The sequence below is a fragment of the Mus caroli genome, unplaced genomic scaffold (assembly GCF_978045245.1).
Source record: "Mus caroli unplaced genomic scaffold, Mus_caroli_1 scaffold_4, whole genome shotgun sequence".
Taxonomy (NCBI): domain Eukaryota; kingdom Metazoa; phylum Chordata; class Mammalia; order Rodentia; family Muridae; genus Mus; species Mus caroli.
In genome coordinates, this window is record NW_028227259.1 from 104,198,479 (window position 1) to 104,259,426 (window position 60,948).

The 60,948-nt window shown below is 45.9% G+C and overlaps 2 protein-coding genes across 9 annotated transcripts; one reads left to right on the forward strand and one right to left on the reverse strand.

Moving 5' to 3' along the window:
* Positions 1-27,510: 27,510 nt before the first annotated feature.
* Positions 27,511-32,617, reverse strand: Hnrnpdl (heterogeneous nuclear ribonucleoprotein D like). 8 transcript variants are annotated; one of them, XR_015046957.1, is made up of 9 exons: positions 31,481-32,614; positions 30,578-30,746; positions 30,333-30,494; positions 29,864-29,995; positions 29,641-29,755; positions 29,259-29,429; positions 28,883-28,974; positions 28,414-28,518; positions 27,511-27,768 (listed from the first exon to the last, which is right to left on the reverse strand). XR_015046957.1 is itself a non-coding variant. In XM_085836896.1 (8 exons), exons 1-7 carry the CDS (start codon positions 31,921-31,923, stop codon positions 28,904-28,906), a joined length of 1,263 nt encoding a protein of 420 aa, XP_085693022.1. In that variant the 5' UTR covers positions 31,924-32,614; the 3' UTR covers positions 27,511-27,768; positions 28,883-28,903. The 8 variants fall into 8 exon arrangements, 6 of the variants coding, with proteins under 6 accessions (XP_085693022.1, XP_085693021.1, XP_085693025.1 ...); XR_015046956.1 differs by having other exon boundaries at positions 28,414-28,974; XM_085836896.1 differs by lacking the exon at positions 28,414-28,518.
* Positions 32,618-32,738: 121 nt separating this feature from the next.
* On the forward strand, positions 32,739-60,625 carry Enoph1 (enolase-phosphatase 1). The gene is made up of 6 exons (XM_021161974.2): positions 32,739-33,049; positions 50,825-50,926; positions 52,770-52,963; positions 53,935-54,067; positions 55,607-55,730; positions 59,651-60,625. The coding sequence occupies exons 1-6, from the start codon at positions 32,966-32,968 to the stop codon at positions 59,785-59,787; spliced, it is 774 nt and encodes a 257-aa protein (XP_021017633.1). The 5' UTR covers positions 32,739-32,965; the 3' UTR covers positions 59,788-60,625.
* Positions 60,626-60,948: the final 323 nt, after the last annotated feature.

Below are 60,948 nucleotides of genomic sequence, written 5' to 3' on the forward strand. Positions count from 1 at the left end.
CATGGGTTGTGTACTGTCCTCCGCTCCCAAAGATCCACATCCTCCTTCCCCAGCTAATGGCCCTACCTGTGACAAGAAGGAGGCTGTCCCCAGATATGATTAAGGCTCCTGAGATGGGAAGATCAGCCTGTCCTCATTAGAGGCAGGAAGATGAGGGACTGCACAGAGAAAGATCTGAAGAAGGTGCTACACTACCAACCTTAAATACAAAGGGGGAAGACTGGGTGTCAAGGAATGTAGGCGGCCTCAGAAACTGGAGAGATCAAGGAAGGCCACTAAACTCTCTCTTAGAGTTCCCTCTTAAAGGAGCTTCTAACCTCACTTTAAGCCACCAAATGTCACCTGTTTCAACAGCAGTAGGACTTTGGTACATCTGTCGTCCTTTGTCCTGAGGAATTCTCCTCTGGTCTGAAGAGCTTAAAAATAGCCTCTCTCAAAAGGGTTGCTTTGCAGGGGACTGCTGGTTCTCCTCCGGACCCATAACCACTACCTCACATTATGTTGTATCGGGAATGATTAAGCTCAAATCATGAAAGAACTCAGCAAAAACAAATATACCACATCATACTCCATGGGTTCTGACAAGACTTAAATTCAGAAGACGATTTTTAAGAGATTGCTAAAACATACTTTTCAAAGTAGACACTTCAGTGTTAGTTCCTAAGGAGGGATTTGTTTGCTTTTGTCTGCTAGTATTTTAAATCCAACAGCTAACTGGTAATGGAGGTGCTGTACAGCCATGCTTACGAGAGCTGGGGCTTTTCTTCTCCACACTGTGCCGGTGGTAAGGATGGAGCGAGAACAACTGGGGATAGGGGTGGAGGTGGCGAGTGATGGTCGCAGATGCCACATTCCTATGTGGGTCTCAAGAACTGCGTACAAGGAGGAGTGAATGGGTCTGGTTTGTGGGGCCAGAGGCAGATCCTGTGAGTGAAGTATGGCAGTCACGGGGTTGGCGATGCCTGTGATGTTTCCCCGTCATTTAAGAAGCCCGTGTTTCACTGGAGACAGGGAAGGCGACTGAGGGATATTAAGGGATGTGGAAGGGCACATTCACCAGTCCCACGGAATCAGAGTTAATGCTGACTAGGAAAAAAAAAAAAAAACAAACCTTGCCTAAAAATCTAACGAACATCAGCATTTAAAGTCTGAAAACCAAATCTGGAGCAATCCTAAGCAACCTCTGGTTAGGATCTGCTTCTTGATATATAGTTATTGAAAAGGTATCATCTGGTTCCAAGAGATAGCAAGTGCTTGTCACCGAGTCTAAGAAGATCCAAGGAGGGTTTGTCCTGTTATGACAGTAACGGGAAATGAAACGATTTCATGCTCGCACGGCAGACATGCTATCTCCGGCCCCTGTCTCCCACTCCTAACTTTGCTATCTTTGATAGTTAAAAATAATCTTTTTAGGGGGCTGGAGTGATGGCTCAGTGGTTAAGAGCAATGACTGCTCTTCCAGAGACTCTGAGTTCAATTCCCAGCAACCACATGGTGGCTCAAAACCATCTGTAATGGGACCTGATGCCCTCTTCTGGTGTGTCTGAAAGCTACAATATCCTCATACACATAAAATAAATAAATCTTTTTAAAAATAATCTTTTTAATTCATTTCACCCCCTGCTGGAGCCTCAGTATGTGGCCCTAGCTGGCCTGGAACTTGCTGTGTGACCCTGGCTGCACTAGAACTCAAGGAGACCTGCCTGCTTCTGCCCTGTGCCATATCTATACCCAGTACTCATTTTTAGAAAAAGCTTAATTTCAAAAACAAGAAAGACAAATCACCCACAAATACAACTGCTCTGGACATTTTATATATTCGACAGCACCCTTAGATATTATTAATGAAATTAGAATAAAGACATACAATCGCATATACTGGGGTTATCTCATCAGATACGACACCAGCTACATTCCCTGTGTTCCCTGCTGCAGAGTCTTCACGGGTAAAATCTTATGTCAACCAGCATTCTGTTGAATATACTATAAAAACACCACTTCAGAGAATAGCCCTTTTCAGTTTAAAATTCCAAGTAGTGGATTTAGCTATTTCTGCCCCTGGAGAAGTTCTCTTTTAGGTTAGAAATAGTTGATCAGACTTTGGAATGTCCTTCAACATGCGCTCTCTTTCTCTCAATCTCTCTCCTGTTTCTGTTGCTACTTAATAATTCAACATCCTTTTGTCCTCGTTTGAGAATGATAACTTCCATACTATTCAGGAAAAGAAGCCTTCCCTTGTCCCCAAAACTGCACAAAGGGGCTGGAGAGGTGGCTCAGTGGTCAAGAGCACTGGCTGCTTGTTTAGAGGACCCAGGTTCAGTCTCCAGCACACCACAGCTGTCTGTAGCGCTAGTTCTGGGGGGTTTCAGCACCCTCTGCTCTCAGCTCTAGAGGCGTAAGATATATACGCAGTGCACAGATGTACTTGTAGACAAGACACACATATTCTCCCTCCCGCCTCCCGTGTATGTGTGTGTGTTGTCTTAGTTTGGGTTTGATTGCTGTGAAGAGACACCATGACCAAGGGAACTCTTTTTTTTTTTTTTTTGCACAATTTTTTATTAGACATTTTGTTTATATACATTTCAAATTTCTTTCTTTTTTTTTTTTTTTTGGTTTTTTCGAGACAGGGTTTCTCTGTGTAGCCCTGGCTGTCCTGGAACTCACTTTGTAGACCAGGCTGGCCTCGAACTCAGAAATCCGCCTGCCTCTGCCTCCCGAGTGCTGGGACTAAAGGCGTGCGCCACCACGCCCGGCACATTTCAAATTTCAAATGCTATCCTGAAAGTTCCCTCTACCCTTCCCCCACCCTGCTCCCCTACCCACCCACTCCCGCTTCTTGGTCCTGGCATTCCCCTGTACAGGGGCATATAAAGTTTGCAATACCAAGGGGCCTCTCTTCCCAGTGATGGCCGACAAGGCAACTCTTATAAAGGCAAACATTTAATTGGGGCTGGCTTACTTTTTCAGAGGTTCAGTTCATTATCATCATGGCAGGAAGCATGGCAGCGTCCAGGCAGGCTCAGGTCCTGTGTTGCAACAGGTTACCAGGTACATCTTCTGGAAAGAGGCGGGTGTGTGTGAGCACACCCGTGCAGGAGGAGCCGAGAGTTCTTTTATCTTGATCCAAAGGCAGCTAGGGGAAAACTCCGTCTTCTGCAGGCAGCCAGTGTGGGAAGCCACATGTGCTGTTGCAGGGTGGCACTGGCTACCACTGGCCACCACGCATACATAGGCAGTAAAGTTTTTTTGCCAAGATGAGGATTTGAGAATTAACCAATCAGATGAGAGACAAGTTAACCAATCAGATGAGAGACAAGTTAACCAATCAGATGTAGGCATGCAAATGAGGTGGTAAGCATAACCCATGCCTAATCAATCCGGGTGTGAGACACGCCTCTCCTAGGCCTATATAAGCAGCACCAGTTCTGGGCTTGGGGTCACTTCACCTCTGCAATCAAGCTCTCCCAATAAACGTGTGCAGAAGGATCCTGTTGCAGCATCGTTCTTGCTGCACGCAAGAAGCCAGGAAGAGGGTCTCATTTCACTCTGGGCGAAGCTTGAGCAGAGGACCTCAAAACCCATCCCCACAATGATACACTTCTTCCAACAAGGCCACACCTCCTTGGCCACTCTCTGGGACAAGCATATTTAAGCCACCACAGTGTGTGTGTGTGTATCTATAGACATACACATACATATTTTCTATAATATAATATACAATGTAATATATACACACACATATATGTATATATCTATATATCTTTATCTATCTATCTATCTATCTATACACACACACACACACACACACACACACACACACTTTTAAAAGAAAAACGTTTGATCACCAAATCCTGGCCTGTAGTCATGAGGCAGCAAGCACAGGGAACAGTTTAGCACCCCAATTCTACTTGGTTTGCCAATACACACACCCTCTTCTAACAGTTTGCTTGGCAGCCTGAAGCCCTTACCTGCACGCGCTGGGCACACACCGCCTGTTTCCAGACAATGTACCTGGTGACCTGTTGCCACACAGGACTTGTACTCGTGTCGATTCATGAACAACAGAGTAGTGAATGCCCCTCTCTTTAATGACATCAACCTTGAAACAGTTTCAATTCAAATTTATTTCCAATACATTAGATATCATGGTAGGAAAGCCAACTTAGCCTACATTAGTTTTCTATGTGTCTCCAGGGTAAGCTTTTGGGGCGAACCATTTAATGCTATGAATAATCAGGCATGCGTACAATTAAAATCAGATACATTATGAGGAAGGACATGCACAGTGGAGAAATGGTTACAACTTATACTAGAACAATATAAGTCGCTCTGTCAATCAAAAAGCCACCGAAATGATGCCCCTTGGTAACTGTCTCCTTCCATCAGACTCCATACAAAGAAGCCCAAGCATCAGTTTGGCATAACGTGAGAACATTGCTCATGTGGACTGCTGTTGCTCCTAACAACAGCTTCCTCCTTAAGATGCACCGCTGGTTTTCTCTGAGTAAAGTATCCTTGTGTGCTTTTATTTTACTGATTAATACACAAAGAACCTGCAAGCACTGAGGCCCACCTTCACCATAGCAGGAATGCTAAGGTACTGACTGTGACCAGCCTCAGTGGAAACCAACAAGGGATAGCCAAACAACTGCAGAGTCACCGAGAAGAGGAGAGTGACCACTTACATTCATGTCTTTTAATGGTGCCTTCTACCAACAGCTTCAGCTATGTATAGATTTCATCGTCATCTGGGTTATTCTACTCCAACAATGAACTGAGAGCTTTCTTTGCCAGTCTGCCGTATTTCTGAAGGGAAAGAAAAACTGCTTTTACCCAATCCTTCGGGTCCTACTTCAAATTTTCTTATTCCATACCCTGGGTCTCTTCAACAAGGGGTGAATGGTCTTCTCTACCAAAGCCCAGGGTTACTGTCAAGTGTGATGAGACGACAGACTCTTTATCACTTTTCAGCGACCAGGGAAGAGGATACTTGGAGCCTCAGACTGCAGAAGAGATGGAGATCTGCTTCTGCTCTTCTGCATCAGGGTGCCAAACATTCTGTTTACAGGCAGCTCATTGTGTTCTCTGGTGTGGAATATGATAGGCCTGGAAGGCTTAGCACTAACAGCTGCCTCTTCTGCCCGGGTTTACTAGCCACTATCCTTGTGTTTTACCTCTGCTACTTCATTTCATGCTAGCCTCTTATTCTTAATTTGATTCTAAAGTACTCCAGTGCTATGCGAATACAGTTCCATTCTAAAATTCCAGACCTACCTATCCAGGTACAGTGGCTCACACACACCTGTAATTTTCCTACTCACAGGGCTGGAGGCAGGAAGATTTTGAGTTTTAGGCTAGCCAGAGGCATATGGCTGGACTCTGCCTCAAAATTAAAAAACAAAAACAAAAACAAAAACAAAAACAAAAAAACCCAGAAAGTTCAAACAGAAGTCTCTGAGGTCTCTGTGCTCCACCTCACCTGCAGGCAGCCTCAGAAGAAGGAAGTGTTCATGGCTCTAGCAACATTCTTGGATTAGGCTCTGAAGGCCTTCCAGTCTGCCTCCCTTCATCTATCTTTAAATTCTATTTTTTCACCAGGATTTTGTCCTTTGTTCTCTTTTTGTTTTATTACAAATTCCCTTTCAGCTGGGCGTGGTGGCGTACACCTTTAATCTCAGCACTCGGGAGGCAGAGGCAGGTGGATTTCTGAGTTCGAGGCCAGCCTGGTCTACAAAGTGAGTTCCAGGACAGCCAGGGCTTTACAGAGAAACCCTGTCTCGAAAAACCAAAAACCAAAAACCAAAAACCAAAAACCAAAAACCAAAAACCAAAAACCAAAAACCAAAAAAAAAAAAAAAATTCCCTTTCTGGGCGACATAGTCAGAGCTTCAAGTGTTCAAGTGCTGCCTTTCATTGATGACCTTTTAAACCATGTCCAGGTGCTCCATAAACAATTGGTATAGTGTGTGATCAGAATGTCACAATGGCTGCCACACTATTAGTCTCTAGAGGCAAACAACCTAAATTGACCCATAAAGTAACTATTAGGATTGGAGATTCAGCTCAAAGACTGAGCACATGCCTAGCATTTGTAAGACTCTGGGCTTGATCCCAAACATCTTGCGCATGCATGCACACACGCGTGTGCGCGCGCACACACACACACAAACCACACAGGCAGGCACACATCACCCACACAGAAACACATACATGCATGTACACATAAACACACACAAAACACATATCACATACATATCATACATAAACACACATACAAGCACACACACAAACACACAAATACACACACAGGCATATACAAACACACATAAACATACACATAGGCACACACAAACACAAACACACACATCACACACACAGAAATATATACATGCATCTACACATAAACACACACAAATACACACACAGGCATATATAAACACACACAAACACACACATGTAGGCACACATAAACACAAACACACATCACACACACAGAAACATACATGCATGCACATGTAAACACACACACATATATAAAAACACACATAAACATACCAACACACACACAAAAACACATATCACACACATCATACATAAATACACATAAACACACACACAAATACACACACATATACACACACATTAATACACACATACATAAACACACACATCACACACATCTGCAAACACTCATACATAAACACACACATCACACATACACAGAAACACACACGCACACATATATAAACACACACAAAAACACACACATATGCAAACACACACATATCCACACACAAATACACACACATAAACACACACATCACTCCTATCACACATACAAACACACACACACATGCAAACACACATACACACAAACTCTGAGAAAAGACTTGAATAGAAACAGTTGTTAATTAACCAATTAATTAATTTAGTGGTGGTGGGAATCAAACCCAAACCTAATACATACTAGACAAGTGCTCTACCACTGAGCCACACCCCAACTCAGTTATTCATTTTAGTGGCTTTACAAATGCCATTGTCGTTTTCTTCTGCCTTTAATAAGGTAAAGTGTGGGCTGGTCAGATGGCTCAACGGGTAAGAGCACTGACTGCTCTTCTGAAGGTCCTGAGTTCAAATCCCAGCAACCACATGGTGGCTCACAAACACCCATAATGAGACCTGATGCCCTCTTCTGGCACATCTGAAGACAGCTACAGTGTACTTATATATAATAATGAATAAATCTTAAAAAAACGGTAAAGTGTGTGTGTGTATGTATGACGTATGCATATGTATGTCATATGTATGTATGCAGGTAAGCAGGTGTGTGTGCCTTGCATGTGCATGTGGAAGACTGGAACTTGTATAGAGTTGTCCTTTGACTCCCATATATGTACCATACAGTTACACACATACACACTTTCACAAAATAAATAAAATAATATAAAACCTATATCATACCCCCACAGTATTATGTTACTAGCAGGAAATTGGCTAAATTTAAATATTTACCAGTGGAATAAAAACATGCATTATGATAATTTGTTATGTAACCACAAGTGAAATATTAGTTTTGGGGAAAAATTACAATAGTCCTTATATAACATAATGAACTCTAGTCTCATATTTCCATCATGTGAGAGGTCTGAGGAAGGCATTTTTTCCTCTGAAAGTTTGAACTGTTTTATCTCACTTTATATATATGAATGTGTGTGTCTACACCCGTGAACCATGTGCATGCCTGGTGCCCTCAGAGGCCCAGAAGAGGACATCAGATCCCCTGGAGCTGAGTTGTAGGCAGTTAAGCTAACATATGGGTGCCCGGAATTTCACAGCAGGTGCTCTTAGCCACCGAGCCATCTCTCCAGCCCCTTGGAAGTAAAACTATTTTCAGTGTTTTAAAAATTGATCCAGATAAACACATTTTTTTTTATATTTCTGGAGCACCATGTTATATTTTTATACATATCCAACATGTGTAATATTCAAATAAAATTGTGGAGACAAACTTTTATATCATGTCACAATGTTAGCATCAATAATGAAAGACAGGGGTGAGAAAGATGGTTGAAGGGTGAGAGAGAGATGGCTGAGGGGTGAGAGAGATGGCTGAGGGTGAGAGAGATGGCTGAGGGGTGAGAGAGATGGCTGAGGGTGAGAGATGGCTGAGGGTGAGTGATGGCTGAGAGTGAGAGAGATGGCTGAGGGTGAGAGAGGGCTGAGGGTGAGTGATGGCTGAGAGTGAGAGAGATGGCTGAGGGTGAGAGAGAGGGCTGAGGGTGAGATAGAGATGGCTGAGGGTGAGAGAGATGGCTGAGGGTGAGATAGAGATGGCTGAGGGTGAGAGAGATGGCTGAGGGTGAGAGAGATGGCTGAGGGTGAGATAGAGATGGCTGAGGGTGAGATAGAGATGGCTGAGGGTGAGATAGAGATGGCTGAGGGTGAGATAGAGATGGCTGAGGGTGAGATAGAGATGGCTGAGGGTGAGATAGAGATGGCTGAGGGTGAGAGAGAGGGCTGAGGGTGAGAGAGATGGAGGAGGGTGAGAGAGAGATGGCTGAGGGTGAGATAGAGATGGCTGAGGGTGATATAGAGAGGGCTGAGGGTGAGAGAGATGGCTGAGGGTGAGATAGAGATGGCTGAGGGTGAGAGAGAGGGCTGAGGGTGAGAGAGAGGGCTGAGGGTGAGAGAGAGGGCTGAGGGTGAGATAGAGATGGCTGAGGGTGAGATAGAGAGGGCTGAGGGTGAGAGAGAGGGCTGAGGGTGAGAGAGAGGGCTAAGGGTGAGAGAGATGGCTGAGGGTGAGAGAGATGGCTGAGGGTGAGAGAGAGGGCTGAGGGTGAGAGATGGCTGAGAGCTTATGAGCACTTGTTAGTTGCAGAGGATTGTTGTTCACACAGTGGGTGGCTCACTGTCATCCTGTCCAGTCCCAGGCATCCAACACACTCCACTGACTTCCCTTGGCACCAGATGTACACATACATGTACACAAAACATGTATACACATAACACAAAATAAATCTAAAAAATAATGAAAAACAGAAGGAAAAAGCTAACAGGAAAACCAATACCTTCTAACCAATTTACATGTCCACATATATAACTCATATGTGTAAATGTAAATGTTGCTTTTAATTCCTCAGATGAGATGAGAGCCCTACGTAAGCCTGAGCCCAGAGTTCTTCTTCTTGACAACCAAGGCCTAGAATGTTTCAACCTTCAAGACTTACTGATGAATTCGGCTCTTTCTGAACTCTGGCCAGCTGGTTCAACTCAGCTCTTCTGGCTCCAACTCCTCTTCAAGCTGATTCAGATTGGCTTCTCTTAGCTTCTGACTGAATTGCTCTGCTTGGAAAGACTGTCTCTGAACTCCATGAACTGAACTGAACTGAGCTGAATTCTATTCTACCGAGTTCTCTCTCCCTCACTGCTTTTTAAAAATACCTTTTTTCCTGTCTGTGCTTGTGAGAGTTGGGCAGATCCTATCTCTGACTCGTTCTGTCAAATTTTTCTCTGACTTGTCACTTTGTCTGCCCCTCAATTAAATGCCATTGTTTGAGATTAAAGGTGTCCATTAAGGGCACGTCTGTATTCCAGCCAGAGGGGTTAAAGGTGTGTGGTGTGTCTGTATTCCACTGAGTCATATCTTTGGATGTGATCCTTTGCCAGAGCAGCCAGGTGCTGGATTAAAGTTCCTCTACAAATCTGAAATTAAGAAGACAGTAGTGAGGCTGAGGAAGTGTTCTGTGGGCAGCATGCACACCGTGTGCACATGAAGACCTGAGCTTGACCCTCAGAATCTGTGTGAGAGCTGGACATAATGAGGTGGGCCTATAATGAAGGTCCCAGTGCTGGTGAAGGGGAGATGGGGGATCCCTCAGCCTCACTGGCCAGCCACCCTCATCTACAGGCTCCAGGCAAGCGGGAAAGCCTGCCTTAAAGAACAAGACAGGCTGTCCTTTGGTCTCCACACACACGTACACACATGCACTTGTACATGTACCAACATGTGTACATGTACAACACACATGCATGAGCACACACACACACACACACACAGCCCTTCAACCCAAGTCTCCAGGTGTTGCGGCCTGCCCGCAGTCCACAACACGAACGGTTCAACTGAGAATGGCAGTTCGAACTGAAAAGAGAGGAATCTAGATGGGGCGGAAGAAAGAATGGAGCTAAGACAACATTCTGATCAAAGCTCAATTTTACTATTTTCAGACACTCAGTTATAAAGGAAGGGGGAGGGAACCCAATTTCCCGCCAAGTAACTCAGGGTCCAGTAGCAGGACGAACACGTGTGTGCCTCCAGGCAGCAAAGGCAGGTTCCAGCAGTAGGTGTGGCAGGACGAATGAGCAGGTAGCTCCACCCTTGAGCAAGCAGGTTCCAGGCTGGGGGAAGGGAGGCCACATCTCCTCCCATTAGTTAACAAAACAAACAAACAAACAAAAAAAGAGGCTGGACTGAGGCAGAAAAATTATTTATGTTCAATAGTTCTGCCTGAGTTCTTAGGGCTAAAGAAAAAACCTGTTTCCGTGGGATTCCCTAACTTTTCTAATGGTAAACTGTATTTGGCTAAGACTGTCTTTATTATCCTAGTAAACCACTAACAGAATAGGCTCTGACTTTATAATGCTAATTAGTGCTGAATAGGTAACTACCTGTTTGCATTTTAAGTAGGGCGTTGGAACCCTGGCTAAGTTTAACTAAACAAATTTAGAATAACACTGAGCTGATATTCCTCCGCAATTTTGGATGGCAGCCAGGGAAACAGGGAGAAGGGGTAAGACCAGCTCTTTAGTACAAGGCCAGTTGGCTTTTTTATTTGGGTGGGAGGCAGTGAAGGGCTTGCCCTTACGATAGTAAGGTCTCCAACCTCTCTCCCCCCTATTAATTAAGTTTAAATAGGCAATGCTTAACAGAGGTGATCAAATGATTTTTTTTTCATCCATAGATGAGTGGGCCTTTAACCTTGACTTGGGTGGACATTGACCTGATTCCTCCCGTGAGTGTTATAACAACTCACATCTGTGGCTCTTGGTATCTTTTGGGGAGGGGAGGCACAGCCTTTGGTTTTTAGCTGGAATCAGATACCAACCTCTTTCAAATCAGGTGTGTCGCACAGGGAACTCAGAAACGGTCAAGCTGGACCTTCCCTCCGCAGTAATCTCCTGCGCCAAGCGGTACCCATACTGTATTCATATGATTATGAATCAGTAGCGCAATTCTGAGTTATGCGCGGTCTCTATATGAGACTTGTCAACCTCAGATTTAGCAAGGCCTAGACAAGAATTATGTCAGTATTAACACCATTAATTTTGGTTAAAATAGGAGCTGAAAGTCTTTCCTCTTCATCCCTATTATTCCCAATAGCCTGAGGAACTAAGGACACCTTGCAGTAACAGCAAGGGTGAAAAGCCAGAGGCCAGCTAAGGGACTAAGCCCATCTCTATCAAAATAAGAACTAATCTCTGTAAATATATATGAAATTTCTACTTCCCTAGCTCTCCTGGTAAATCTAAATCTTATCTTAGACTGAAAACCACATGCTGGGATGTCCTTGGAAGGGAGATTAGCAGTACCACCTGTTTGCTCTTAGGGGCGGAGAACCAGAGAATGTAGATTGACCTGCTTGAGAAAAGGAAGAAATCTAAACAATGAGAGTGTAGCAATGTAAATTTTCTGTTTGGAGAAGTCAAGGTACTTTATTTAGATGCAAATTGTAAAACTAAAGCTAATCTCCGGCCTCCTGTAGGGGAATTGGCTCAGAGGAAAACAGTTTTTTGGGAGCTTCCACTCCCAGCTGAATTCTAAGCACAAGAGGAATTTTAGTCTTTAGAATGATACTTACGAGAAGAGACAGAATCTGTGTTTACCTGACGAATTAATCTCTCTGGTAGCCACCGTGCTCCATCTTCATCTCGTGAAAAAACACAAACCGAGCCTCTTCCCCAGATTAGAACTGGATCTGGACCCTTCCATTTATTAGTCAGGGCGTCCTTCCATTTTACCAATGCATAAGAATTAGAAGTAACTGGGTGCCAGTGGCGTTCCGCTGCAGACTGACCTTTAATGTCAGTTTGCAAAAAGTTTAGGACAAATAAGGTGAAGGCAAGATGAGCCTTTGGTGACCTTGGGGGAAATGCTCTGAATTAACTTTGCTAGGTAATTTAGAATATAGGAATCTCTAATAATTGAACTGAATATTAGACCAGTCTAAGATTGAGTTAGAATGGCTGGTCACACTGAAGAAGAGTGAAAAATCATTATGACTCTATTAAATGACTAATTTTACTAAGTCTGAATATACAGTCTCTGATGTACTATTGCCATAAAGTTAAAAGGCTAGAAGCTAGTCTAGCTAAACTGGAAAAATGACAAGCAAGGATTTAAGGTAAACTTCCCTTGAGAAGCATTAGTTAATAAAATACTTTCCACTTAGGAAACAATATATACTGAAAGATTAAAACTTTTGGCTTCTTGTAAAGAAGCAGAAACAATAAACATTTTTCTTACATAATGTAAAGCTATATTAGCCATACGTAGAGGCAAAATTTTCTAGTGATTACCAGTTTACTAGAAGCAAAAATCTTTGAATTTAAGCATTATTTTAAACATCTGAATAGATCTGTAACACTGTTAAAAAGAAATTTTCTTGAGCACAGGGAAAAACTTTTTTAGGCATTGTTTGCAAAACAAAAGAAAGGGCCACAAGCCGCTCTGGGGCTGCCCAGAGCCCTGTATTGACTCAAAGGTAAAATACTTTTTAATCTGAGCATTAATCTTAAATTTGCAATCAAACTGCAAGCTGCAGTCAATGGAACAATGGCAGTTTTAACCATAATTTTTAAGTTTTTGTGCAAGGTTAGGATAATACCTACAACTTTGGGAAAGCAAAACCTATGTTTAAAACAATTTATCACTGTTAAAATCAATATTAGAAGCATTACTATCATATTACGAAGTTTGGATATCAATTAATACCTATGAATACCTATTAAAGCAAGCTTTAACGCTTTAATAAAGAGGCATTGCTTTATATCTTATCTTAAATTTTACTATTTAGGATAGGAACCACATTAATCATTATCTAAACTAGAAATATCTTAAGAGACTCAGCCTCTGAAGCTTAATCTCAAACTCTAACTCGCTTAGCCGTGTGTCCCTATGAGTAGCACCTCCCGAAGTGGTGACTATAGGTGAAGCGGGAGATTCGCAAGAGGACCAATTCTCATTAAGATAATGGGCAATTCCTCTATCTGAGTGATTTTTGTTAAAATTCAGTCCATCATCAGAGTTTCCACATTTATCAATTTTTGAGTTAAGAAGATCTTTTTCTGAGGAGGCCTTCTCTGATAGGCACTCCTCCTGAGATACCGCAAGCTCCGCCTGAGGGCAATTTAGCCCTGGAAAAGTTGCATCTTTTATAGCATCATTTACAAGCGCCCAGAGAGCTAGGGTAAAATTATCTGTCTGAGCGATATTCAGGGCCTCACCAACTTTCTCCCAGGTTCCACAATCTATCGTTTCTTCTTCTTTGAACCATGGACAACAGCTATCTATCTTATCTAAAAAATTTCTTACTAATTGTACTTCAAGCCTTACTCCTCTGGCCTGAAGCAACTCCTGAAAACTAAAAACAACCGCCTGATCCATGACTTTAAACCCTTCCTTCTTCCACCTAAGCAGCTTTCTAAAAAGCTGCGGCACACCGCCTGTCTCCGTATCTAGTTCCGATTAATGAGCTGCTGACCCAAGCAGAAACAGTGTTGGGTTAGCACTGATTCAAACTTGATTCGTATCCTACCGCATCCTCAGCAACACTTTACAAAACTGAAATTTTAGGCTAGCGCTAGCATGTGTACCTGTCCGTTGCTCTGATGCTCCGATACGAAGATCCTTTCCTTTCTTGTGGAGCTCCACACAGCAGTCGTTTCTCTTAGCATCCCTCTGCCATTCTTCAGGTCCCAGTTCTGGCACCAACTGTTGCGGCCTGCCCGCAGTCCACAACACGAACGGTTCAACTGAGAATGGCAGTTCGAACTGAAAAGAGAGGAATCTAGACGGGGCGGAAGAAAGAATGGAGCTAAGACAACATTCTGATCAAAGCTCAATTTTACTATTTTCAGACACTCAGTTATAAAGGAAGAGGGAGGGAACCCAATTTCCCGCCAAGTAACTCAGGGTCCAGTAGCAGGACGAACATGTGTGTGCCTCCAGGCAGCAAAGGCAGGTTCCAGCAGTAGGCGTGGCAGGACGAATGAGCAGGTAGCTCCACCCTTGAGCAAGCAGGTTCCAGGCTGGGGGAAGGGAGGCCACATCCAGGAACCTACTTCTTCCACCTAGGTCCTCCTGAAGTTTCTATCACCTCCCCGGATAATGCCACACATTGACACCTGAGGACCACACATTGGACAGATGAGTCTGCGGGGGACAGACAGTTGATACTGAAAGTGTCACAACAGTTGATACTGTTTACAGCCTTGCCCCGGCTCTTTCTACTTGTGTAGTTGTGTGGTTTTTCCTGGAGAGATGGGACACAAATACCTATTCCACAGTTCTCAACTTGTGGGTTGCGATCACTTTGGGGGCCACATATAAGATCGACTGCATACCAGACATTTACACTGCGATTCACAACAGTAGCAAATTTACAGTTATGAAGTAGCAGAAAAATAATTTTATGGTTGGGGGGGGGGTCACCACAACATGAAGAGCTGTATTAAAGGATTGCAGCATTAGGAAGGCTGAGAGCCACTGTCTATTCATTCTAGATAGGAATTTGTCTCCCTTCTCCCTTTTTGAGACAAGTGAGAAACTATGTGGACATGACTGACCTGGAACTCTCAATGTAGTCCAGGCTGGCCCCTAGCTCACAGAGATCAGCCTGCCTCTATCTCCCAGTGCTGAGATTAAAGGCGTCCTCTGTTTTGCGTGGGCACCCTACAAAGGTAACAGCAACAGGTCAAAGTAACATTTTACTGAAATCCAACTGGGTGCACTAGCTAGCTAGGTTCTTGGGATTATTTACAGGATCATTTACAGGAGTGTGGGTGAGGGGTTACTTACAGAAGCAGGAACAAGCCAGGGGCGGCTGAATCTCTGGAACACTTACCCTACAGTGAGTAATTATTACTAGCTGGAGCAGCGGGGCTCTGGGGACCTGCCGGGGACCTGCCGACAGCTCAGCCAGTTGGAGAACTTCTAGCTCATCTGGCCAAAGTCTCCAAACCTCAGCAGTAGCTTAGTGTGCAGCCGTGGTGAAGGGCCTGGAGAATCTTAACAAATTTCTGCTTTCCCAGACACAAGTTTGTTTACTTCCGGAGTCAACATCCCCGGAGGGAATGTTTCAGCCCGGTAGAAATGGATACATAATCTCTCCAGCTCAAAGAAAGCTCCAGTGAGCCACTCTGGTATTTTCTGGTCGGGTGTAAGACTCCCACTACCCACATGACCTTCCAGGGTTCCAGGCCTCTATCAAAGCTTTTAAAACCCCTCACTAGTTCATTTATTCTTCATTATTGACACCCTATAATTAGCCCTATATTTTTACTTTGTTACTGCAGCTCTCTCTCTGTGAGAGAGAGAAAGATTTGAGAGAGAGAGAGAGAGAGAGAGAGAGAGAGAGAGAGAGAGAGAGAGAGAGAGAAAGAGAGAGAGAGAGAAATGAATGATCCCTCAGTGTGTGTGTGTTTATGAGACAGAGAGATGACCGCAGGGTATGTGTGTGTGAAGAGCAAACTCCCGCGTCAGTAAAATGAAGGCCAAGAAAGGAGAGCTGTGTTCCCTCCTCACAGGCGAGGGAGCGGCAGGAAGGGGTACTGAGGAGACTCGCTGGTTCCTAGGCGACTGCCAGCTTTGCACACCACTGTACTGAGATGCGGGTGAGTCTCCAGGCTTCTGGGGAGCTTGGGAAGGGAGACCAGAACCGTCTAAGTTAAAAGTGCCACAAGGCTCGTGTTTCCCGCTGAAATAAAGTCAACTTTTGAAAGAAATGAACGTTTTTCATACTGTAAAGCGGTACTTTGCAGTACTTCTGAAAACTCCTGGTTTGACGTTTTCTGTCCCCGTCCTCCCTGCTCCTGTGGAGCCAACTTTTGGATCCATACTCCTACTGTCATAGAAATACCTTTTTTTTTTTTTTTTGGTTTTAAAAGATTTATTTCTATTTTTAAAATTGCCGTATGAGTGGTGTCTTAAGGTTTTACTGCTGTGAACAGACACCGTGACCAAGGCAAGTCTTATAAAGGACAACATTTAATTGGGGCTGGCTTACAGGTTCAGAGGTTCAGTCCATTATCATCAAGGCGGGAGCATGGCAGCATCCAGGCAGGCATGGTGCAGGAGGAGCTGAGAGTTCTACATCTTCATCTGAAGGCTGCTAGCAGAATACTGGATTCCAGGCAGCTAGGATGAGGGTCTTAAGCCCATGCCCACAGTGACACACCTACTCCAACGGGGCCACATATTCTAATAGTGCCATTCCCTGGGGCAAGCATATACAAACCATCACAAGTGGGTACTCACAGAATCCAGGATCCCCTGGAGCTGGAGTTAGGTTGTGCCCCACTTGACACGGGTGTTGGTAACCGCAAGTGGATCCTCGGCTATACATGCCCTTAACCACAGAGCCATGGCTCCAGACCCTGGAAATGCTTCTACTTTATATGTTTATTACATCTCCATTCTTCATTCCCTTATAATTTATCTATTGGCATTAAGAATGAATTTTACAAGGTAGCCATGAATGTAACTGGGGCTGAAAGCATCGAGAAACACTGCCATGGTGACCGTGACAGGTCCAGGGCTCTGGCTGATTAGAGGAATGCTTTCTTAGCAGTGTTCAGTCCCCAGCACTGCACAAACTGGGTGGGGTGGCACATATCTGTAACCCCAACTCTTAGAAGGTGGAGGCAGAGGATAAGGAGTTCAGGGTCACCCTTTGCTACACTGAGAGTTGAGGGGGCAGGTGCTTTTAAACCTCATGGTCTGAGTTTGGAGCTGCTCATCTTGCCGGGTACTGCCGGCCTTGTTTCCATCAGCTAGCTGCTGTGCTCTAGACACTGTGAGCTACGGATGGCCTCCTTTCACGACTGCAGAGTGCCACCTGAGAGGGCCAGAGCTGGGACCAGGGCCAGAGCCAGGAGACCTGAGCCAACTTAGCACACAAAGGGCTTTGCTTCTGACACCCTCAAACCATCCTGGACAGGATTCACCTATTTCCATTAAAGAGCAAGCTTATTTCAAGAGGAGAGGGAGAGGGACCAGAAGAGGGAAAGGGAGGGAGGGAGAGAGGAAATGAGGGAGAGGGAGGTGGGAAGCAGAGGGGCAGAGAGAGGCAGAGGGAGAGAGGGGAGAGAGAGAGAGAGAGAGAGAGAGAGAGAGAGAGAGAGAGAGAGAGAGAGAGAGAGAGAGAGAGAAGAAACCCTGGACTAATTTGGTATTTCAGATTTTCAAAAGGGGTTGGGGAACCATAACTGGTCACTCTTATGCAGGAACTATTTCCAAAGTTACACAGTACTGGCTCCATATAGACACAAGTCATGATGGTTTATATATGCTTGGCTTAGGGAGTGGCACTATTAGAATAGGTGTGGCCTTGTTGGAGTAGGTGTGTCACTGTGGGTGTGGGCTATAATGCCCTCATCCTAGTTGCCTAGAAGCCAGTATTCTGCTAGCAGCCTTTAGGTGAAGGTGTAGAACTCTCAGCTCCTCCCTATACAATGCCTGCCTCGATGCTGCCATGCTCCCACCTTGATGATAACGGACTGAACCTCTGAACCTGTAAGCTAGCCCCAGTTAAATGTTGTCCTTATAAGAGTTGTGATGTCTGTTCACAGTAGTAAAACCCTGACTAAGACAAAAATTGGTACCAGCAAAGTGGTTTATTCCTGTGACAGTCTGATCATGTTTTGGGGAGGACTGTGGAAAAACTTCGAAACTTTGGGCTAGAAGAGCCATTGGATGTTCAGAGATCTGTTCTGTGGGAGCTTGGAAGATAATGTTGAGAACAGTGCAAATGATGGAGGCCTGGCTTGTGAAATTTCAGAGGGAAGATTAAAGACTCTTATCAGGGATGTTGATATTTTGATTGTGAAGATTCTGTGGTTCTGGCTAGCGGAGGCTGAAAAGTCAGCTGTGATTTACAAGATATTCCTTGTATTTACTATCAAAGTGAAATCTTTGCGCTACTGGGATGACTGATGCTGGTTAGCTGGAGCTAAGAAATTAGCAGTGATTAAGAAGAGACCAACATCATTAAAGTAAAATCTTCTGGGAAGTGTTTCCTGAGAGCACAGAGAAGCTGTGTTCCAGAGGCAGCCACAGTTGTATGTGTTGGCGGCCAGACTTGGTAATGTCTAAGAGTCACCCAGGTGGTACTGGTTTTGAAACATGAAGGGGTCATGAAGAGCAGCTGATGCTTGGCACTGTGAGAGACCAGGAGGGGCCATTGGTGAAGGTGCAGCCTCAGTGGCAGTTGAAGGCCCAGGATTGAAGGGGTCATTCAGAGAAGCTGAGGCTTAGCACCATGAAAAGAGCCTATGAGAGGCTATTTGTGAAAGTGCAGTCCAGTTGCAGCAGAAGACAGCAGTGTTTTGGAGATGCCAGTACTATGAGATGACCACTAAGAACAGCAGCAGTAGTGGAGTACAGGCAGCTGGAGCCGAGAAGACAAGCTGTGTGCTACAAAGGGCAGAGCTGGAGAAGTGACCCAAGCCCTTGCAGGAACCCAGAAGACACTCATTGTTTGAGTGGATCCCAGACATTGGTCAGAGTTTTATTTTGCTTTTGATGATGACGATGCCCTGATATTTTTCCCTCTTGAAGTATGAAAGTATTTTAGTAGAGTCCACAGTTAAGAGACTTTGAATTGTAAAAAGAGTTTGAATTTTAAAAGAGATTGGGTATTTTAAAGGGACTGAAAATTTAATATGTAAGAATTTGTAAAGACTGTGGGACTTTTAAAGTTATTTAGATTTCAGGGATGAATAAGAAAGTAAGGGTTGAGGCTTAATAAGTGATGTGTTTGTCAAGTTGACAAGGGGTCATTTGTACTGGCTGGTTTTGTGTGCCAACTTGACACAAGCTGGAGTTATCATAGAGAAAGGAATCTCCCTTGAGGAAATGCCTCCATGAGATCCAGCTGTAGGGCATTTTCTCAATTAGTGATCCAGAGGGGAGGGCTCATTGTGTGTGTTGCCATCTCTGGGCTGGTAGTCTTGGGTTCTATAAGAAAGCAGGCTGAGCAAGCCAGGGGAAGCAAGCCAGTAAGTAACATCCCTCCATGGCCTCTGCATCAACTCCTGCTTCCTGACCTGCTTGAGTTCCAGTCCTGCCTTCCTTTGGTGATGAACAGCAGTGTGGAAGTGTAAGCTGAATAAACCCATTTCTCTCCAACTTGCTTCTTGGTCATGATGTCTGTGCAGGAATAGAAACCCTGACTAAGACACCAGTCTCTACTGTGGCTGCTGATTTGCTACACAAAGGTAACATTGTTTTCAGCATTGGCAGCATCAAGGCTAAATATTGGGTGTGGTTATTAAAGTCCCCGAGCTCTCTGAACAGTGGCAGCTGCTATGATGGCCCCTCTCACAGGATTCCACAGCACTCCTCTTTCTTTCTCTCACAGCTGCTTGCTCAAGGTCTGGTCTGAGAGATTTCTGATAGAGCCGGTATCACGCATCTGCCTTTTGGTGTAAAGAAGTTTGGGAAGGCGAGTCTTCCCTCTCTATATAGTGTGATGCCTTGTTTCTCAGTAAGACTCCAAACTGAAGACCCTCCTTTCCCATAATACATACGTGACCTACACATAGTGTCACAATGAAGGGCTGAGAGGCTCGGTGGGTTCCGAGACACTTGCAGCACAAGCTTCAGCCCCTGAGGTCCCCTGCCTTCAGCATCGCACCCTGAAACCCAAGTTTCCAAGACCAAAGTAATTCTTTCAAAACACACTCAGGCCAGATTCAAACTGCAGCAATCCTTGCTACTCGAAGTTTATGTGGTGAGTAACCTTGACTGTCCACTGTACCGGATTTAAAATAACCATTGAAACACATCTGCTTCTCTATGAGGGTGTTTCTAGAAAGGCTTAACTTCCAGAGTGAAGACCTACTTAAAAGGTAGGTGGCACCTCACATGGCCTGGAGTCTTAGGTTAAAGTAAAGAGGAGGAAGGAAACTGAGAAACTCTGTCCCTCTGCTGTGACGCCCCTGCTGTGGTAGACTGTACCCTCAAGCTGGAAGCCAATACAAACCATTAATTTTTTTTTTTAAAGATTTATTTATTTTTATTATATGTAAGTACACTGCAGCTGTCTTCAGACACTCCAGAAGAGGGCGCCAGATCTCGTTAAGGATGGTTGTGAGCCACCATGTGGTTGCTGGGATTTGAACCTCGGACCTTCGGAAGAGCAGTCGGGTGCTCTTACCCACTGAGCCATCTCACCAGCCCCAAACCATTAATTTTTAAATTTCCTTCTTTTTTTTTTTTTTTAGTTGTGCACACCTTTATCCCAGCACTCAGAAGGCAGAGTCAGGAGGATCTCTGAGTTCAAGACCAGTCTGGTCTACACAGAGTGTTTCAGGACAGCCAGAGCTACTTACACCCTATCTCAAATTAAAAAAAAAATTGTGTATGAATACATATCTGCATGTTTGTGTGTGCACCACGTGTGCAGAAGAGGGCATTAGGTCTCTGTAGCTGGAATGGCACTTGTGAGGCACCTTGTGGGTGCTGGGAACCAAACTCAGATCCTCTGGAACAGTGGCAAGTGCTCTTAACTACTGACTGTCTCTTCGCCAGGTGTTTTGGCACAGCACCAAGAACAGTAAAGTACAGAAAAGTAGTATCAAGAGTGGAATAAACCTGGAACAAACTGACCACATGGCCTGTGGGCCTCCGGAACTCCTTCCTTTACAGAAGGAATGTCAAAGCATTTAGAACTTTGGGCAAGAAAAGCTCTAGAATGGTGTCAGAACTTGGAGGGTTATCCTACTGGGAGTCGGGGACACAAGAATGCCAAGGGACAAGCTGCAGAGGCTGGCTTCTGAGGGGAGCAAGGACTCAGAGCGAGAGGCCATGCTGCACCGTGACTGAGTCTGGTGCCTTCTGCACACCCTGGGAACTGACTCCTTTGGCAGAGGAAGTGCCAAGGCTTTGGTTTGCTAGGGTTTTTTTTTTTTTTTTTTTTTTTGGATAACTCGAGTGTGCCCCTGTGTCTGCCCGCAGGCCTGTAGGTGAGTCCCAGTTAGTTCTCCAGTGCTTTCAGTTTTTTATATATTTTTTTTTGTTTTTAATTATCTCATTCTGTTTGCAAAAAGGGTTGAACTACCTAGACCACAGGTTCTAGAAGCAGAATCATGTATATTCGTCCTCTTGAAAAATCAAAAATGTCTAATGATACAAAGACATATGTATGTGTATACAACAACTATATATATATATATATATATATATATATATATATATATACTCTTCAGAGTATACATTGGGCAATTCTAATGTATGTGAATATGTAGTTCTGAACAAAAATAGGAGTGAATTCTGGGCTACTTCTGAGGACTTCTGAGGAAAGGACAACTTGTGGCAGTAGACACCTCACGTACGTGTCAGTGTACATGGCTCTCATTATAGACAGGCTCCAGTGTATCCCACACTGGCCTCAAACCCATTGTATAGCTCAGGTTGAACTCGAACTTCTGATCTGCTTCAGCTTCCTGCAGTGCTGAATAATAGCCATGTACTACCTACCACACTATTTATGGGACATCGGGAATTGAACCCAGGGCTCCATCTATGCTAGGCAATCACCCTACCAAGTCTCAAGCCTAGACCACTGTTCTTATTAAGATATACTACCAGCTCATATACTTTCCAGAAACTGTCAGGAATGACTATGTTTTCTGGTTGAGTCTCTAGCAGGTTGTTTTAAACAAAGCTAGAAGTTTCCTCTCTGATATCCTTAAGGCAGAGAATGATTTCATCAAGTGGTCAATATTTATGTCTTAGAGAAGAAAAAAAAAAAAGATTTGGGTCATTTTATTGTAGTAACCTGGAGGCTACAGACACGTATCAACCAGTGAGGTTCTTGCACCAAAAGTATGAGGACCCAAGTTTGGGTCTTCAGCACCAATGTAAAAAGCTGGAGCAGTAAGTAACTCCTGGCTTTCACATACATACACATAACACACCCTCAAAAACAAATAATACACAAATTTAAAAATGCTAGCCTGCTAATCCCACATTGGTTGTGTGTCATTTGAAAAATCTACACTCTTAGCCAAAAGGATGAGTAGCTACATCACTGGAAAAATCTGTCATGAAGCCCTTTCTGGAGGCCCAGCATATTAAAACAACAGTCCTGGCTGGGTGCGGGTGGCACAGGCTTTTAATCTCAGCACTCAAGAGGCAGAGGCAGATGAATCTCTGAGGTTGAGGCCAGCCTGGTCTACAGAATAAGTTTCAGGACAGCCAGACACAGAGAAACCAAGTCTTGAAAAACCAAACCAAAAAAACTCAATAATCCCATCTCTAGCAGGGAACTGGAATGAATCGTTTGAATTTTAAGTTTTATTTTTATCTATTTGTATTTTTTTGAGACAGGGCTTCACTATGTAGCTCGGCATAGCCTGCCACTTCATAGATAGCTCAGGTTGGCCTTGCATTAATAGAGTTCTACCTGCCTTTGTCTCCTGAGTGCTGTAATTAAAGCTGTGTGTCACCAAGCCAAGCTAATTGTGTGTGTGTGTGAGTGGAAGGCTCGTGGCTTCGATGGCTGTGTGTGTGTGTGTAAGCACAGAATAGGGTCTCAGCTTCCCGGGAACTGGAGGCACCCACAGCTGTGAGCTGCCTGATGTGAGATGCTGGGAATCACACTTGGCCTCAATCCAAGTATACTACATGGTCTCAAAAAATTGAGACTTATTTTTACTTTGTGTTTACGTGAGTGATTTGGCTGCATGCCTGTCTAGGCCACATGTGCATGCAGTGTCTGCAGAGGTCAGAAGAGAGTAATGGAGCCTCAGGAACTAGAGTCACAGACGATTGTGAGTTACTCTATGGGTGCTGGGATTCAAACTCTGGTCCTAGGAAGGGCAGCCAGTGCCCTTAATCACTGAGCCATCTCTCCAGCTCTGAAACATTTCAATTTATCAGTCTTGAATAAGAGGGAAACCCTTTTTGCTAATGTCTGTATCTTGGTGCCCTGTAACACCAGGCAAACAGCAATTAAACAATTTTAATTAATACAATTTTTATAATTAATTAAGCAAGGAAAGAAGTGGGTCAGTATGGTCACACCTTTGATGGACTCTAAGACACATTAACTACTGAAAAAAGAAATGTACATTAGATAAAATTTGGGGGGGTGGGGAGGGAGTCCTTTATTTCCAAAGTCATTTAAAGACTAACTTTTAAAACTTCCTAAGGATGCACAAGGTCTAGTGCTTTAAAAGTCCTCCCTTTCCCAGAGCACAGCAGGGATGCTGTCCTGAGCATCCCTCTCTGTCTGTACCCATAGTGATGTGGGATTGTGCTGCTCAAGTCTTACTAAGAATGTAATTTCCTAGCCGGGCGTGGTGGCCCGAGTCTTTAATCCCAGCACTCGGGAGGCAGAGGCAGGTGGATTTCTGAGTTCAAGGCCAGCCTGGTCTACAAAGTGAGTTCCAGGACAGCCAGGGTTATACAGAGAAACCCTGTCTTGAAAAACCAGAAAAGTAATTTCCTGGTCACATTTTCAGTATTCTAGTAAGTGTGGCAGAGATCATAGAAACATCTGTACAGCATGATGAAAACTATTTGATTTTAATTGGCATGATGCCCACCGCCTCAGTTATGACAGCTCCCTACCTGTACTAGAAATGTCAGCTCTATTAAAGTTACACACACACACTTAACAAGGCAGCCAAGAGTGTCTTGCATACCTGTAAACCAGCATTAAGGAGACATGAGGCAGAAGGAACACAAATTCTTCACAAGCTACATGTGGAAATTGGACTCAACAAATTCTAAAGTGTGGGAAGAGAGAACGAAGTGTTCTGGTGATGAAAAATCTGGAAATCACACAAACTCCCTTCACTAAGTTTATAAAAACCCTCAAGTAACCAACCAACCAAGAGCCCCCAAAACCATAACCTGGATTTCAAGTAGTCAAGAGACTGAAGCAGGGGCTACAAGTTCAAGGTTAGTCTGGTTAGACCCTGAGGTCTCAAACATTTGGGGTTGTGGAGAGATGGCTGAAAGACAGCTGAAAGCACTTGCTACTGCAGGGACCTGGGTTCAGTTCCCTGGTCCTACAAGGAAGCTTACAATTGCTTGTCACTTTAATTCCAGGAATCTGACACCCTCTTCTGGCTTCCATGAGCACCAAACACAGGTGGTGCATAGACATACATCCAACATACAAACACACATTTAAATTTTTCCTGGCATGTATACACACATACAAGCTACCTACCTCATAGTCCAAGGACAATCAGAATCAGTATCAAGGACAGATCTTTCATAGGGACAATGGCAGCTGCAGATATCCTGAGTATTCAACCAGAGAAATGGATCCATTGTAACCAATTCTTTCCTGAAGAGATCCTACCCAGTATTAAAGAACACTGACCAGCCCCAAATCCAAGCAGCAAATACTTCATCCAGAAATCTGGGTCTCAGGTATTTATAAGATTCCAAAAAAATGTAATCAGGGTAGTGCTTATAAACTAGCAGCTGCCCCAACTTGCAGACCATGGAATGAAGTTTGCCAAGGACTATTGGTAAGTCTACCATTATTGTCTCATTAAATCAGTGTTCACTAGCACAGACACCTGCTCTGTGTGTGTGTGTGTGTGTGTGCGCACACTCTGGTACTGCCCCCAAGGAGGCCAGAGCCACTGGAACTCTGGAGTTGTGTGGGCTGAACTCAGGTCCTTTGTGAGACCAGAACTTGCTCTTAACCACCGAGCCATTTCTCAGGCCCCCCATTTCTAGATGCATATTGGTCTTTGAGAAAGCAAGCTCTTGCTATTTTACCTGTGGTAACTCACTGAATGTGCTTTGCACAGCAGGCACAGCACTTGCCAGCCCTGTTCAACTGAGCACTCTAAAATGAGTCCTAATGGAAAGCTGCAGCACAAGTCTTCAGTGTTCTGCATTCCTCTAAATCTCAGACATTTTAGTTTTCAGTGAGACACGGTGTATCCCTTTTTATAAAACTAAATACTAAAACAGATTTGAAGGAAAAAAACCCAACCAATTTTAAGTGATCCCTATTTTTATAGGGACACATCCTCAGATGGTTGCATTGTTCTCAAGGCCAAGGTCACAGGTGACAGCCAGTAGGCCAAGGTCCGAGAGGGCCTTTCCACTTGTCAACACTGCTTCACACTGGTGATTCCACATGGTTCTGTACACACGCAGACATCTGGTGTTGCCTTCTGAATGGTGAATGTGCACCTGTTTCAGGGCCGAAGCTGTTGGGTTATTTCCTTGATTGCTCTTTGGTATGCATGCAGTACAGCAAGTATGGAGTCAGCTCTTTCCATCATCCCAAGAGCCTCCAGAAGTTCATTGCAGGAACCGGTGCCTTTATGGGCAGAGCCTCTTACCAGCCTGTCCAACTTGTCTGAGACCAGATTTCTTTTTTTTTAAAATTTATTTATTATATGTAAGTTCACTGTAGCTGTCTTCAGACACACCAGAAGAGGGCGTCAGATCTCATTTCTGGTGGTTGTGAGCCACCATGTGGTTGCTGGGATTTGAACTCTGGACCTTCAGAAGAACAGTCAAGTGCTCTTACCCACTGAGCCATCTCACCAGCCAGATTTCTTAATTGAACTTGAAAGCTATCAATACAGCTAGGATGGGAGGTAATGGGTGAAGGATGTACCCGACTCCACCCCGTCCAACCTAGGGTTATTTACACACTACCACCAACCCAGCTTCCTAAAATGTTTTGAATGTGAAATATTCACCCAGCCCTTGAGGTACACTTGTAAATTGAATTAATGTCCATTTAGTTCACGAAAGTCCTGAGTATGACATGCAATGTTATTAAAGTTCCCTATCAGAACTAATGAACAACACATATTTAACAGGAAAAGGTTCTGGTTACTCACGTTAGTAGCCCAACAATGACATGAGCCTCAGCTTTAAAAAGTGGCCAAGATATTGTCTAAATAAAATATTTAGGAATGGACACTGACCTTAATGTCTTTTCATCCAACTAAGCAATGTCCACACTACTCAGCCTTGGCGAGTTCACATTTCTGTAGGTTCATCAACACTAAAGAAATTTCCTAAGTTTAAGATCTCTCAATGACCAAGTACATTCTCACCCTTCAATTCTCAAATCTTTGTATTTTCTTAAAGTCATACATAGCAAGACTTAACTGAGATTTTATTTTAAAAAGACTTTATTCATTTTGATCAGGGGAAATGACAATCTTCAATGTCAACTTGTCACCTAATTGTATTTCTTTCTTGGATACTATACCTACTAACAGTATGTGAAATGACCTCCTATTCTCTGGCTGCAAGTTGAAACAGTTCTTTTTAATAGCCAACAATGGTACCTGGCCAGAAGAAAATGAGGCCAAGGCATGGTAACTTGACAGCCTAGCAAGTACAAATATCATTGGAACAAAGTTGTAGGCATTTAAAAAAAGGTATCAGTATAAAAAGCTTACACTGGTCTAAGACCAAGTACTCTAAACATGTACCCCAAACCCAGAAGCTTTTGTGGAACCATGGAGAGACCTCTAAGCCAAACATTTATGGAAAAGCTCGAAGCCTGTATTACTTAAATCTTTTAAGTTTTTAATGCACCAAAAGATACACCATGTGACTTTCCACAACTCCCTTCCTCTGGCTGCATAGCAAACTGCTTAAATCTATTTAGCTTGTGTACTATGGTGGGATGGACTCACTACTGCTAACTTTCCTAAAACCTCAGCCCACTGCACTGACCTTAGTGGATAATCCCAGACAGAACTGATGAAACCCTGGCCACCAGTTCCCCCCCTGCATTTACCTCTATCTAACAGGCAAACCACAGACTCTCTTTAAAGTCATCTGTGAATTACACATGGTTAGGCACAGAACAAAGGTAGCCAACAGGTCTGTTTCTAAGGTGATGGGATAGAAACAAGAGCATCACTTGTGCTCAGGCAAAGAACACTTGCCAGTGAGGTACAGCCCTAGCACAACAAGGTGCTTCCCTTGGAACCATAATCTGAAAGCACACCATGTGATAGCAAGTGTCACCAATCACAACAGACTAGTGTCAGTCTCCAGACACCCAGGGAGGAAACATTATTCAAAAGGTGTAGAAGGAATCAACAGAGAAATGAAGCATTAGACTGTAAGCACAGTAACACCCACAGAAACCAGGGGATACCACGACCAGTTTCTTCCTGTGGACCAATACCCCCTACAAAATAAGCTGCGTCTGTCTTGATTATTGCTTCTTTATAAAATTACATTTCCACAGAACTATGCAGTACCTGACGCAGGAAAACAATCACATAAGCATTTATTTGAGGTTTAACATAAAATCACAAATAAAAATTTGTATGAACACAAATCCACATTGAGTCATCATAACACAGGTAGCAAAGGACAAAGTAAAACAGAGGAACTAGTTGGCAGCTATATACAGTTGGACACAATTGTGTCATGTACACTACAAAGTCTTTTACAAAATAATCATCTTAGGTCAACAGAAGATCAAGCAATCTTCAATGTCGTCCTGTAAGATGGTTTCTTTACACCTCCTAAAACAAAAACAAAACACCCATTAGATGTGTGCAGTCCCCACAAGCGTGCAAAGGTCCACTTTCATGAACTGCTTAAGTCCTCACTTCAATTAAAGATCACATGCATGTTCATCAGCAAAGTATAGTTTGGGCACTGAAACTCACTGGAGTTCCAAGTGACACGGGATGGATTGACTTTAGAACCCGCGAATGCAATCTTCCCTGTTCTGGTCTAGCAAGTGAGGGCCAACCAGAAGCATCCCCAGTGAGCCAACTGGATGCTACCACCACAAATTCCAGGTAGGTTTCTAATGGTAACACGGTAGCCAATTGCTTTGTGCATATGATCTTTAACTTATAGCCCAGATTTAAAAGTTCTTGTTTTGGTTTGTAGATTTCACTATTAGCTATAAAAAGAAAAAGCAAGCATTAAATCTTAAAGAATGAACACTTAAAATGAGGCTCCACAATTGAAATACAACACTAAACAGAAGACCAAAATGATTAAGCTGTAAAAAGGCATTTATGCACTTTAACTCCTGTAAAAAACCATTTAAGTTAAGTTTAGACACTTAATCTCCAAAAAGATTAAAAAAGAAGCCAAAGTCTGAAGTTTTCCACTTTAATCTTTACGCTGGTACATGAAGTTGGAAGAGACCATACCACAGGACAGCGTTTTCTGGTGTATGCCTTGCGCTCTGCCCGCAACGTGCGACCCCCAGAGATAGACGTGGTCAGGGTGACACACGGCCTGCAATGAAGTTCCCGCTGGCGGGTACAAACAAGGTATAATGTCAGAGTTAGAAGACAACATTCTTCTTTTCCTTAAGTTGTACCCATTTCAGTACTTTACCTGTTAACACTTCTAAAAAAGTTTAATTACTCCTCTACACCTCCTGGTACACAAAGCAAACAGAAAAACTCTTAAGTTTTTCTGTAGTTCTAAAAAAGGTGAGGTAAAACTTTAAAGTTAAAGATCTATAGACACTTTAGGCAAAACAGGCTCATAAAGCAATTAAACAGTAACACTTTAGCAAGGACTACACAACGTATCGTTTACTCGAGTTTTTCATTTGTCTATTGATCTTTAAGTTAAATTAGCCAGTGCAATGCTTTCCTGTATCTCACACACCTGCTCTGCCAGCGTCCTCCTTTAGTAGGGCTGGTAATTGTTCTGGTGATTGCCGCCCCCTCGGGACGCCTTGCCATAAGTGCTCTGCTGACCTGTGGAAAGGATACGAGGTTCACTAACAAAGTTTCCTAAAAAACCGTTTTTCTAAGCAGAAAAAAATCCACCCTATAAGAAACTATGCATGCTGAACATTAAAACATCAAGCCATCTTAACAGTCAGTAATAGCCAATAGCTGTAATTGTATTTTAAAATAACCACCACTGTCTTACTTTCCTATGACTATACAACATGACTACTCCAAACATCTCAACAGTAAACCCATACACATAAGTTCAGAATGGGAAAGTACTTCACAATTGAGTTAAGTGTTCTTACCGCTGTAGTCTGCATATCCCTGTCCATATCCATAGTTCCCATAGTTATACCCAGTATAATCATAGCCGCCATAGCCACTATAGTTCTGATCACCACCATAGGCACTATTATAATTTCCATATCCTTGATCATAATAGTTATTAAATCCTTGGTTCCAGTTTTGGCCCTGACCTGAAACAATGCACAACGAAGGTTAGGAAACAACTTGGGACTGTCCCAATCCTACCACAAGCCGATCCATTCCTGTCCCCTACACCTGTGGCTTCAAACCCCTCCCCACAAGTCAGCTCTTTAGTTTCACTCTAGCTGTGTTTCCCTACAGGTCAGGTCCCTAGCAGCTCACTGCTTCAGTGTACTGCTCACTCCCCCAAGGAGGTCTCACCTCTTCCACGCCCCCTAGCACCTCCTCTTCCACCGGCTGCAGCCCCTCTGCCTCCTTTCTGTTGCTGCTGCTGCTGCCTGTACACCTCTTTGGGTTGTGCAACTTTGATTTCGCACTGTAAATAAACAGAAAATTTGCAGATGTTCCAAGTTCTGAACATAGAACAAGTTTCTCTTCACATAGACTTCACACACACAAGCCTCTAAGTCGTTAAGGGATTTACCTTCCCAGAACCTATTTGATGGTATCTGCTTTCTAACAGTTTCTTTACTGGCTCTTCATCTGTGTATGTGATAAAACAGAATCCTCTTCTTTCATTTGTTTTTGTATCCATGGGAAGCTCAATATTTTCTATCTGAAATCAAGTGCACAGACAAAACAAACAAACCCACCAGTTAATAAAGATTATATAATGCCACAGGCTCTTCACAAACACCAGACACATCTACTGACCACCGTGTTCTAACTTTTTATAGTATCTTACACCCCAGAGGCCACCAATTGGTGAAACACTTTACACCCTTGGGGCTTTGGCTAAGTAAGATTAGATACTGGTTTCTACTACAACATAGAAAGTAGCAGTGAAGACGAAGCAAGAGCAGTAATTCAGTCCCATCCGGTGAAATATTAATGAACCCTACAGACTTGACCAAACACGAGCACAATCAGACACATACACAAACACAGCCCACCTCTCCAAAGGCTCCAAAATATTCTTTAATTTGTTCTTCTGAAGTATCTGGGCTCAATCCACCCACAAAGACCTTTTTAGGGGGTTCTTTCCCCTTTAAAGCTTTGGCCCTTTTGGGGTCTATCAATTTGCCATCCAGTTTGTGTTCTTTCAGTTCCAAAACCTGGAAGACAAGGCAGTTTGGACTTAAAAGCCTAGAGCAACTTGCAAACAACGCAGTAGACTCAATGCAAAACACAGCCCTACCTTATCCACACTAGCAGCATCTTTGAAAAGCACAAATCCAAATCCTCTTGATCTTCCCGTGACTGGATCTGTTTTAATTGTGCAGTCTACCACTTCCCCAAATCGAGACAAATATTCAGTCAGATCTTTCTTGCTTGTATCCCAGCTCAAGCCTCCAATAAACATTTTACTAGAAATTGGAGAAAGTTATTTAAGAAAAATAAGCTTAACAGTAACTTAGTGATTAAATACAGGACAACTTACTCTCCAGGCGCAATTTGTTTTGACTACAAACACTAACATTAGACCACAAAAATCTTAAGATCACTTGTTCAAGCCAGCTGGCACGTTGCTTTGTACCACGCGAACTCAAAACTTAGGAAAAAAAAAAAAGCCATTAGAATCTGGTAGATGTCCTGCCCTGCTTGCTTTGGATTGCAGAGCACAACATTTACACCGAATCCCTCCACAGCTTACGTAGACTCTCGCCCACAGCCTTAAAGCCAACTTTGCTACCTAGAAAACTTTTAGTGCCAGTCGTCTACTGGTGCCCCAACCAAGTTTCCCAAACCTAACCCAGGAAAATTCGCGAGCGGCCAACACAATGAAGAGGCGGCAGCAGCAGCTGCAGCAAGTGGCGCACAGAACCCGGCCCCTCCCCCCTCCCGGGCCCCACGCGGCGCCTGCGCACTCGGGACACCGACGGCGCCTCCCTGTTTCCCCAACCCCTCCTCCCTTCCCCCACCCGCGGCGGGCCTCTCGAGTCACCCCATCTTACTTTCCACTAGTGGGGAAGGCTACTGGGGTCCAGCGGGCACGCGGAGAATCGACTCGGGGAAAGACTGGGGGCAGCGCGCGCGGCTCCGGAGGGACGAAGGGCGCGCGCGGGGCTCTGGGGGAGGGGAGGAGCGGAGCGTGCGGTACCCGTCATCCTGCTGGTTCTTGCTCGCGTTGATCTTGGATCCCTCTGCGAACTCCTCTATGTTGCTGTACTCATTCATGTCCTCCATGGTGGCGGAGCCGTCGGCGAGGGGGTGCTGGCGCGCAGTCCGGGTCCCGGCGGCAGTGGCGGCGGAGCGTTGTATGGAGCTAGATTTAAAATGGCGGCGGAAGAGATCCGGCCGCCGCCTGCGCCCTCCCTTTATAGCCGCCCCGCCCGCCAATCGGGAGGGCTGCTGGGCGGTGACGTGGCGCGGGCTCCGGCGCGCCCCCTGCCGGGAGGCGCTGGAAGCAAGCGAAGGGAGGAGCGGGGCGAGCTGCCGTGGAGCCCGTGGCCGCCAATGGGAGAGGCCGCGGGAGGCTAAAGTAGCGGGAGCAGAGGGGAACAATGGCGGCGGCACATGGGAGAGCCGGGGCGGGACCTCCATCGCGGCGCTCCGGGTGAGGAGCGAGGTCGCGCCGCGGGGAGAGTCAGCCGTGCGGGACCGGGAATCGCGAGCGGCGCCGTGGCAGGGCCACAGTCTCTCTTGCCTTGAGAGCCGTTGGCGTCGCGCGTCCAGTTCGGCTCAGTCCCTTGCTGCACCCTCAGTTCCCCAGTGCAGAGCTGCTGCTGCTGCTGCAGCGGCGGCCGCTCCGGCAAAAGGGCGGCGTGCACCCCGCGCCGCTTGCTGAAGCTGCAGCGCGCCCGTCCGCCCGCTCGCTCGCCCGCCCTCCCGGCGCACGCGTGTTTTGTCCTCGCGCCGGCTGCAACCAGCCGAGCAGATAGCCGGTGCGCGATGACCGCCTCCGTCCTGGCGGGGGCGGCTTTTCCGCCGTCGCCTCGGGGCGATGTCGGCTCAGGGGATCTCTCTCCGCAGCCCGGGTTCCGTGCGTTCGTTCTCCCCGGCTGGCTGAGGCCGCGGCGGAGGGCGGGGCCTGCTCGGATGACTGAAGCTGTGCCAAGGCGCACGCGGTGGGCGGGGAAGGGGTCAGGTGCCAGGGAAGGCAAGGGGCACTCACGTCCCGGGCGCGCCACTCAAGGGACTCCCGTCTGCATGAGCCCCGGGCCTCCCGCGCGGGCTCCAGCAGTGTGCGGAGGGCTGGCGCCCGCGCTTGGGCTCCAGGCTCCAGGCTTGGGTGCTCGCCTCTTTGTTCCCGCCCACGCGAGGCCTATTTTGACGGACGGCGTTCGCGGCTCGCCGGCGGCCAATAGGCACGCGCTCCTTGTTTCCTCCGCCCCCTCGGATCCCGGAGCCCCGCCCCTCTGACTGCCCACGTGGTCCGGGCCTGCGCCGCTCGCCTGCTCGTCCGGTGTAGTACCCTGGGCGGCTTCCTCTGCAATTGCGGGTCCCAGCCCTGTCTCTGAGCCCCTGGTCGCTCGCTGTCGCCAGCGCCCCGGTTGTTGCTGAGCCCTCGGGAGCTCAAAACGCGCAGGCGGTGCTGCCCTCCTTAACCAGCAAGGCCGAGCCCGTGGTAGCATCCGGCAGGGAAATGGTCGTGGTTTCCGTGCCCGCCGAAGTCACCGTAATCCTGTTAGATATCGAAGGTACCACAACCCCGATTGCTTTCGTGAAGGTGAGGGGCGGAAGGGAGCGGGGAAGTTACTTGTGCCTAAAAGCATCTGAAAGAGACTGGGAGGCTCAGGAGAGGCGGTGTGGCTTTCCCTCTCTGGAATGGGGAAGAGAGGCTGCGGCGGTTTGCGGGGGTGCTTTTCCTCGCGCCACCATCTTCTCCCCTGTCCTTGCTTTCGGTTAGGTGGAGAAGGATAGGAAGAAGTGGAGGTGGTCTCAGCAACGGCTTGGGGAGGGGCAGGTCAGCTGGGAGGAGTTGGGGTGACTGGAGCGCCCACGGCCTGGCAGGTAGGTGTGTCGCCCAGTGGATGAGCGTCCACCATGTGCTGAAGGTTGCGGCCCGCAGGGGTGGTGGTGGCCTTGACTTAGTGGTTCTTGAGGTTTAGGCCTTCCAATGCAAGGACTAAAGTGAAAGGATTTCTAGTGGCTCTGGTATCTTGGGCAATAGCAATTGATTTTCGCACCATCTCACTTGCGCTGGTTTTGAGACTATAAGAACACACCTAAATTCCATTCATTTTTCTTAGAAAGCCATGATATCTTGAAGCGTTTGAATATCTGTCCGGTTAACACGGTTTCACAGGCTTAGGACTTTCTTCCATGTAGTCAATTTATGCACCCATATAACTACTGATATTTATGATAGAATAGTTGAGGGTAGTATGGGGGGGGGGAGTTGGAAAACCCATCGTCCAGTAAACTGCAGCCTGCTTTAAGGTCTATTTTGATTGTTTACTTGTCACAATTGCCTGATTTTTCTAGATGTAGGTCATAATGTTTGTACACAACTTTAGGTCTCCAAATATAACAGCTATTTTATTTAAGACAGGGTCTTAAATAACCTCTCGAACTCCCATGTGCCACAAATCCGGCAAATCTATCTATTTTTCTTCCTTCCTTCCTTCCTTTCTTTCTAAATAAGAATTATGGTGTTTTAGATACATAGCAGAGGTTCTGGAAAAGTCTAGTTGGCCATTTTGCCAAGATTTTAATTACAGTAGAGACCAGTGGAAAAATTCAAGACTGTCTAAATGCTGATAATTGTGTCCACTTTGTTGTTCTTGTTACATAATTAACTGCTTTGTGTGTGGTGATGGGGGAGGTGATTGTAGGTCACCAGCTCTATTCTCTGTCTGCTGTCCGTGGGGCACGGGGACTAAATGACAGCCGCGGTCAGGATGTGGCCTTAAATATGTACCATTTTTGGAAAGTTGATTTGTTAAATAAGATAAGCTCATATAAGTCAGCATGGAAACTGTAATGCCTCTTCCCGTTTTTTTCCTCCTGTCTTCCCTCAGATGCCTGTGAGCCACTTCTTTTATTTGTTTTGTTTTGTTTTTCCGAGACAGGGTTTCTCTGTGTAGCCTGGGCTGTCCTGGAACTCACTCTGTAGACCAGGCTGGCCTCGAACTCAGAAATCCGCCTGCTTCTGCCTCCTGAGTGCTGGGATTAAAGGCGTAGCTACCACGCCCGGTTTGTGAGCCACTTCTTAATCCTTGGGTAGTCTCACGCTGAAACCTTGTAATAAAAATGCTCTAGTGACCTAGAAACAGATTGATACCAGATTATATACACATTTCAAGGCTAGCTACAAAATAATGATTTGGGAATCTCCCTTAAAGGATAGCTTTTAGCAGTCAAGCATGGTGCTGCCCAGGAAGCTGGGGCAGGAGGATTGAAGTCAGCTAGGGCAACACAGTATGACCTTATCTCAACAGTAAATAAATACAGGACCTGGAGGTGTGGCTCAGCAGTTACTAGCACTGGGCGCTTTTCCAGAGTACCAGGTTCAATTCCCAGCACCCACATGGTGGCTCACAACAGTCTGTAACTGAAGTTCCAGGGGATCAGATGCAGTGTTTTGGTTTCCATAGGCATCAGGCACGCAAGTAGTATATAGACATAGATGTGCAGACAAAGTATGTTTAAAGTAAAAATTAAAAAATCTTGGTAAAAAGTTAAGGACTGAGCATGGTGACTAGAAGGCAGGAGCAGGTGGAGCTCTGTGAAGTTGAGGCCAGCCTGGTTTACATAGTGAGTTCCAGGACATCTGGGGCTACAGAGATGCTGTCTCAAAAACCACAGAACAAAGCCGGGCATGGTGGCGCACGCCTTTAATCCCAGCACTCGGGAGGCAGAGGCAGGTGGATTTCTGAGTTCGAGGCCAGCCTGGTCTACAGAGTGAGTTCCAGGACAGCCAGGGCTATACAGAGAAACCCTGTCTCGAAAAACCAAAAAAAAAGAAAAAACCACAGAACATAAAGTTGAAAAGTAAGAACATATAAATAAGTTTCTCGGTCCTGTCTTAGAATGTTTGTTTTTATTTTGCTGTTACACATGAATTTGTCAAAATAAAAGTATGTTCAGAAGAATGAGTCCCATTCAGAAGAATTTGAGTTCTGTGGGTGTTTATGGTAATTGAACAGAGAAATTCCATGAGACATACTTGGGAGCTGCTGTCTGAACAAGTTTAGCTTTCCAGCGCGACTTCTCAAGGCCGCTGCAGGCCTGGGAACATGGACTTTGTGAGTCCTCAGGAAGGTGGTGCTTTCACGGCTATGAAGAATGTCTGAAGGCTCCTTGATCTCTTTGAGGAGAATGACAGAGACCCGCCCTTCTCCAGCTTTCAGCACGGAGCTGAGAGTAACACTGAGAGCATTATTATCAGTCAAGTAGGTGTGCGAACTTGTAGATGATCTTATTTCCCAGGAATGACAGACAGAAGCATTGGGTGCTGATTACATGTGAGGTGTTGAGCCTGTCTTCAAAACCTGTGACGATGTATGCACTATGGATTTAAAGTTGTGTGAAATGCCTGAGATTGAGCCTAATTTGTCATCAAAACCCCTTACTCTTGACCAGGGATGTGGCTTTCCTAGCATACCTGAGGTTCCAGGTTCCATCTCCAGCAAATGCCAAGTGTTTTGTCGAAGGTCATCACGGTCATCATTGGCTACAGAGCAAATTTGAGGCTGGCCTGGGCTACATAAGGTCCTCTCTTAAAACACACACACACACACAAACAAAACAATCTCTTATTATTTCTGCTATTGAACTTAACATTTGTAAAAGTATTTTATCAGGGCTGGAGAGGTGGCTCAGAGGTTAAGAGTGCTGACTAGCTGTTCTTCCAGAGGTCCTGGGTTCAATTCCCAGCAACCACATGGTGGCTCACAGCCATCTGTAATGAGATCTGGTGCCATCTTCTGGCCTGCAGGCATTTGTTCAGGCAGAACACTGTATACATAATAAATACATCTTAAAAGGATATTTTATTCCATCTCTAAACAATTTTTAATAGAATGCATTTATTTCTGTGTATTGAGTATGTGCACACATAGGCATGCAGTGCTTATGGATGCCAGAAGAGGGCGCCATGTATGGAACTGCTAGGCCCACTGCCAGAGCAGCAAGTGCTCTTGACCTTTATCCAGTCTGTTCTGCTTGCTCACTGTATGTGCTGACTGAGAACGGTTGCTATGGGAATACTTTTAATCACTATGAAATACCATAAAAGTATATGGTAAAAAACCCCACTTTGTATTGATGTTTGATGACGTGTACCCTTGGACCAGAGTGAATAGTCAAATGAGAGAATTTTCCCCAAGCTCAGAGGTGACAGTCAGTTTCCCATGTAAGATGACCACAGGGACTGCCAGCTGCTGCATATTGTTTCTGTGGTTAGCGTGGACTGAGAAAGCGAAGCATTGTCAAAATTGCCCTTGAAAGGGCCTTTTGATTTGTCAGTAATCTTTGTAAAGACTCATTTTCCTTTCCTTTTACTTATTTATTTTTTATTTTTTCTTTGTTTTGAGACAGGGTCTCTGTGTGGTCCTGGCTCTCCTTGAGCTCTGTATGTAGACCAGGCTGGCCTCAGACTCAAAAGAGATTGGGCCTGCCTCAGTCTCTCTAGTGCTGGGATAAAGGCATGAGCCACCACACCCAGCCTCATTTTCCATTTCTTAAGTAGTCAAATGCAGCCAATTTTTTAGGGTTGAGACACCCCTCTGCTTTCCTCCTTGAGAGTCAGACAGAGAAGCTGTGTGGAGACTTGGGTGGTGCCCTGCAATTTAGGCCTCCCGCTGAGCCACTTACCCTGTAAGAGACACTGATTGGGGAACCGAACCTCTGCACTGGCAGACAGTTGGCTTGTGCTGTTGCTTTTCTTTTTCTTGTTTATAGTACTTAGATGTATTTATATGTTTACCCAATGTCAACAGTCCTGGGTGTGTGATTCCGCAAACCCGGTTTGGGCAGTGGTAATTTCTCTTGCTGTATCTCTATTGCTTCTCTGGGATTACAGGCAACACCCTAAAGTGGTTTTTACTTACCAGCTCTTTTGTCTTGTTTTCGGAGTTAGAAATAGTCCTGGAGCAGGATAGGTTCCTGGCCAGACCGTTTTAATATCTCAGCAGCCTAGTAATTCCTAGGACACAGAGAGGATCCGCACAGCTGGCTGGGCATTCAGCAGCTGTAGATCCTAGTTTCAATCCGCTGTTCCCACTGCTGCTCCGTCGTCCTGAATGCCACCAGGTCTGCCCCTCCGTGCCTCTGGATGTTATTGTTTGCAGCTACTGGACTGGTCTTTTGCTTTGTGATCTCTCAGTGTTTGGTCAGGTTGGTCAGGTACACCAGCAGAATTGCAGCAGGCATTGCCAGTACAAAGTCTATTTGCATATTTCTGTACTACGAAGTTTTAAAAGTCACTTAATGTAATGGAGTCAACCGTTTTTTGGCATGGTTTGTGACGGTTGGGGCATACACATACTTTGGAACAAGCACTTGCTCTTTTTTTCTGTGGTTATGGAATGAGCCTTCTCTTGGGCATTGTGTCTTAGCCTGGAAACACAGGCAGCAGCTGGCAGTCCCTGTGGTCATCTTACGTGGGAAACTGACTGTCACTTCTGAGCTTGGGGAAAATTCTTTCATTTGATAAAGTGTCATTCATGTTTTTCTTTTGTTGAGTGTAAGAGCAGTTGTGATGGTTTCCTTCGGTATGGTGCTATGAGCAGCGTCAGTGAGTGCTGGATCGTCAGTGAGTGCTGGATCGATCCCCTAGAGGAAGACCCCTTCTCCCCCCCCCCCCCCCCCAGGTTCAGTCCCTCAAGCCCTGGTCCTAAACTTGTTCTCTGTGTTTCTGTTTTCCATATTTAACGTATATATTAATGTACTGTGCTATTCACTAATACTGCAGTGCAGAGCCATTCACATCTTCTCCACACAGTACACCATAGCTGCCTTGAACTCAGGAAGCACCACACAACACTTTAGCCCTGTGGCAGGGCCACCAACAAAAATGATGAAAGGCTAATTGTTGATTGTGTGGGAGCTCAAATAGGCATCCTCTGTTTGTTCATCCTCAACAGGGTTGTGGGCATCTTATCCTTGGAAAGCTTTAAATGGGTTGTTTGGTTTTTTTGCTAGACATGGCGACAAGCCTGTGATGTCCAAACAGCGGAGAGACTGAGGCCGGGTGATTGTGAGTTCTAGGCCAGCCTAGGCTACACAGAGACTCTCTCCAAAGAGAAGAATTAAGTATCTGTGTAATGTCATAATTTAAAGAACGGGCTTGGGGACCATGTGGTTCAAGATTACAGCATAGTTCTTGGCCAGGCTACTCTTGGACTGTGGTGGTTCAAATGATCTATTATAATATCATCGAATGGATCTATAATCCTTTTAAAAGACTTGACACTTTTTTTTTGGGTACGTTTATTTATTTTGTGTGAGTGCATGGGTATGTGTGTGGCATGGTGCATGCCTGACATCTTGCAGGAGTAGGTTCTCTTTCCACCACGGGTGGGCAACCAGGCTTGGAGGCAAGCATCTTTACCTGCTGAGCCATCTTGCTGGCCCAGGTCTTGCTTTTTGGAAGGATTGTGTGATGTGGGGTCATTAAAGAGATAGTGCTTAGGGCTGGAAATTTAACTTTGGGGATTAGATACTTGTTGGTTTTGAACAGAGGAGGGAAAATGCTGCTACTCCTGAGGGGAAATTACTATTAATATAGTTACGGTGACAACTGCCAAATTAGCCAAAAATCCCTCTGGGTTTTGGTTCGGAATCTCTCATAGCTTTAGAGCTGGCTTAGTCAGCAAAGTAAAGTTCATGACTTGAGCACAAGGACCTGAGTTCTGAACGCTAGAACACATGTAAAAATAAAAACAAAACAATAACAACAGAACAGACCCGGAGCTTCCCTGTAATCCCAGCACTGGGGCTGCAGAGACCAGTGGGCCTCGGATTTGCTGGCCCAGATGGCTCCTCCATATTTAGCAGCAGATGCTGTCTTTATGGTGGTGGATAAATGGCTGGCATTGGCTCCTTGTCTCCAGGTGTATCTGCATCCCCCTCTCCCAAGTCTCTGGAAGGATGCATAGCTCTGTTGTTAGTTTTCAAATGGCATGTGATATCAGAATCCAGAGAGTTGGTGCTGGTGAGCTGGGCCCCCTGAGGACACCCTGCCCTGAGGCTTGGATAGCCTCCCTTGGCGTTGGCCTTTGAGAACCTTGTAGTTGAGTTCTGATTGTACATGGGCCAACTATAAAGCATCTTGGAACCTCAGCCTCTTCATCTACTATGTTGAGTTTGTTTCCTTGTAATAAGCATGAATCCTTTCCCGACTAGGATCCTGGCCTGACTCCGTGAGGATCTTCTGAATTTCCTTTAAAACCTTATCCCACCCACACCCAGGCCAGTTGTAACGATAGCCCTCCCTTGTTCATCGTCATCCATCGCACTTAGGTAGGTTAGAATTTATCTTTCCCTAGTTACAGTTAACCTCTCTAACAGGATTTACAAGATGAGCGCATTTCTTGATTTACTTGGAGTGCAGAAAACAGTTTTCAAAAGGGACCCTATTGTTTGGGTTCTGTCTCCAGGGAGAAAGGGGCATCGAGGAGCAGTCTGAGAACCCTTCCCGCCCCAGAGCACAGAAGCGCTTGTCAGTTTCTGATCTGTCCTAGGGAAAGAGGTTTAGCTTTCAGCACTGTAGCCATGGAAAGGTCCTGGCAGATGGAACACACCGTGCTGTGAACTGACTCCCATCCTTAGAAGTGGCCAGACAAAGCCAGGCAGAGCTATTTGAGCCTGGTATGGTGGCACATTCCTGTCACCCTGGAGGCTGAGACGGACAATCATGAGTTTGAGGACAGTGTAAACTACACATTAGTCCCTGCCTTTAAAAACTCCAATAATAAAGATGAAGATCACATGTAAAGTAGAACTCCTTTGCCGTGAGTCACGCTGCGTTGGGCCAAGGGAAGTGGCCTTAGAATAGGTGAGGGGGTGCCTCGCTTCACCGATTGGAGCAGGCCTGGATTACTTTCACAGACTTGGTTTTTCAGTGGCGCATGTCCATATTGCAGACAGGGTCAGGTGACAAGGAGGTGCATCTCAGGAGCCAGAGGACACAGAGATGTAAATTGTCTGATGTGAACCTTCCAGCCACTCGGGTCACATTAAGAAAGAATGAACAGGATCAGAGGCCTGGGTTGGATTCAGTCTCTCCCCTCGCCCCACCTGCTGGGGATGAAGCTGTGGGCCTGAGAAACAAACACATTCCACCTAACTCTGAGCGGTGCCCTCAGCCCACAGCACTATTCCTGAAGGGAGAAGAAGGCAATGTTATATATAGTCTACATATCTGGAACAGCTAGGTTGCTTTGGCAGGGTGGGTATCTTTTTCTAAAGTCACAGGAATTGAAACTTCACTGTGTGAACACCCCTGCCATGCTGGTTACGGGCAGTCTCCCTCAGAAGCTTGTCTTTATGCCACTGTGCAGCGAGCGCTGTCTATCTTAAGAGCGCTTTCCTTGCTTTGAGCTAAGTGAATGTTTTTTTCTAAAACTTTACTAGGAAACTTTAATCAAGAAGGGTTAACCTCAGCCGGGCGTGGTGGCGCACGCCTTTAATCCCAGCACTCGGGAGGCAGAGGCAGGTGGATTTCTGAGTTCGAGGCCAGCCTGGTCTACAAAGTGAGTGCCAGGACAGCCAGGGCTATACAGAGAAACCCTGTCTCAAAAAAAAAAAAAAAAAAAAAAAAAAAAAAAGAAGGGTTAACCTCACTGTTGAGACAGGGTTATGTAAAGGCCAAGGCTTGTCACCTCTTTCATCTCCTTTGCCTTCTGCTGACTAGCAGGGAGATGGGATGGATTACATGAACTGATTCCAAAGAAGAAAGGCAGCATTCCCTCCTGCCTGGAAAGCCGCTGTCCTCAGCAAACAGTTCCCTGGTAGGAGAGGCTCCTCCCTCCATAGGTGATGTCACCCAGTTGGCAGTACGTCTGCCCTCTTGTCCTAGGGAAACAAGTCTGGTCGAGAGCCAGGACTTCAGGAAACAAAAGATTGGAAATGGCTCCTGAAATTCATTTTATCATTATGCAATTCCTGAAACCTAATCTGGAACTTTAAAACAGGCATCTGACACTGCCGCACTGCCAGGGTGTTGCTTGTGAAGGCTCACCTCTGTGTTACCCACAGGAGGTGCTAGCTACCGGGCCCAGCACAGATGTGGTCCCCAGATTTACGCTTGCCCACCGGCTCACTGCCTGGCTTGATTTGGCTTTGCTCTCTTGAGGCTACAGTGTGACTGTTTTGATTGAATTTGGATTTTACTGGACTCTTTAGCCACAGTTACATCTGACTAGCTGCTGGGGTCCATTGCATTTGTTTTCTCCTAATTTCACTCAGGATCAATGGCTTAGAGTGGGCGAGTACCTTATTTAAAATATTCCAACAACCGGTGTGGTAGCATGAGCCTATAATGTCAGCACTCAGGTTTCAGGCCAACTTGGGCTATGTAGCAAGAGTCCATCATACCTGACCAAAAAATACTTGTGAAATCTGTTTTTGAGGTTGACACAGGTTCTCACATATATCTCAGGCTGGCCTCACGTTTCCCACGTAGCCAGGAATGACCTTAAACTCCAGATTCGTTTGCCTTCACCCAGGTGCTGCTGGGATTATAGGTGTGTTGCTGTTATACCCGAATTTTTTTTTTTTAACTAAACCTAAATTTTATCAATTTTGTGCTCTTTTCTTAGATGTTTTTGGGCTGGTGAGATCGCCCCCTGGGTGAAGGCACTTGTTGCTAAGCCTCGTGACCTTCACATTCATGCTGTGCGGCCCCCCCCCCCCCCCTTTACACACGGCATGCATGCTTTAAGAAGATTACAAATTTTCATGGCAGAACGTAGCGTGTGGTGTGGTGGCTCGGCTTGTACTGCTAGCACTAGAGACCAAACAGAAGAGGGCTGGTCCTGCTGGTCCTGCTGGTCCTGGAGGCAGTGTGAGCGCATGCCAGCCTGAGCTGACCGGATAGGCAGAAGGTTCTGTCTCCCCAGCACCCACGAGCTGCGTTTAGAGCCCATGAAAGCTGGAAGGAGAAATATCTTCTGCTCCCAGTGTGGAGCCCAGGGAGGCTCTTAACAGAGCTGCGCTCTCCATTTCCTTCTGTGTCTCATATCGCCCACAACAGAGTTTTACGCTGTGAACTATTTACTATCGAGTTTTACTTCTGGCTTAGAAAGTTGATTTAGTTTTAAGAATCACATTAAGCCATTTCCTTTCCCATGTCCTTTGAGGTTAGTAACATAGTGGCCTCTCTGTGTTGTCTTCTTCTCTGGGTCAACCGTCTTTTAAGGTTTCAGCCTCTATCATTTGTACTCTGGGGCTCCCCTGGAAGACTTTTAAGTTCCTTAGCTGAGCTCTGTTCCTAGGAAGGATCTTTCATCCCCTATTTTCTTCAAGGGAACTTAGGTAAATACTGCAGCCACTTATTTTGATTTTTAGTGGTTCTGTGACTTTCTCATCAAAACAGCCACAGCCATAAACAGCACGTCCATATTTTGTCTTCTAAATGTTTACAAGGCAGCCTCTACAGCTCCATTGTCGGAAACACCGCAATAATGGCGTTCACTCCCTGAGCTGTTGTTGAGCTACATGGAAAGAAGCTGCTGCTGGCCCGGCATCCCCATCAGCACTTAGTGGGTGTAATTACAGTTCCCTAGGAAGCAAACACTCTCATTTAGTGTTGTAGCCTTCCCCACCCTAGAGCTTAACCCTGGGCCCTGGCACACACTAGGCAAGCACTCTGCCACACTGCCACTGCCCTGTATATAACCTTTGTTCTATGCTCTGCTAGATGTAAACCCCTCAGATGTCTGGTGCACTAAAAACATCCATGGGTTTATTTGTAGATGCTAGGGTTAACAGCAGCATGGTTTTTATACTAGAATGTTGTAAAATTATCAGGATTTAATTAACATTAAAAGTTAGGATCATTTCTGGAATTTTTTTAAGAAGGACTTTATTTTACGTATGTGAGTATACTGTCACCATCTTCAGACACACCAGAAGAGGGCATCGGATCCCATTACAGATGATTGTGAGCCACCTTGTGGTTGCTGGGAATTGCACTCAGGACCTCTGGAAGAGCAGTTAGTGCTCTTAACCACCGAGCCATCTCTCCAGCCCTGGAATTTCACTGGATTGTACTTTGAGCACTAACTAGCCTTTTCATTTTCTTTTGAGATAAGTTCTGTCTCTTTATGTAGGCCATGCTGGCTGTCAACTCATAGATGTCTGGAGAGCCACCCCACCCTTTTTATTTCCTGCATATACTTGTATGAGCACACACATGGATGTATGTGTTAGAGCATAACTTGTGGAGTCAGCTCCCTCCTTCCACCATGTGGGTCTCAGGGTATTGGACTTGGTGGCAAGTGTCACCCAATGAAGTTGTCCAACCAGTTCCTCCCTTCCCCCTGCTCCTTCTCTCTCTTTTTAATGTATTTTTAATGGTGTGCATGTGAGAGAGGGTGTGAGTGCACACATGCCTGTCAAGTCCAGAGGACTCAGATCTTTGGAGCTGTAGTTATAGGTGGCTCAGTAGCCAGACATGGGTTCTGGGAATTGAACTCAGGTCCTCTGGAAAGAACCATGTGCACTGTTAACTACTGGGCCCTTTTTCTAGCCCTGTACACACAGCACATACACATTGGAGCTGAGCGTGGAGCTCTGGACCTTTTATACTCCAACACTGTGTGTTCCCACTCCCACTGCTGGCTTTAAACAGTATGTTCTAGAGCACTTGCATGTGTGTTACGGTGTATGCCAGGCTATGATATAATCATTGGCCGTTTTTTAAAGTAACTTGAAGGCACTTTGTGTCACATAGAAACTGAGTATGTGCTTAAAGAATGGATACAGTCTTGAGAATTATTGAATTACATCTTCTCACCCAAGTAGGCCAGCTAGCGAACACACTGTCACCAGAGGATGTAAACCTCTAGGTGTTTTGCTCTGACACTGCATTCTGGCTTAGTGGGTTTCCGGTGTGTGGTGGGGGCGGGGCTTTATAGGTGAGGCAGGGATCTGGTGGATGACAAGCAGTTTTAAATAGGCTCCAGTTTTCAAACTTTTCATTTCTGGGAGTTCTGAGATGAGAACTGCAGCCGACAACTCCAGTCACTCCATTATTGGCTTTCAGTCAGTGATCACGGATGAGGCTGTTACTGTTTGGTTCAGCGGTTCCTCACAAGCTCATGTGTGAAAGGCTTGGTCCCCAGCTAGTGTCTTAGTCACTCTTCGTTTGCTGTGAAGAGACACCATGGCCGAGGCAGTCATAGAAGACAACGTTTATTTAATTGAGAGCTTGCTTATATAATAGGAGTCCATGGCCATCACAGCAGGAAGCGTGGAAGCAAGACAGACCGGCAGAGCACTGGAGCGGTAACTAAGAGCTTACATCCTTTGGGGCTGGTGCGATGGATCTAGGTTAAGAACCCTGTCTGCCCTTCCAGAGGGCTTAGGACTGATTCCCAGCACCTACATGATGGCTCACAGCTGACTATAACTCCAGTTCCAAGGGGTCTGGTACCCTCACTGGCCTCTAAGAACATGTGTACACAGACATACATGCAGGTAAAACACCTGTAACATTTTTCTTTTTAAAGCTTACATCCTGATGATAAGTCTTTTGAAGCCTCTGAGTTCACCCCAGTATGCACCTCCCTCCCCACCACGGCCACGCCTCCCTGAACCATACACGCCAGTTTGCTTTAGATCTTAGTTTAAGGAAATACCACACATTTAGCTGAACCCCTAAGACTATCCTGTCTTGCATTTGTGCTGATGAAGGTGACTTTATCACACTGACTTGTATGCCGTGCAGTGTTTCCTGCTTGTGTTTTGATTTTGATTCAGGGTCGGTGTGTAGCTGCCGATGGTCCTCCTCTCTCCAGCTCCTGAGTGTTAGAGTTACAGCACCCGCCACCCTCATAGTTGCTGATGCTGCTGAAGGTCTCAACTCCCCCAGGCCCTCTGCTGTATTACCAGTGCTGCAATAAACATTGCTTTAGCTTTTTAGGTCCATTGCTAGTAGAGGAGTGGCTATATGTGGCACCTTGTCAGGCAGTGTTGTCAGGAGAACCAGTTTGCTTATGCTGGGGTGAGGGGTGTAGTGAGGCGGTGAGGAGAAGGAGGAGTGTAAGGGAGCCTGGACTACCCAGTAGGAAGAGTGTCAGTATAAAAGGAGCTCGCAGGGAGAGTCTGGTGCTCGGCTCTTTCTGGTGCTCCGTCAGGGCATCTCTGCCACGTGTGCTGGATGGAGGATGCGCCCATTGGGCTGTTTGTGTGCTTCTGCTCTCACTGGCACGCCTGGTGAGACCGTCCAAGCGATTGGTCAGCTTCTTTGTCATTGTTGAACAGGTGACGTGTGGACAAGGGTTTTGAGGATGTAAACAGATGTTAGAAGACCTTGGTGATTTTCATTTTCCAGTTGTACTTAGATTTTGGTTTTAGATACATTTTAAAATTTCTCAGACGTGGGCATTCTCTCTAGTGGGGCGTTTTCTTAGTATGTAGAAGGCCCTGGTTCACGCCTCAGCACACAAGTGTACACCCACCTGAGTTTCTAATTATGTACCCAAACCGCTGAGATGACATTTGTTCATATTGGTCTATTAACTATTAGATATCCTAACTTTATTTCATGGCTGTTACTAATGACAGATTCCCCCTGCTCCAGCCCTACAACCTTCCTGCTGTGCGTATTTGTGTGTGTCTGACTGTATGTCTGTCTGTACAGTGGTTCAGGAGCTTTGGAGGAGGCTAAGTGAGGAGAGCCCACAGGGCCGAATGACTTGGAGTAATTATTCTAATTACATAACTCATAGTGAGCCGGCTTTGCCAGGAGTAGGATTGTGTATTTTCAGGGCCTTCTGACCACTGTGGTGTAGTATGGAAGCACTGTAATTTCTACACTCAGTAAAATTATACCTGGTCTCAGGTGACCCTGCTGGAGAGCCTTTCTAATCTGTGTGTGTGTGGAAGCCGCTCTGTGACTTGTTTACCTCTAGTCCTCGATGCATTTGCGGTATTGGGAATCAGACTGAGCAGTCGAGAGCATTTCATCCTGCCACAAGGTTCTCACGGTGTAGCTCCGGCTGCCCTAGAACTCAGAGAGGTCCGTGCTCCACCGCATGTGCGCAAGGACTTCCCATTCTCAGTAGGAGCAGTAAGCCCTAGTGCTTTGTAAATGTGAATATCAGCATGAAAAATGTGTGTTTGGAGTGCATCTTTAAACAGTAGTTTATCTGTTACTATACATATACAATCTTAGTCATGTCCACCCTAACCTGAACCAGCAGGTCATTTCTTGGTGACTAGGTCCTGACAGGTGCTGGGGATGAGAAAGATAGAAGCTGGGTCTGGAGGGCTTGCACAGCGTTGTCTCAGGCCAAGCAAGTTTATTAAGCAGTCCAGCACCATATATATACTGTTTGCAAGGGAAAATGGCCAAGGTCAACAGCCAGATTAGACAGTGCTGGCAAAGACTGCATAGGATGTCTCAGGCCCAGCTACCTTGGGGCTGCTAATCACAGCCAGGGGGAAGATTGGGGCCAGCCTTACGTCCCCTGAGGCACTGGCTCCAGCCCTAGATAGACCTGACTTGCCAAGTCCACACCTGGACAAGGACACAGAACTAAAGGTCCCTTTGTCCTTTCACCAGGACCTCTGAAAAGGTCTTGGGGTTGGTCTGGCTCCCCACTCCCCCGAACCCTATTCCCCTAACACTTGACCTTCCCAACTTTATCCTCTCCTTCTCTTTTAAAAATAACATCCCATTGGGTGTTCTTAATGCTGCCCAGGTGTGCAGGTAAGTGAGGGGGTGGGGCCGGCCCACCACTGCTTGTCCTAAATAATGCTGTCAGCTGGCTGTAGCCAAGAGTCAAAGCCTAGAGGAAAGCCTTGGTTAGCTGCTCAGAGCAGATTGGCCTACGGGTGTACCTGAGGGGACTTATCTTGATGAAGAATTGACGCGAGGAGCCTGTATTGCCCTCCCCCCAGCCCCCCATCCTGGACTGTATAAGAAAGCTAGCATGCTGTGTGTGAGCCCAAGCTAGCCAGCAAGCAGCCATGAAGTGTTTGCTACTTGAGTCCCTGCTCGTAAGAAACACCATGGCCTCAAGCAGGGCAGGAAGCGCAGGCGGGAGCTGATGCATGGAGTGCCACTGCTTATGGCTTGCTCAGCCTGCCTTTTTATAGAACAAGACCACCAGCCCAGGGATGGCACCACCCATAGTGAGCTGGGCCCTATCTTATGGAGACATTTTTTCAATGTTGGTTCCCTCTTTGATGACTCCAGCCTGTGTCAAGTTGATATAAACTAACTAGTAGACTGGGAGCATAAGCCAAAGAAATCCTCTCCTTCCTTAAGGTGGTTTTGTCAGAATGTTTTATCACACCAACAGAGATTTTTACAACTGCCAATGGCCATATTCCCAAGGTAAATGACCTTGACCCCTCCCTGAAGCCAGCAGCCGCCAGTAGGTTCTTTGTTAGGTGTGGATTCTGGCCTACCCTTCTTCCACCCATACTGATGATGATGATGATGGCTTGATCTTGCACAGCTAACTGCTGCGGTGAGCACAGATAAATCTTTTCCTCCCTTACGTTGGTTTTGGTCAGAATGTTTTATCACACTAACAGAGATTAGTACAACGGGCAGCCTGCCAATGGCCATATCCCCAAGGTAAATGACCCCCGGAGTTTCCCTGGTAAGTGCCCAGTGGCGTTCAGAACAGGGCATTATATCTCTGGAGGTAGAGATGGTTGGGAACCACCATGAATGGAACCCGGGTCCCCTCCAAGAGCAGCCAGTGCTCTCAGCTTCCCCAGTCTGATGTCGGATTCTTATGTCTGCATTTGGTCTTTGTGTTTGCATGGCCTGTGGAAAACCCCATTGCATACTCCCACTGAAAAAGAAGGAAGAAAGGAAGGAAGGGTGTGGGGAAAGAGTCAGTAACATCTTAACATTTATTAGAAACCATTGATACTTGTTTGAAGGTGACTGGCAGCAATTGCTAAGTTAGTCACTCTGCTGACTTACCTGTAAAGATGTCTTTATCATCATGGACGACATCAGCAGCGGAGTGTACTCTGGGAGTAATTTGGCTTTGCTGGTTCCCTAGAAGGTCCCAGAACCTTTAGGGGCTGTGATGCAGTCTTAGGACCTTTGATTGGTTCTGTTATCATTTCTCTGAGCTTCCCTTCAGCTCTTTGGATGTGTTAGCTTATGCCTATAGTACTGTTACTTGGGAAGGTGAGGCAGGGGGATGGGAGTTTGAGGCTAGCCTGGACTATGACAAAAAAGAAAAAAATCTTACACATTTCTGATTTTTGTAGCATTTATTAAAGTCTCGTTTAGCCAGGCATGGTAGCATATACGGATACTCTGGCAGGCTGAGGGTGTGGTGGCATATACGGATACTCTGGCAGGCTGAGGATGTGGTGGCATATACGGATACTCTGGCAGGCTGAGGGTGTGGTGGCATATACGGATACTCTGGCAGGCTGAGGGTGTGGTGGCATATACGGATACTCTGGTAGGCTGAGGGTGTGGTAGCATATACGGATACTCTGGCAGGCTGAGGTGTAAGGAGGTTGCAAGTGTTGGACTAATCTATGCCAAGTATAGAGCCCATCTCAAGGTGGAGGCAGTTAGTGGATTTTTCAATAAATAAATAAATAAATAAATAAATAGAGTGAGTGAGTGATTTTAAGTAGGTTTGAATTTCATTCATTATGCTTTAACTTAAAATATAAGACCTCCGCAGTGTATGCATGGGTTCTATACTCAAGCACAAACCTGTTCTCAAGTGTTTAGATGTATCTCTAAGACTGGCTAGCCCACCACATCCTGAGCCTGCACAGCCCCCTGCACTTGGCTTGCTCCTGAACTGTTCTGCAGTGACGCGTGTTTCCCACCCCAGCCCATGGAGTCGGTCGGTAGCAGTGACGGGCACTTCTCCAGTCACCTCTCCACTCCTTACTCCCAGCTTCCATGTCTCCATACACAGTAGACATTTAAAAGAAATGGTTGTATGTACCATACTATAATTTGAGGAGATGTATGTACATTTAGACATTTTAACTAAAGAAGGTGCCATGAGTTTAAGTGTATCAGTAAGGCATTTCCTTAGAAGGTGGGGGCCAGGCTGGAGGGGTGGCTCAGTGGTTAGGAGCACATTCTGAGGACCTGAGTTCTGTTCCCAGCACCCACCCCCAGCGGCTTACAACTGGCTGTGACCCGGCTCCAGAGGAGTCTGACACCCTAGCCTCTGTGGGCACTGCACCTGTGGTGGACGTGCCCTCCTTATATACAATTAACATAAGGAAAACAAGTCTTAAAGAAAGCAGAAGGCAGACGGCCCTGGCTGGGTTCCGGCCTTGGCACCAGACAATACTCTAAAACAAATTATTTGTGTGTCTGTGCACCACGTGCTTATACCCAAGGCGGACAGAAGGGGTGTGGCTGGCGTCCCTTGGAGCCAGAGGTTGTGAGCAGCCCGGTGAGTACTGGGAATCAACTCTGGATCCTCTGTAAGAGCCGCCAGCTCTCCTAACTGTGGAGCCAGCTCTCTAGCCCCGCCCCCCTCAACGAGAGCGTATAATTTCAGCTGATGAGTTATTTATTAGTGAATTGCTTTGCATATAAATTTGCATATCTTTTCCTTTTTTTCCTTGAGATGGGGTCTCCCTTTGTAGCTGGGACTCACTATATAATGTAGGTTTAGTCAATCTTGAGTCATTCCTCCTGTGTGTAAGGCACACAACTAGCTGCATAGCCTATTGAGGATGCTCTGGAGAAAGTCTGACCAAGTATGTTGTTGAACTGTCCCTTTAATGTTGCCATCTGGATACGTTCCAGCTGACATCGTGCCCTCGGGATGGAGAGGTGTGGTAGTTGAAACCACTTGCTCTCACGTTCAGTTCCCAGCACCCAAGCATCTACACGGTGCCTTACAACTGTCTTAATGCCAGGTCTGAGGCAGGCATACAAAGGTAAACACTCAGATACATAAAATAAAGACAGATAATCCAAAAAATAAAGCAAGCAAACAATGGTCTGAGAGTTAGCAGATTTGTAGACATGGCTGGGGAACATGTTTTAGGCTTTGTGGGCTAAATGGTCTTAACTCGACCACTGTGGCCCCAAATAGCCAGAAACCGTGTAACTAAATGATCGTGACTGCACTCCAAAAAAGCGTCATTATTACAGGCAGGACCAGCTCGCCGGTTCCTGGCCCCTTGGTTTCTTAGTTTCCCTTTGTGTCCCATTGGGAACAGGCCCACGGCGGCAGTTTCACTGGGACTTCCTTTGTGCGGTTTGTTAGTTAAGGTGAGATTATAAAAGACTCAGATCGTGTGATGCAGTTCAGAAAAATAACCAGCCCTTGTTTTTTAATTCTTGTTTTACTCTTTTTCTTTCCAGGATGTTTTATTTCCGTACATCAAAGAAAATGTCAAGGAGTACCTGCAGACCCACTGGGAGGAGGAGGAGTGTCAGCAGGACGTCAGCCTGCTGAGGAAACAGGTTAGGACTTCCCTCAGCCTCTGAGAACGGGCGATGCCTGGGGACTTAGCGGGCCCTGAGCATGTTTTAAATCATGCCCTGCTTCCAGGTAGAAGCTGCAGTGGCTTGCCTGCCTAGGAATTCATAGCGTGTAATAAGACAAGCAAGTCAGAGCAACCTGTGTCAGCAGAATTGCTTCTTTCAGCGACTGTTTCAGTTGCATAGAAGCCTTGTGTATTTGTGAAATGAAGCCTTTCTTGGTGGAAGACAGAAGGCTTTGTGCAGTATCAGCCCATGTCATTAATGTCACCAAGTGTCAGCAGCTTGTCAGTTTCTACTCTCCTACCTCACGGTGGGAGACTTCCCCAGGACAGTGTCCCTCACAGGCAGGCACCTTCCAGTTACCGTTGGCCCTGGCTTCAGCCTGCTCTCTGCTGCTCCCTGGTCAGCCTGCATTCTCTTCCTCAGGGCAGAGACCTTCCATGCTGTGCAGCCCTCACCAGCAGCCTTCCCACTCGGGATGTGTAGAAGGCTGTTCATGGTCTTCTCTTTATTGTGCAAGGTTAGGATTAAAAGTAACTGGAACATCCTTTGAGTCATGCAGTATTTTCCTATGTATCCTGAGGGTATCTTTTATTGTCTCAACAAGTGTTCTATAGATAACGCGTTGCATTGTTGTAAAATCCTTGTAAACGAATTGTGTGTGTCTGTCTGTCTGTCTGTGTGTGTGCCTACAGAAGCCAGAGGAGGGCACCAGATAACACTGGAGCTGTCTGTCTGTCTGTCTGTCTGTGCCTACAGAAGCCAGAGGAGGGCACCAGATAACCCTGGAGCTGTCTGTCTGTCTGTCTGTGCCTACAGAAGCCAGAGGAGGGCACCAGATAACCCTGGAGCTGGATTCACAGGCATTTGTCAGCCATCTGACATGGAGTCTACTGGGACTGAACTTGGGTCTTTTTTTTTTTTTTTTTAAATAATTCAATATAGTATTTATCTGTGAAGCCCTGGCTGTCCTGGAGCTTGTTCTGTAAACCAGGCTAGTCTTAAACTCAGAGATTGGCTGCCTCTGCTTTCCAAGTGCTGGGACTAAAGGTGTACACCGGTATGCCTGGCTTCCGCTTGGGTCTTCTACAATGGCTCCTACAATGGCTCCTGATGGTCCTCTACCCAGTGCAGCATGTGCTCTAACCACCAAGCATCTCTAGCACTGTGACCAAGAGAGGCGGAAGTGAGCCAGTGCTGTCACTTTCTGGGTTTCTCTCTGTTGGCCATAAACTAAGTAATGATACTTGTTCCCTCTCCAGTTAAAGCACTGAGAACATGATCAGTGTTAATCAGTTCGGCTTGTGTATGCTATCAACTGACTCAGCACACCAGACTTACAATCATCGTTGGCCTTTTCTTCTCACACAGCATGCCTTTGGCTTAGCAAGAAAGGCAACACAAACTAGTATTCTAGGATGACATATATATTTTTTAAATGTTTTGAGAGGAAGAGAGAGAGAGAAAGAGAGAATATGAATATGAATGTGCCATGGAGTGCTTGTGAAGGTTAGAGCACAGTTTGAGAGCCATTTCTTTCCTTTTGATCACATAGGTCTCAGAGATTGAACTCAGGTCATCAGGCTTGGTGGCAAGCGCTTTTTTATCTAATGATCTATTTTGCCCAGTCGTTCCTTTAAGATTAATTTTTAGCAGTTCTCAGGATAACTGATTGCTGGAAGAAAATTGTCCTGCCTGGTTTCTGCTGTATCTTTTTTAAAAAACCACACATGTGTGCATGGTGCATGTGTGTGTGAAAGTGTATGCATAGAGTGCTTTTAAACGTGCACATGAATAAACTTAGTTTGTCTCTGATTTGAAGGCCGAGGAAGATGCACATCTGGATGGGGCTGTTCCGATACCCGTGGCATCTGGCAGTGATCTGCAGCAGATGATCCAGGCCGTGGTGGACAACGTGTACTGGCAGATGTCCCATGACCGCAAGACCACAGCGCTCAAACAGCTGCAAGGCCACATGTGGAAGGCGGCTTTCATGGCTGGCCGCATGAAGGCAGAGTATGTGCGCTCATGATAAGGCAGTTCAAAGCCCAGTGTAACCTCGCATTCCTCTCTCCCCTCTGTTAGGTGCAGTCAGTGAAAGGTGATAAAGTTGCCAGGCACCGTAGCCTGCACATTGAATCCGCACATTTGAAAGGCAGAGGCAGGCAGATCTCTGAGTTCCAGGCAAGGGAAGGTTACATGAGAGACCCTGTCTAAGGAGAGGGGGAGTCAGATCAGTATTGCCTTTTTGTAGCAAGTGAGCTGTTTTGTTTTCTTGTTTTCAGAAGTATTTCATTCAGCATAGTACCTCTGCATGTGGGGCTTTGGGGGCAGGGGGAAGATATTTAGTTCTATTTTAAAACAGCTTCCTAAAAAGAGGCAACTTGAGCCTGGTGTGGTGGTGTACATCTGTGCTGTTGGGAGGTGGGCTTCCCTGAGCCTTACATGGCACGCCAGTGACCCTGGGTCCCAGTGACAGCACTGTTGCCCTGCCTCTCACAACTATCGTGCCTTTTGCAGACAGGAAAAGTGAGAGGGCTGGAGAGATGGCCCAGCAGTTATATACACCACATACATGCTGGTACCCATGGAGGTCCGAAGAAGGCATTGGATTTCTTAGAACTAGAGTTATAGGCAGTTGTGAGGTGCTGTGTGGGTGCTGGGAGCAGATCCAGGCCCTCTGCAAGAACATGCAAGTGCTCTTAACTCTGGTCCATCTCTCCATCCACCGCTCACTTCCTTAGATCATTCCTTCGTACTTTTTTATTGTTAAATGCGCTTCCATCTGCCAAACTTGTTGGTTTTAATCTGTGATCCTGGAAGTCCAATGACCTGTTGATTAGAACCACGAGAATACCTGTCTCATGGAGTTGCCTCTCAGGCTAGCATTGGAGCCAAGGCAGAGGAGGGTGTGGCATCTGCACTGTCTGATTGCCACCTGGCTGGACGGGGTACCTTTGCCGTGTAACTTGCCGGGCTCTCTCCAGGTTCTTTGCAGATGTGGTTCCTGCAGTCAGAAGGTGGAGAGAGGCTGGGATGAAGGTATACATCTATTCTTCAGGGAGCGTGGAGGCACAGAAGCTGCTCTTCGGCCATTCCACAGAGGGAGACATTCTTGAGGTAGGTTATTTGGTGTCCGACCTTGTTGGCTAAGGCTGTGGTAAGAACTCCGCCAGCAGCAGCTTGGTGGGGATTTGCTTGGCTTACACTGCCCCATCAAGTCATTTGGGAAAGTTAGGGAGGAACTCAAGCAGGAACCTGGATGCAGGAACTGATGCAGAGAGCGCAAACCAGGGCTGCTTTACTGCCCCCACTCTGTGTGGCTCACTCAGCTGCCTTTTTCCTGCAACCCAGGGTGGATGCGCTCTCTCTCTCTCTCTCTCTCTCTCTCTCTCTCTCTCTCTCTCTCTCTCATATACAAAGTGTAGGTTCCAAGCTATGGGTGCCGGAGCGTCTGTTATACCAGCACTCGGGGGTTAAGGTAATAGTGTCACACTGTCCAGGCTAGCCTGCCTGCACAGTGGGTCTGAGGCCCACAAGGAGGCCTCACTATTTCAAACATCAATGAAAAGCAGTGTTTTGTTTGCTAGGAAATTTGCGTTGTCAGTGGAGGTGTAGAATACATTTAAATACCCACTCTTAAGTAATTCTGGTAAGGCTACTACTAAAACCATATTTTATTTTATTTATATATTTTTTATATATACATATATACACACACAAGCATATATACACATATATTGTATACATTATAAATAATATGTATGTATTATATTTAATGTATATGTTTTACTCTATGTATAAAATGATACAAGTGTATATGAACATGCTGACACATTAGAAAGTAGACGTACTATTTTTCTCATACAAACCATCAGCAACTCAAAACTCCTCCCCTTCTCAGAAGGGCTGACCAAACAGAATTAGTTTGGCTGTTACTTTCTTGAGGGGAGTTAGAGCCCATGGCTTCCTGCAGTACTCAGAAAGTGCTATGTCACCTAGCTGTGCCTCCATCTCTGAATTCGTATTTTCTGTACCCATGTTGGATATTCAGGAACATTTTGGTTTTGGATGGTGCCATATTCTATATAGTTTTATATATAAAAGAATATATATATTCTTTTGTCTTCTATAGCAGATATTAAACCAGTAGTGGAAACTTGAATAGATGACGGTCATTTTGCAGATACAGATGGACACTGTGTCCAGTGAGATCAGCAGTGAGTGAGGTCTGTACACAGAGCCGAGTAAGTGCATGGGGCATGGTAACACCTACCTCCTGGTTTCAGTAGTAAAAGTCTCCTTCGGTTGCCAAGTGAGTCAGAGAACAGAGGTGTGCAACATCAGCTTTTTAATAGTTACAAACATCCAGAGCAAAACCCAGTCCGAGAAGTAATTGGAGTGTAGCAGTGTGTGCAGACTGGAGTGGAGGGCATAGCGCAGTGCTGATGAGAACCAAATGGAACGTTTTTATTACCGTAAAACTCTTGGTTTTTGTAGTTTCTGTAAAGCAGTCCGTTAGATATCTTTTCAGTAAATATTTGTGAGATGCAGTGACTGTGATCGGCATGCGTTTCAGAGGAAGGCCTGCAGGGTGAAGAAAGCGGTCCATTGCAAGTAGATGTGTACTGACCAGTCCTTTCCATTCCCCTGGTTCAGCTCATCGATGGTCACTTTGACACCAAGATTGGACACAAAGTGGAGAGTGAGAGTTACCGGAAGATTGCAGATAGCATCGGTTGTTCAACCAACAACATCCTGTTTCTCACGGATGTCACTGTAGGTGGGTAGCTGCTCTGGCCTGGTGTTATAGCCGTTGTGATGCAGCGCCTGAGTGCTTGAAGGGGGGAGAGGTGTGGGCCCTGGAGCGGCTTGCCCTCTGCCATAGCCACTGCTCAGGAAGCAGGTCTGGGTTAGAGCCCTCTGTTGGCCTGCACCTGCTAGGGAGGCCCTTTCCCAAAGGTCCCCAACCTCCCCAGCGCCTGGCGGAGACCTGAGCCTGCTGAGGGTGCAGTTCACAATCCACCGTGGCCACTCGCTTATGTGTGGTGTCCTAATGTGGCAGAAGTGGATGTCTGGGTCACATTCCAAGGGAACATCATAGAAGGGTTCAGGGCTAGGGAGGTACGGTAGCTCAGTAGGTAAGAGTGCTTGCTCTGCAACCATGAGCACCTGAATTCAAATCTCCAGCGCCCACATAGCATCGTGTTCCAGGAGCTTGCTAGTCAGCCAGCCTAACTCAGGTGAGAAGTTCTAGTTCAGTGAGAGACTCTCTTTCAAGAAAGTGAGGCCAAGATAATAAGATTGTCCGCACACATGAGCCTGTCACAGTGGCACCTGCTACTAAAGAGAAAGGCATGTTTGCAGTCCTTGGTAGCTTGGTGGGAATCTGTAATCTGGCAGATCGCAGCATTCACAGTGGCTTGTTACCCTGAGGTTCGGAACAGCAGACTTAGGGCCAGGCTCTCTCTGTGTGTCTGGCTGGGCTGGAATTCTGTAAACTGCTTATGTTCTTCCACATCCTGGAATCTTTTCTTTTTTTTAAAACTTTTTTTTTTAAAGATTTATTTATTTATTTATTTTATGCCTATGCATACACTGTAGCTGTCTTCAGACACACCAGAAGAGGGCATCAGATCCCATTACAGATGGGTGTGAGACACCATATGGTTGCTGGAAATTGCACTCAGGACCTCTGGAAGAGCAGTCAGTGCTGAGCCATCTCTCCAACCCCTGAAGTTTTTCTTTTACACACCTGATTGCAGTGGAGGAGAAGCAGATACACAAAGCAAGCCAAGGCTTATTTATTCTTTAAGGATGTACTTATTTTTATTTTATATTCATGGATGATTTGGCACACCCGTATGTGTCTATGGAAGCGGGGTGAGCTTATTGGGTCCCCTGGACCTGGAGTTTCAGATGGTTGTGAATCAACATGTGGGTGCTGGGAATTGAACCCAGCTCCTCTGGAAAAGCAACCAGGCTCTTAACAAGGGAGCCATTCCTCCAGCCCGAGGCTTACTTTATATCACGGAGCCAGACTGCAGGAAATCAGACACTCTGCACTGAAACGTTCGCTGGTTGCACTTCTCTGTGGACTTGCTTCCTGAGTTGAAGCTGTACTCTGCTGTTGTGGGACTTGGGGAGCAGTACATGGAGACTCCCTTCCCATCACCGTAAGCTCAGGGTGTGTGCAATGTTTTTGTGAAGAATGATAATTTGCCAACCTTTTCCTGTGTTGTCCTGGTAAGTTTAGCTGGTTTAGCTTGAATTTGCTTTGGTTACTTCTAATTCCAGTAGCACTTTCCATGGTTGGTTACCCCATAGACAGAATTAAAGGTCTGCTCTGTGGCTGTACCCCAGGCAGCCGTCTCGAAGCTGAGTTAATCTTGTGATCCCAGACCCTTCTGTCTTTCTCTGACTTAGGTTCTATTCATGATTGTAACTCCCAGGGCTGTGAAGGCAGCTCAGTCCAAAATGCTTGTTCCCCAGCACCTTTGTAAAGTGGCCGGTGTGCGTAACCACAGTGCTCAGGAGGAGGAGGCGGACAGATCCCCGGGCCTTCCAGACCAGTGACAGACCCGTGTCAGAAGGAAAAGGTCATTGGTGTCTGAGGACTGACACTTGGTTGTCCTCTCTCTCCATGGGTATACATGCACAGCACATGCATCCACACACGCGCGTACACACACTAATTCTAACTCTTGTTCATTTGTACATTGAGCTGCTTGTCCACAGAGAATAGAAGACGGTGTGTGTGTGTGTGAGGTGGGGAAGGTTGTCCGTTTGTCCATGTGAGTTTGGGTAATGGAGCTCTTGCTGTCAGCGCTGGTGGCAAGTGCCCTTTCCATCTGAGCTGTCTCCTGCCCACAACTCCTCAGGACTGCTTAGGCCTTCATTATGGTTTTGTGTTTAGGTACTTTTAATCTGCGTACACCCGCAGTTCCAAGTCTTTCTTGTTTCATTTAAGCGATTCTCTAGGGCTGAAGTTCTACAGATTAATTTCTAACTTGAGTAAAAGCAGATGTGTGCAGTGAAGGAAACAGATATTCCCAGCTCTGTCTGGTTTTGTTTGTTTGTTGTTGTTTTGAGACAGGGTTTCTCCATGTGGTCCTGACCATTCTGGCATTTGCTTCTGCTTCTTGGATGCTGGGATTAAAGGCATGGGCTATAAACCATGCCTGCCTATAGTCCCAATGTTAAAGAATAGGATTAGTTAGCCTTAAATGAAATCAGCCGCATTTAGATGTCCACTAAGGATAGCTCGTGGGCGGGCAGGCGCGCAGGCGCGCACACAGTCAGGAGGGCCAGAACATGGATGATCTTAGCTGGAATGGGAAGGTAGAGGCTGCTTGCTTTACTCTTCCGTTGTCTCTGGTCCTGTGAGGTTTTCTGTATCACATACCCATCCCTTCTCTACCAAGACAGGGCATAAAACCAAGCTGATATTCCAAATGATGCTAAAGTATGGAAGAGGAAAATGAAAGCCTTCTTGGAATTGTAGCTTGTAGTGTTGCAGAGCACACTTGAAGTATTTAGTGCCTAGGTCAAGAGTTAGCGAGCCTTTTCTCTAAGATCGGATAGTAAATATGCACCTTTCAGTTCCCAGAGTCTCTGTCAGCTCCTCGGCCCTGTCTTCATAGTGCAGGAACGGTCACGAACTGTATGCAAATGAACAGGTGTAGCAGTGTGCCAGTACAACTTCACAGAAATGGCTCGCTGTGATTTGCCAGCCTTTGTTTTAGAGCACTGGGCATTGTGTCAGGCTGGCAATTGGAAGTTTGAGACCTGCTGCTGGCTCAGTTCAGTGTCTAGAGACAGGGGCAGGGTAAGGAGGAAGCTCCTTTGAGCTAGCTGTGCAAGAGAATGGGGTAGGCATGAAGGTGGGGGGCTACTTTGTCCTCAAGTTTGTCAAGGGTGGTTCCTAGCATGTAGTAGATGCATTTAAAGGTGATGCTAGCTATGGTTTTCACATAAAAGTCAAATGGCGAGAGGACTGTAATCTAGGGTACATTAGAAAGGCCTCCTGTAGCACCCGGCTTGCCTAATCTCATCTCACTGCTCTTGTCTTTACTCTTCACCCAGCACCAGCTCAGTTGCTGATCATAAGTCCCACAGCCTAGGGAGGGGAAGAACAGTCATAAAGCCCTTGTTAGGGCAGCTAAGTACGGGCTGTAAGGAGCACACAGGCTCTGTAATGCAGGGTGGGGCTGCAGGTTTTGAGTGGAATCTTGAAGAGTAGGAAATTGTGGAGTCTAGGCAGGGGCATGGCATGTTGGGGCCTGAGATGGTGAGAGCATATACTTTACCTGCATTAGATTATAGGACTCCTTCGCCCTGATCTACTTAATAATTGGTGTTCGACCCCACAGCCTGCCCTTTGAGAAACAGCTCAGCTCTTTGGGGTGACTTGGAAGAATGGACAAAGGGCGTGGGCCAGAGCAGCCTGTGTGGCATTCATCAGGGGTTCTAATTAAAGCGCAGAATAGGACAGGCTGTTTCTGTCACATACAATTAGGTGTTCCTTAGCATAGAATTTATATATGTAAAGACTTAGACTTCTTCCTCACTGTGCTGCCTTTTAGCTACAACAAAATCCGCCTGGCTCACACCCAGTTCTCTCTCCCTGGTGACTTGCTCTCGCCTTAGGCTGTCACCTTGGGCGTCGGGCCCTGGTGTCTGACCTGTGCTCTGATTCCGCAGAGGCCAGTGCTGCTGAGGAGGCGGACGTGCACGTGGCTGTGGTGGTGCGACCTGGCAATGCGGGGCTCACTGACGACGAGAAGACATACTACAACCTCATCACGTCCTTCAGCGAGCTCTACCTGCCGTCCACCTAGAGCCAGGTTTGAGGAAGAGCTGCCGTCCCCTAGTGTCTAGCTTTGTTCTAACTGTAAAAGTAACGTACTTACGTGTGCACACAGACATGTGCAAGGGTATATACATGGACGTGTGCTCAGATTAGTTTCCATGGGCACATAATGTGAGAAAAGTTGTTGGTTCCATGAAAACCAAATTCATGTAAAGACACTTTATGTGTAGACCGTAAATCTAAGTCTTACCAAGCCCGGGATGTATTTGAAACTGAAAAAATACTAATCAAATTTGTGATGTTTATCAAATTGTTTACCAAGTGGAAAGCTAGTTCTGAGAAATTATTACCCAGAGCCTGTGTTATTTTAAAGACTGGATTTGCTTCAAAGGCACCCATACGAGGAGCCCACCTTCCCTGTCCCGAGAGGGCACGTCCCACCGCTGCACTAAGGACTCACGGCCCAGCGTCCACAAGACTGAGGCCCTGACCCTGCTCAGAGAACAAATCCGGAGCAGGGGTCTGGTCAGTCAGGATGGAACAGTGCTACAAGCACCAGCCTGCCTCTGAGCAGTGCTCGGAACAGCTGAGGCCGTGGCGGGCTCCACTAACCCCCAGTGTTAGCGTGTTTTATAGCTGCCTTTCTGTGTCTTACACAGTTTGAGAGTATATGTTAATGACTATTTTTTTTAAAAAAATGTTTTATTGAAACCAGTGTAACAGCACAAAGAGCTCTAATGTGTAACACTTCCTCTGAAATGGATCTAAAGATGTAAATTTTATATCAGCACTGTTTATCCTGATGCATTCTGACAGGTCAGTGTCATGTCATTAATTAATAAAGGCATTTTCTTCTCTCAGTTTCATACAGTCGTGTGGATTGTACCTCACTCTGTCAGAGGCAGAGAGGAAAGCGAGGCTGAAGCCATTGGGAGACTGAACTTCTTTAGATTTTGCATTGGGTGTGTGCGAGGCATGTCTGTTTTAACCATATAAATGAAAATCACTGCGTCACTTCAATTTGGATTCAAACATTATTTCGACTTAATTCAGACAGCATTCAATGTATAAGGAAAGTTTCTTGGCGTTTTGATAACCCTGGTTTTTGCCCCCTCATTTTAATTGGTGTGTGTGTGCGAGTGTGTGCGTGTGAGAGACAGACAGACAGACAGACACACACACACACATA

What these genes read in the sequence shown, in the direction of transcription:
- Hnrnpdl (XM_085836896.1), bottom strand. Translation starts at nt 31,923, where the DNA reads ATGGAGGTCCCGCCCCGGCTCTCCCATGTGCCGCCGCCATTGTTCCCC. An exon ending in ATGCTGCTAGTGTGGATAAG is followed by an intron (nt 30,495 to 30,577) that starts GTAGGGCTGTGT and finishes CTTGTCTTCCAG; the next exon opens with GTTTTGGAACTGAAAGAACA. An exon ending in ATTTTGGAGCCTTTGGAGAG is followed by an intron (nt 29,996 to 30,332) that starts GTGGGCTGTGTT and finishes ACTTGATTTCAG; the next exon opens with ATAGAAAATATTGAGCTTCC.
- Enoph1 (XM_021161974.2), top strand. Translation starts at nt 32,966, where the DNA reads ATGGTCGTGGTTTCCGTGCCCGCCGAAGTCACCGTAATCCTGTTAGAT. An exon ending in CCCCGATTGCTTTCGTGAAG is followed by an intron (nt 33,050 to 50,824) that starts GTGAGGGGCGGA and finishes TTTTCTTTCCAG; the next exon opens with GATGTTTTATTTCCGTACAT. An exon ending in GCTGGCCGCATGAAGGCAGA is followed by an intron (nt 52,964 to 53,934) that starts GTATGTGCGCTC and finishes GGCTCTCTCCAG; the next exon opens with GTTCTTTGCAGATGTGGTTC.